Source organism: Danio rerio, chromosome 21 (genome assembly GCF_049306965.1).
Source record: "Danio rerio strain Tuebingen ecotype United States chromosome 21, GRCz12tu, whole genome shotgun sequence".
Classification (NCBI taxonomy): Eukaryota; Metazoa; Chordata; class Actinopteri; order Cypriniformes; family Danionidae; genus Danio; species Danio rerio.
This window is the reverse complement of record NC_133196.1, coordinates 36,229,170-36,301,258: the sequence shown is the minus strand read 5'-3', so window position 1 is coordinate 36,301,258 and position 72,089 is coordinate 36,229,170.

The following is a 72,089-nucleotide window of genomic DNA, read 5'->3' as shown; positions in this document are numbered from 1 at the left end:
GTGCATGAAATGTTGTCTAAAACAAAAAGAAAATGCTTTTTAGTGGCTGGAACTGGTTTTATCACATTCTGAACTGAACGTTGAAAATGAGCTTTTCAGAGCCAGCAGAGGTCAAAATAAGCAGTAATGCAAACTCAGTCATAGACATAGATTTTCACTTGCAACTTTCTTAAACATATTTAACAGTGCATGAAATGTTGTCTAAAACAAAAAGAAAATGCTTTTTAGTGGCTGGAACTGGTTTTATCACATTCTGAATTGAACGTTGAAAATGAGCTTTTCAGAGCCAGCAGAGGTCAAAATAAGCAGTAATGCAAACTCAGTCAGAGACAAAGATTTTCACTTGCAACTTGCTTTAACATGTTTAACAGTGCATGAAATGTTGTCTAAAACAAAAAGAAAATGCTTTTTAGTAACTGGAACTGGTTTTATCACATTCTGAATTGAACGTTGAAAATGAGCTTTTCAGAGCCAGCAGAGGTCAAAATAAGCAGTAATGAAAACTCAGTCATAGACATAGATTTTCACTTGCAACTTGCTTTAACATGTTTAACAGTGCATGAAATGTTGTCTAAAATAAAAAGAATGATGCATTTTAGAAGCTGGATCTGGTTTTATAACATTCTGTTTTGGACGTTGAAAATGAGCTTTTCAGAGCCAGCAGAGGTCAAAATAAGCAGTAATGCAAACTCAGTCAGAGACAAAGATTTTCACTTGCAACTTGCTTTAACATGTTTAACAGTGCATGAAATGTTGTCTAAAACAAAAAGAAAATGCTTTTTAGTGGCTGGAACTGGTTTTATCACATTCTGAATTGAACGTTGAAAATGAGCTTTTCAGAGCCAGCAGAGGTCAAAATAAGCAGTAATGCAAACTCAGTCAGAGACAAAGATTTTCACGTGCAACTTGCTTTAACATGTTTAACAGTGCATGAAATGTTGTCTAAAACAAAAAGAAAATGCTTTTTAGTGGCTGGAACTGGTTTTATCACATTCTGAACTGAACGTTGAAAATGAGCTTTTCAGAGCCAGCAGAGGTCAAAATAAGCAGTAATGCAAACTCAGTCATAGACATAGATTTTCACTTGCAACTTTCTTAAACATGTTTAACAGTGCATGAAATGTTGTCTAAAACAAAAAGAAAATGCTTTTTAGTGGCTGGAACTGGTTTTATCACATTCTGAATTGAACGTTGAAAATGAGCTTTTCAGAGCCAGCAGAGGTCAAAATAAGCAGTAATGCAAACTGAGTCAGAGACATAGATTTTCACTTGCAACTTTCTTAAACATATTTAACAGTGCATGAAATGTTGTCTAAAACAAAAAGAAAATGCTTTTTAGTGGCTGGAACTGGTTTTATCACATTCTGAATTGAACGTTAAAAATGAGCTTTTCAGAGCCAGCAGAGGTCACAATAAGCAGTAATGCAAACTCAGTCATAGACATAGATTTTCACTTGCAACTTACTTTAACATGTTTAACAGTGCATGAAATGTTGTCTAAAACAAAAAGAAAATGGTTTTTAGTGGCTGGAACTGGTTTTTATCACATTCTGAATTGAACGTTGAAAATGAGCTTTTCAGAGCCAGCAGAGGTCAAAATAAGCAGTAATGCAAACTCAGTCAGAGACATAGATTTTCACTTGCAACTTTCTTAAACATATTTAACAGTGCATGAAATGTTGTCTAAAACAAAAAGAAAATGCTTTTTAGTGGCTGGAACTGGTTTTATCACATTCTGAATTGAACGTTGAAAATGAGCTTTTCAGAGCCAGCAGAGGTCAAAATAAGCAGTAATGCAAACTCAGTCAGAGACAAAGATTTTCACTTGCAACTTGCTTTAACATGTTTAACAGTGCATGAAATGTTGTCTAAAACAAAAAGAAAATGCTTTTTAGTGGCTGGAACTGGTTTTATCACATTCTGAATTGAACGTTGAAAATGAGCTTTTCAGAGCCAGCAGAGGTCAAAATAAGCAGTAATGCAAACTGAGTCAGAGACATAGATTTTCACTTGCAACTTTCTTAAACATATTTAACAGTGCATGAAATGTTGTCTAAAACAAAAAGAAAATGCTTTTTAGTGGCTGGAACTGGTTTTATCACATTCTGAATTGAACGTTAAAAATGAGCTTTTCAGAGCCAGCAGAGGTCAAAATAAGCAGTAATGCAAACTGAGTCAGAGACATAGATTTTCACTTGCAACTTTCTTAAACATATTTAACAGTGCATGAAATGTTGTCTAAAACAAAAAGAAAATGCTTTTTAGTGGCTGGAACTGGTTTTATCACATTCTGAATTGAACGTTGAAAATGAGCTTTTCAGAGCCAGCAGAGGTCAAAATAAGCAGTAATGAAAACTCAGTCATAGACATAGATTTTCACTTGCAACTTGCTTTAACATGTTTAACAGTGCATGAAATGTTGTCTAAAATAAAAAGAATGATGCATTTTAGAAGCTGGATCTGGTTTTATAACATTCTGTTTTGGACGTTGAAAATGAGCTTTTCAGAGCCAGCAGAGGTCAAAATAAGCAGTAATGCAAACTCAGTCAGAGACAAAGATTTTCACTTGCAACTTGCTTTAACATGTTTAACAGTGCATGAAATGTTGTCTAAAACAAAAAGAAAATGCTTTTTAGTGGCTGGAACTGGTTTTATCACATTCTGAATTGAACGTTGAAAATGAGCTTTTCAGAGCCAGCAGAGGTCAAAATAAGCAGTAATGCAAACTCAGTCAGAGACAAAGATTTTCACGTGCAACTTGCTTTAACATGTTTAACAGTGCATGAAATGTTGTCTAAAACAAAAAGAAAATGCTTTTTAGTGGCTGGAACTGGTTTTATCACATTCTGAACTGAACGTTGAAAATGAGCTTTTCAGAGCCAGCAGAGGTCAAAATAAGCAGTAATGCAAACTCAGTCATAGACATAGATTTTCACTTGCAACTTTCTTAAACATGTTTAACAGTGCATGAAATGTTGTCTAAAACAAAAAGAAAATGCTTTTTAGTGGCTGGAACTGGTTTTATCACATTCTGAATTGAACGTTGAAAATGAGCTTTTCAGAGCCAGCAGAGGTCAAAATAAGCAGTAATGCAAACTCAGTCAGAGACAAAGATTTTCACTTGCAACTTGCTTTAACATGTTTAACAGTGCATGAAATGTTGTCTAAAACAAAAAGAAAATGCTTTTTAGTAACTGGAACTGGTTTTATCACATTCTGAATTGAACGTTGAAAATGAGCTTTTCAGAGCCAGCAGAGGTCAAAATAAGCAGTAATGCAAACTCAGTCAGAGACAAAGATTTTCACTTGCAACTTGCTTTAACATGTTTAACAGTGCATGAAATGTTGTCTAAAACAAAAAGAAAATGCTTTTTAGTAACTGGAACTGGTTTTATCACATTCTGAATTGAACGTTGAAAATGAGCTTTTCAGAGCCAGCAGAGGTCAAAATAAGCAGTAATGAAAACTCAGTCATAGACATAGATTTTCACTTGCAACTTGCTTTAACATGTTTAACAGTGCATGAAATGTTGTCTAAAACAAAAAGAATGATGCATTTTAGAAGCTGGATCTGGTTTTATAACATTCTGTTTTGGACGTTGAAAATGAGCTTTTCAGAGCCAGCAGAGGTCAAAATAAGCAGTAATGCAAACTCAGTCAGAGACAAAGATTTTCACTTGCAACTTGCTTAAACATGTTTAACAGTGCATGAAATGTTGTCTAAAACAAAAAGAAAATGCTTTTTAGTGGCTGGAACTGGTTTTATCACATTCTGAACTGAACGTTGAAAATGAGCTTTTCAGAGCCAGCAGAGGTCAAAATAAGCAGTAATGCAAACTCAGTCATAGACATAGATTTTCACTTGCAACTTTCTTAAACATGTTTAACAGTGCATGAAATGTTGTCTAAAACAAAAAGAAAATGCTTTTTAGTGGCTGGAACTGGTTTTATCACATTCTGAATTGAACGTTGAAAATGAGCTTTTCAGAGCCAGCAGAGGTCAAAATAAGCAGTAATGCAAACTCAGTCAGAGACAAAGATTTTCACTTGCAACTTGCTTTAACATGTTTAACAGTGCATGAAATGTTGTCTAAAACAAAAAGAAAATGCTTTTTAGTAACTGGAACTGGTTTTATCACATTCTGAATTGAACGTTGAAAATGAGCTTTTCAGAGCCAGCAGAGGTCAAAATAAGCAGTAATGCAAACTCAGTCAGAGACAAAGATTTTCACTTGCAACTTGCTTTAACATGTTTAACAGTGCATGAAATGTTGTCTAAAACAAAAAGAAAATGCTTTTTAGTAACTGGAACTGGTTTTATCACATTCTGAATTGAACGTTGAAAATGAGCTTTTCAGAGCCAGCAGAGGTCAAAATAAGCAGTAATGAAAACTCAGTCATAGACATAGATTTTCACTTGCAACTTGCTTTAACATGTTTAACAGTGCATGAAATGTTGTCTAAAACAAAAAGAATGATGCATTTTAGAAGCTGGATCTGGTTTTATAACATTCTGTTTTGGACGTTGAAAATGAGCTTTTCAGAGCCAGCAGAGGTCAAAATAAGCAGTAATGCAAACTCAGTCAGAGACAAAGATTTTCACTTGCAACTTGCTTAAACATGTTTAACAGTGCATGAAATGTTGTCTAAAACAAAAAGAAAGTGCTTTTTAGTGGCTGGAACTGGTTTTATCACATTCTGAATTGAACGTTGAAAATGAGCTTTTCAGAGCCAGCAGAGGTCAAAATAAGCAGTAATGCAAACTCAGTCAGAGACAAAGATTTGCACTTGCAACTTGCTTTAACATGTTTAACAGTGCATGAAATGTTGTCTAAAACAAAGAGAATGATGCATTTTAGAAGCTGGATCTGGTTTTATAACATTCTTTATTGGACGTTGAAAATGAGCTTTTCAGAGCCAGCAGAGGTCAAAATAAGCAGTAATGCAAACTCAGTCAGAGAAAAAGATTTTCACTTGCAACTTGCTTTAACATGTTTAACAGTGCATGAAATGTTGTCTAAAACAAAAAGAAAATGCTTTTTAGTGGCTGGAACTGGTTTTATCACATTCTGAATTGAACGTTGAAAATGAGCTTTTCAGAGCCAGCAGAGGTCAAAATAAGCAGTAATGCAAACTGAGTCAGAGACATAGATTTTCACTTGCAACTTTCTTAAACATATTTAACAGTGCATGAAATGTTGTCTAAAACAAAAAGAAAATGCTTTTTAGTGGCTGGAACTGGTTTTATCACATTCTGAATTGAACGTTAAAAATGAGCTTTTCAGAGCCAGCAGAGGTCAAAATAAGCAGTAATGCAAACTGAGTCAGAGACATAGATTTTCACTTGCAACTTTCTTAAACATATTTAACAGTGCATGAAATGTTGTCTAAAACAAAAAGAAAATGCTTTTTAGTGGCTGGAACTGGTTTTATCACATTCTGAATTGAACGTTGAAAATGAGCTTTTCAGAGCCAGCAGAGGTCAAAATAAGCAGTAATTTAAACTGAGTCAGAGACATAGATTTTCACTTGCAACTTTCTTAAACATATTTAACAGTGCATGAAATGTTGTCTAAAACAAAAAGAAAATGCTTTTTAGTGGCTGGAACTGGTTTTATCACATTCTGAATTGAACGTTAAAAATGAGCTTTTCAGAGCCAGCAGAGGTCACAATAAGCAGTAATGCAAACTCAGTCATAGACATAGATTTTCACTTGCAACTTACTTTAACATGTTTAACAGTGCATGAAATGTTGTCTAAAACAAAAAGAAAATGCTTTTTAGTGGCTGGAACTGGTTTTTATCACATTCTGAATTGAACGTTGAAAATGAGCTTTTCAGAGCCAGCAGAGGTCAAAATAAGCAGTAATGCAAACTCAGTCAGAGACATAGATTTTCACTTGCAACTTTCTTAAACATATTTAACAGTGCATGAAATGTTGTCTAAAACAAAAAGAAAATGCTTTTTAGTGGCTGGAACTGGTTTTATCACATTCTGAATTGAACGTTGAAAATGAGCTTTTCAGAGCCAGCAGAGGTCAAAATAAGCAGTAATGCAAACTCAGTCAGAGACAAAGATTTTCACTTGCAACTTGCTTTAACATGTTTAACAGTGCATGAAATGTTGTCTAAAACAAAAAGAAAATGCTTTTTAGTGGCTGGAACTGGTTTTATCACATTCTGAATTGAACGTTGAAAATGAGCTTTTCAGAGCCAGCAGAGGTCAAAATAAGCAGTAATGCAAACTGAGTCAGAGACATAGATTTTCACTTGCAACTTTCTTAAACATATTTAACAGTGCATGAAATGTTGTCTAAAACAAAAAGAAAATGCTTTTTAGTGGCTGGAACTGGTTTTATCACATTCTGAATTGAACGTTAAAAATGAGCTTTTCAGAGCCAGCAGAGGTCAAAATAAGCAGTAATGCAAACTGAGTCAGAGACATAGATTTTCACTTGCAACTTTCTTAAACATATTTAACAGTGCATGAAATGTTGTCTAAAACAAAAAGAAAATGCTTTTTAGTGGCTGGAACTGGTTTTATCACATTCTGAATTGAACGTTGAAAATGAGCTTTTCAGAGCCAGCAGAGGTCAAAATAAGCAGTAATGAAAACTCAGTCATAGACATAGATTTTCACTTGCAACTTGCTTTAACATGTTTAACAGTGCATGAAAAGTTGTCTAAAATAAAAAGAATGATGCATTTTAGAAGCTGGATCTGGTTTTATAACATTCTGTTTTGGACGTTGAAAATGAGCTTTTCAGAGCCAGCAGAGGTCAAAATAAGCAGTAATGCAAACTCAGTCAGAGACAAAGATTTTCACTTGCAACTTGCTTTAACATGTTTAACAGTGCATGAAATGTTGTCTAAAACAAAAAGAAAATGCTTTTTAGTGGCTGGAACTGGTTTTATCACATTCTGAATTGAACGTTGAAAATGAGCTTTTCAGAGCCAGCAGAGGTCAAAATAAGCAGTAATGCAAACTCAGTCAGAGACAAAGATTTTCACGTGCAACTTGCTTTAACATGTTTAACAGTGCATGAAATGTTGTCTAAAACAAAAAGAAAATGCTTTTTAGTGGCTGGAACTGGTTTTATCACATTCTGAACTGAACGTTGAAAATGAGCTTTTCAGAGCCAGCAGAGGTCAAAATAAGCAGTAATGCAAACTCAGTCATAGACATAGATTTTCACTTGCAACTTTCTTAAACATGTTTAACAGTGCATGAAATGTTGTCTAAAACAAAAAGAAAATGCTTTTTAGTGGCTGGAACTGGTTTTATCACATTCTGAATTGAACGTTGAAAATGAGCTTTTCAGAGCCAGCAGAGGTCAAAATAAGCAGTAATGCAAACTGAGTCAGAGACATAGATTTTCACTTGCAACTTTCTTAAACATATTTAACAGTGCATGAAATGTTGTCTAAAACAAAAAGAAAATGCTTTTTAGTGGCTGGAACTGGTTTTATCACATTCTGAATTGAACGTTAAAAATGAGCTTTTCAGAGCCAGCAGAGGTCACAATAAGCAGTAATGCAAACTCAGTCATAGACATAGATTTTCACTTGCAACTTACTTTAACATGTTTAACAGTGCATGAAATGTTGTCTAAAACAAAAAGAAAATGCTTTTTAGTGGCTGGAACTGGTTTTTATCACATTCTGAATTGAACGTTGAAAATGAGCTTTTCAGAGCCAGCAGAGGTCAAAATAAGCAGTAATGCAAACTCAGTCAGAGACATAGATTTTCACTTGCAACTTTCTTAAACATATTTAACAGTGCATGAAATGTTGTCTAAAACAAAAAGAAAATGCTTTTTAGTGGCTGGAACTGGTTTTATCACATTCTGAATTGAACGTTGAAAATGAGCTTTTCAGAGCCAGCAGAGGTCAAAATAAGCAGTAATGCAAACTCAGTCAGAGACAAAGATTTTCACTTGCAACTTGCTTTAACATGTTTAACAGTGCATGAAATGTTGTCTAAAACAAAAAGAAAATGCTTTTTAGTGGCTGGAACTGGTTTTATCACATTCTGAATTGAACGTTGAAAATGAGCTTTTCAGAGCCAGCAGAGGTCAAAATAAGCAGTAATGCAAACTGAGTCAGAGACATAGATTTTCACTTGCAACTTTCTTAAACATATTTAACAGTGCATGAAATGTTGTCTAAAACAAAAAGAAAATGCTTTTTAGTGGCTGGAACTGGTTTTATCACATTCTGAATTGAACGTTAAAAATGAGCTTTTCAGAGCCAGCAGAGGTCAAAATAAGCAGTAATGCAAACTGAGTCAGAGACATAGATTTTCACTTGCAACTTTCTTAAACATATTTAACAGTGCATGAAATGTTGTCTAAAACAAAAAGAAAATGCTTTTTAGTGGCTGGAACTGGTTTTATCACATTCTGAATTGAACGTTGAAAATGAGCTTTTCAGAGCCAGCAGAGGTCAAAATAAGCAGTAATGAAAACTCAGTCATAGACATAGATTTTCACTTGCAACTTGCTTTAACATGTTTAACAGTGCATGAAATGTTGTCTAAAATAAAAAGAATGATGCATTTTAGAAGCTGGATCTGGTTTTATAACATTCTGTTTTGGACGTTGAAAATGAGCTTTTCAGAGCCAGCAGAGGTCAAAATAAGCAGTAATGCAAACTCAGTCAGAGACAAAGATTTTCACTTGCAACTTGCTTTAACATGTTTAACAGTGCATGAAATGTTGTCTAAAACAAAAAGAAAATGCTTTTTAGTGGCTGGAACTGGTTTTATCACATTCTGAATTGAACGTTGAAAATGAGCTTTTCAGAGCCAGCAGAGGTCAAAATAAGCAGTAATGCAAACTCAGTCAGAGACAAAGATTTTCACGTGCAACTTGCTTTAACATGTTTAACAGTGCATGAAATGTTGTCTAAAACAAAAAGAAAATGCTTTTTAGTGGCTGGAACTGGTTTTATCACATTCTGAACTGAACGTTGAAAATGAGCTTTTCAGAGCCAGCAGAGGTCAAAATAAGCAGTAATGCAAACTCAGTCATAGACATAGATTTTCACTTGCAACTTTCTTAAACATGTTTAACAGTGCATGAAATGTTGTCTAAAACAAAAAGAAAATGCTTTTTAGTGGCTGGAACTGGTTTTATCACATTCTGAATTGAACGTTGAAAATGAGCTTTTCAGAGCCAGCAGAGGTCAAAATAAGCAGTAATGCAAACTCAGTCAGAGACAAAGATTTTCACTTGCAACTTGCTTTAACATGTTTAACAGTGCATGAAATGTTGTCTAAAACAAAAAGAAAATGCTTTTTAGTAACTGGAACTGGTTTTATCACATTCTGAATTGAACGTTGAAAATGAGCTTTTCAGAGCCAGCAGAGGTCAAAATAAGCAGTAATGCAAACTCAGTCAGAGACAAAGATTTTCACTTGCAACTTGCTTTAACATGTTTAACAGTGCATGAAATGTTGTCTAAAACAAAAAGAAAATGCTTTTTAGTAACTGGAACTGGTTTTATCACATTCTGAATTGAACGTTGAAAATGAGCTTTTCAGAGCCAGCAGAGGTCAAAATAAGCAGTAATGAAAACTCAGTCATAGACATAGATTTTCACTTGCAACTTGCTTTAACATGTTTAACAGTGCATGAAATGTTGTCTAAAACAAAAAGAATGATGCATTTTAGAAGCTGGATCTGGTTTTATAACATTCTGTTTTGGACGTTGAAAATGAGCTTTTCAGAGCCAGCAGAGGTCAAAATAAGCAGTAATGCAAACTCAGTCAGAGACAAAGATTTTCACTTGCAACTTGCTTAAACATGTTTAACAGTGCATGAAATGTTGTCTAAAACAAAAAGAAAGTGCTTTTTAGTGGCTGGAACTGGTTTTATCACATTCTGAATTGAACGTTGAAAATGACCTTTTCAGAGCCAGCAGAGGTCAAAATAAGCAGTAATGCAAACTCAGTCAGAGACAAAGATTTTCACTTGCATCTTGCTTTAACATGTTTAACAGTGCATGAAATGTTGTCTAAAACAAAAAGAAAATGCTTTTTAGTGGCTGGAACTGGTTTTATCACATTCTGAATTGAACGTTGAAAATGAGCTTTTCAGAGCCAGCAGAGGTCAAAATAAGCAGTAATGCAAACTCAGTCAGAGACAAAGATTTTCACTTGCAACTTGCTTTAACATGTTTAACAGTGCATGAAATGTTGTCTAAAACAAAAAGAAAATGCTTTTTAGTGGCTGGAACTGGTTTTATCACATTCTGAATTGAACGTTGAAAATGAGCTTTTCAGAGCCAGCAGAGGTCAAAATAAGCAGTAATGCAAACTCAGTCAGAGACATAGATTTTCACTTGCAACTTTCTTAAACATATTTAACAGTGCATGAAATGTTGTCTAAAACAAAAAGAAAATGCTTTTTAGTGGCTGGAACTGGTTTTATCACATTCTGAATTGAACGTTGAAAATGAGCTTTTCAGAGCCAGCAGAGGTCAAAATAAGCAGTAATGCAAACTCAGTCAGAGACAAAGATTTTCACTTGCAACTTGCTTTAACATGTTTAACAGTGCATGAAATGTTGTCTAAAACAAAAAGAAAATGCTTTTTAGTGGCTGGAACTGGTTTTATCACATTCTGAATTGAACGTTGAAAATGAGCTTTTCAGAGCCAGCAGAGGTCAAAATAAGCAGTAATGAAAACTCAGTCATAGACATAGATTTTCACTTGCAACTTGCTTTCACATGTTTAACAGTGCATGAAATGTTGTCTAAAACAAAAAGAATGATGCATTTTAGAAGCTGGATCTGGTTTTATAACATTCTGTATTGGACGTTGAAAATGAGCTTTTCAGAGCCAGCAGAGGTCAAAATAAGCAGTAATGCAAACTCAGTCAGAGACAAAGATTTTCACTTGCAACTTGCTTTAACATGTTTAACAGTGCATGAAATGTTGTCTAAAACAAAAAGAAAATGCTTTTTAGTGGCTGGAACTGGTTTTATCACATTCTGAATTGAACGTTGAAACTGAGCTTTTCAGAGTCAGCAGAGGTCAAAATAAGCAGTAATGAAAACTCAGTCATAGACATAGATTTTCACTTGCAACTTGCTTTAACATGTTTAACAGTGCATGAAATGTTGTCTAAAACAAAAAGAATGATGCATTTTAGAAGCTGGATCTGGTTTTATAACATTCTGTTTTGGACGTTGAAAATGAGCTTTTCAGAGCCAGCAGAGGTCAAAATAAGCAGTAATGCAAACTCAGTCAGAGACAAAGATTTTCACTTGCAACTTGCTTTAACATGTTTAACAGTGCATGAAATGTTGTCTAAAACAAAAAGAAAATGCTTTTTAGTGGCTGGAACTGGTTTTATCACATTCTGAATTGAACGTTGAAAATGAGCTTTTCAGAGCCAGCAGAGGTCAAAATAAGCTGTAATGCAAACTCAGTCAGAGACAAAGATTTTCACTTGCAACTTGCTTTAACATGTTTAACAGTGCATGAAATGTTGTCTAAAACAAAAAGAAAGTGCTTTTTAGTGGCTGGAACTGGTTTTATCACATTCTGAATTGAACGTTGAAAAGGACCTTTTCAGAGCCAGCAGAGGTCAAAATAAGCAGTAATGAAAACTCAGTCATAGACATAGATTTTCACTTGCAACTTGCTTTAACATGTTTAACAGTGCATGAAATGTTGTCTAAAATAAAAAGAATGATGCATTTTAGAAGCTGGATCTGGTTTTATAACATTCTGTTTTGGACGTTGAAAATGAGCTTTTCAGAGCCAGCAGAGGTCAAAATAAGCAGTAATGCAAACTCAGTCAGAGACAAAGATTTTCACTTGCAACTTGCTTTAACATGTTTAACAGTGCATAAAATGTTGTCTAAAACAAAAAGAATGATGCATTATAGAAGCTGGATCTGGTTTTATAACATTCTGTATTGGACGTTGAAAATGAGCTTTTCAGAGCCAGCAGAGGTTAAAAATAAGCAGTAATGCAAACTCAGTCAGAGACAAAGATTTTCACTTGCAACTTGCTTTAACATGTTTAACTTTGCATGAAATGTTGTCTAAAACAAAAAAAAAAATGCTTTTTAGTGGCTGGAACTGGTTTTATCACATTCTGAATTGAACGTTGAAAATGAGCTATTCAGAGCCAGCAGAGGTCAAAATAAGCAGTAATGCAAACTCAGTCAGAGACAAAGATTTTCACTTGCAACTTGCTTTAACATGTTTAACAGTGCATGAAATGTTGTCTAAAACAAAAAGAAAATGCTTTTTAGTGGCTGGAACTGGTTTTATCACATTCTGAATTGAACGTTAAAAATGAGCTTTTCAGAGCCAGCAGAGGTCAAAATAAGCAGTAATGCAAACTTAGTCATAGACAAAGATTTTCACTTGCAACTTGCTTTAACATGTTTAACAGTGCATGAAATGTTGTCTAAAACAAAAAGAAAATGCTTTTTAGTGGCTGGAACTGGTTTTATCACATTCTGAATTGAACGTTGAAAATGAGCTTTTCAGAGCCAGCAGAGGTCAAAATAAGCAGTAATGCAAACTCAGTCAGAGACAAAGATTTTCACTTGCAACTTGCTTTAACATGTTTAACAGTGCATGAAATGTTGTCTAAAACAAAAAGAAAATGCTTTTTAGTGGCTGGAACTGGTTTTATCACATTCTGAATTGAACGTTGAAAATGAGCTTTTCAGAGCCAGCAGAGGTCAAAATAAGCAGTAATGCAAACTCAGTCATAGACATAGATTTTCACTTGCAACTTTCTTAAACATGTTTAACAGTGCATGAAATGTTGTCTAAAACAAAAAGAAAATGCTTTTTAGTGGCTGGAACTGGTTTTATCACATTCTGAATTGAACGTTGAAAATGAGCTTTTTAGAGCCAGCAGAGGTCAAAATAAGCAGTAATGCAAACTCAGTCAGAGACAAAGATTTTCACTTGCAACTTGCTTTAACATGTTTAACAGTGCATGAAATGTTGTCTAAAACAAAAAGAATGATGCATTTTAGAAGCTGGATCTGGTTTTATAACATTCTGTATTGGACGTTGAAAATGAGCTTTTCAGAGCCAGCAGAGGTTAAAATAAGCAGTAATGCAAACTCAGTCAGAGACAAAGATTTTCACTTGCAACTTGCTTTAACATGTTTAACAGTGCATGAAATGTTGTCTAAAACAAAAAGAAAATGCTTTTTAGTGGCTGGAACTGGTTTTATCACATTCTGAATTGAACGTTGAAAATGAGCTTTTCAGAGCCAGAAGAGGTCAAAATAAGCAGTAATGAAAACTCAGTCATAGCCATAGATTTTTACCTTGCAACTTGATTTAACATGTTTAACAGTGCATGAAATGTTGTCTAAAACAAAAAGAATGATGCATTTTAGAAGCTGGATCTGGTTTTATAACATTCTGAATTGAACGTTGAAAATGAGCTTTTCAGAGCCAGCAGAGGTTAAAATAAGCAGTAATGCAAACTCAGTCAGAGACAAAGATTTTCACTTGCAACTTGCTTTAACATGTTTAACAGTGCATGAAATGTTGTCTAAAACAAAAAGAAAATGCTTTTTAGTGGCTGGAACTGGTTTTTATCACATTCTGAATTGAACGTTGAAAATGAGCTTTTCAGAGCCAGCAGAGGTCAAAATAAGCAGTAATGAAAACTCAGTCATAGAAATAGATTTTCACTTGCAACTTGCTTTCACATGTTTAACAGTGCATGAATTGTTGTCTAAAACAAAAAGAATGATGCATTTTAGAAGCTGGATCTGGTTTTATAACATTCTGTATTGGACGTTGAAAATGAGCTTTTCAGAGCCAGCAGAGGTCAAAATAAGCAGTAAAGCAAACTCAGTCAGAGACATAGATTTTCACTTGCAACTTGCTTTAACATGTTTAACAGTGCATGAAATGTTGTCTAAAACAAAAAGAAAATGCTTTTTAGTGGCTGGAACTGGTTTTATCACATTCTGAATTGAACGTTGAAAATGAGCTTTTCAGAGCCAGCAGAGGTCAAAATAAGCAGTAATGCAAACTCAGTCAGAGACAAAGATTTTCACGTGCAACTTGCTTTAACATGTTTAACAGTGCATGAAATGTTGTCTAAAACAAAAAGAAAATGCTTTTTAGTGGCTGGAACTGGTTTTATCACATTCTGAACTGAACGTTGAAAATGAGCTTTTCAGAGCCAGCAGAGGTCAAAATAAGCAGTAATGCAAACTCAGTCATAGACATAGATTTTCACTTGCAACTTTCTTAAACATGTTTAACAGTGCATGAAATGTTGTCTAAAACAAAAAGAAAATGCTTTTTAGTGGCTGGAACTGGTTTTATCACATTCTGAATTGAACGTTGAAAATGAGCTTTTCAGAGCCAGCAGAGGTCAAAATAAGCAGTAATGCAAACTCAGTCAGAGACAAAGATTTTCACTTGCAACTTGCTTTAACATGTTTAACAGTGCATGAAATGTTGTCTAAAACAAAAAGAAAATGCTTTTTAGTAACTGGAACTGGTTTTATCACATTCTGAATTGAACGTTGAAAATGAGCTTTTCAGAGCCAGCAGAGGTCAAAATAAGCAGTAATGCAAACTCAGTCAGAGACAAAGATTTTCACTTGCAACTTGCTTTAACATGTTTAACAGTGCATGAAATGTTGTCTAAAACAAAAAGAAAATGCTTTTTAGTAACTGGAACTGGTTTTATCACATTCTGAATTGAACGTTGAAAATGAGCTTTTCAGAGCCAGCAGAGGTCAAAATAAGCAGTAATGAAAACTCAGTCATAGACATAGATTTTCACTTGCAACTTGCTTTAACATGTTTAACAGTGCATGAAATGTTGTCTAAAACAAAAAGAATGATGCATTTTAGAAGCTGGATCTGGTTTTATAACATTCTGTTTTGGACGTTGAAAATGAGCTTTTCAGAGCCAGCAGAGGTCAAAATAAGCAGTAATGCAAACTCAGTCAGAGACAAAGATTTTCACTTGCAACTTGCTTAAACATGTTTAACAGTGCATGAAATGTTGTCTAAAACAAAAAGAAAGTGCTTTTTAGTGGCTGGAACTGGTTTTATCACATTCTGAATTGAACGTTGAAAATGACCTTTTCAGAGCCAGCAGAGGTCAAAATAAGCAGTAATGCAAACTCAGTCAGAGACAAAGATTTTCACTTGCATCTTGCTTTAACATGTTTAACAGTGCATGAAATGTTGTCTAAAACAAAAAGAAAATGCTTTTTAGTGGCTGGAACTGGTTTTATCACATTCTGAATTGAACGTTGAAAATGAGCTTTTCAGAGCCAGCAGAGGTCAAAATAAGCAGTAATGCAAACTCAGTCAGAGACAAAGATTTTCACTTGCAACTTGCTTTAACATGTTTAACAGTGCATGAAATGTTGTCTAAAACAAAAAGAAAATGCTTTTTAGTGGCTGGAACTGGTTTTATCACATTCTGAATTGAACGTTGAAAATGAGCTTTTCAGAGCCAGCAGAGGTCAAAATAAACAGTAATGCAAACTCAGTCAGAGACATAGATTTTCACTTGCAACTTTCTTAAACATATTTAACAGTGCATGAAATGTTGTCTAAAACAAAAAGAAAATGCTTTTTAGTGGCTGGAACTGGTTTTATCACATTCTGAATTGAACGTTGAAAATGAGCTTTTCAGAGCCAGCAGAGGTCAAAATAAGCAGTAATGCAAACTCAGTCAGAGACAAAGATTTTCACTTGCAACTTGCTTTAACATGTTTAACAGTGCATGAAATGTTGTCTAAAACAAAAAGAATGATGCATTTTAGAAGCTGGATCTGGTTTTATAACATTCTGTATTGGACGTTGAAAATGAGCTTTTCAGAGCCAGCAGAGGTCAAAATAAGCAGTAATGCAAACTCAGTCAGAGACAAAGATTTTCACTTGCAACTTGCTTTAACATGTTTAACAGTGCATGAAATGTTGTCTAAAACAAAAAGAAAATGCTTTTTAGTGGCTGGAACTGGTTTTATCACATTCTGAATTGAACGTTGAAACTGAGCTTTTCAGAGCCAGCAGAGGTCAAAATAAGCAGTAATGAAAACTCAGTCATAGACATAGATTTTCACTTGCAACTTGCTTTAACATGTTTAACAGTGCATGAAATGTTGTCTAAAACAAAAAGAATGATGCATTTTAGAAGCTGGATCTGGTTTTATAACATTCTGTTTTGGACGTTGAAAATGAGCTTTTCAGAGCCAGCAGAGGTCAAAATAAGCAGTAATGCAAACTCAGTCAGAGACAAAGATTTTCACTTGCAACTTGCTTTAACATGTTTAACAGTGCATGAAATGTTGTCTAAAACAAAAAGAAAATGCTTTTTAGTGGCTGGAACTGGTTTTATCACATTCTGAATTGAACGTTGAAAATGAGCTTTTCAGAGCCAGCAGAGGTCAAAATAAGCTGTAATGCAAACTCAGTCAGAGACAAAGATTTTCACTTGCAACTTGCTTTAACATGTTTAACAGTGCATGAAATGTTGTCTAAAACAAAAAGAAAGTGCTTTTTAGTGGCTGGAACTGGTTTTATCACATTCTGAATTGAACGTTGAAAAGGACCTTTTCAGAGCCAGCAGAGGTCAAAATAAGCAGTAATGAAAACTCAGTCATAGACATAGATTTTCACTTGCAACTTGCTTTAACATGTTTAACAGTGCATGAAATGTTGTCTAAAATAAAAAGAATGATGCATTTTAGAAGCTGGATCTGGTTTTATAACATTCTGTTTTGGACGTTGAAAATGAGCTTTTCAGAGCCAGCAGAGGTCAAAATAAGCAGTAATGCAAACTCAGTCAGAGACAAAGATTTTCACTTGCAACTTGCTTTAACATGTTTAACAGTGCATAAAATGTTGTCTAAAACAAAAAGAATGATGCATTATAGAAGCTGGATCTGGTTTTATAACATTCTGTATTGGACGTTGAAAATGAGCTTTTCAGAGCCAGCAGAGGTCAAAATAAGCAGTAATGCAAACTCAGTCAGAGACAAAGATTTTCACTTGCAACTTGCTTTAACATGTTTAACAGTGCATGAAATGTTGTCTAAAACAAAAACAAAAAAATGCTTTTTAGTGGCTGGAACTGGTTTTATCACATTCTGAATTGAACGTTGAAAATGAGCTTTTCAGAGCCAGCAGAGGTCAAAATAAGCAGTAATGCAAACTCAGTCAGAGACAAAGATTTTCACTTGCAACTTGCTTTAACATGTTTAACAGTGCATGAAATGTTGTCTAAAACAAAAAGAAAATGCTTTTTAGTGGCTGGAACTGGTTTTATCACATTCTGAATTGAACGTTGAAAATTAGCTTTTCAGAGCCAGCAGAGGTCAAAATAAGCAGTAATGCAAACTCAGTCAGAGACATAGATTTTCACTTGCAACTTTCTTAAACATATTTAACAGTGCATGAAATGTTGTCTAAAACAAAAAGAAAATGCTTTTTAGTGGCTGGAACTGGTTTTATCACATTCTGAATTGAACGTTAAAAATGAGCTTTTCAGAGCCAGCAGAGGTCACAATAAGCAGTAATGCAAACTTAGTCATAGACAAAGATTTTCACTTGCAACTTGCTTTAACATGTTTAACAGTGCATGAAATGTTGTCTAAAACAAAAAGAAAATGCTTTTTAGTGGCTGGAACTGGTTTTATCACATTCTGAATTGAACGTTGAAAATGAGCTTTTCAGAGCCAGCAGAGGTCAAAATAAGCAGTAATGCAAACTCAGTCAGAGACAAAGATTTTCACTTGCAACTTGCTTTAACATGTTTAACAGTGCATGAAATGTTGTCTAAAACAAAAAGAAAATGCTTTTTAGTGGCTGGAACTGGTTTTATCACATTCTGAATTGAACGTTGAAAATGAGCTTTTCAGAGCCAGCAGAGGTCAAAATAAGCAGTAATGCAAACTCAGTCATAGACATAGATTTTCACTTGCAACTTTCTTAAACATGTTTAACAGTGCATGAAATGTTGTCTAAAACAAAAAGAAAATGCTTTTTAGTGGCTGGAACTGGTTTTATCACATTCTGAATTGAACGTTGAAAATGAGCTTTTTAGAGCCAGCAGAGGTCAAAATAAGCAGTAATGCAAACTCAGTCAGAGACAAAGATTTTCACTTGCAACTTGCTTTAACATGTTTAACAGTGCATGAAATGTTGTCTAAAACAAAAAGAATGATGCATTTTAGAAGCTGGATCTGGTTTTATAACATTCTGTATTGGACGTTGAAAATGACCTTTTCAGAGCCAGCAGAGGTCAAAATAAGCAGTAATGCAAACTCAGTCAGAGACAAAGATTTTCACTTGCAACTTGCTTTAACATGTTTAACAGTGCATGAAATGTTGTCTAAAACAAAAAGAAAATGCTTTTTAGTGGCTGGAACTGGTTTTATCACATTCTGAATTGAACGTTGAAAATGAGCTTTTCAGAGCCAGAAGAGGTCAAAATAAGCAGTAATGCAAACTCAGTCAGAGACATAGATTTTTACCTTGCAACTTGATTTAACATGTTTAACAGTGCATGAAATGTTGTCTAAAACAAAAAGAATGATGCATTTTAGAAGCTGGATCTGGTTTTATAACATTCTGAATTGAACGTTGAAAATGAGCTTTTCAGAGCCAGCAGAGGTTAAAATAAGCAGTAATGCAAACTCAGTCAGAGACAAAGATTTTCACTTGCAACTTGCTTTAACATGTTTAACAGTGCATGAAATGTTGTCTAAAACAAAAAGAAAATGCTTTTTAGTGGCTGGAACTGGTTTTTATCACATTCTGAATTGAACGTTGAAAATGAGCTTTTCAGAGCCAGCAGAGGTCAAAATAAGCAGTAATGAAAACTCAGTCATAGACATAGATTTTCACTTGCAACTTGCTTTCACATGTTTAACAGTGCATGAATTGTTGTCTAAAACAAAAAGAATGATGCATTTTAGAAGCTGGATCTGGTTTTATAACATTCTGTATTGGACGTTGAAAATGAGCTTTTCAGAGCCAGCAGAGGTCAAAATAAGCAGTAAAGCAAACTCAGTCAGAGACATAGATTTTCACTTGCAACTTGCTTTAACATGTTTAACAGTGCATGAAATGTTGTCTAAAACAAAAAGAAAATGCTTTTTAGTGGCTGGAACTGGTTTTATCACATTCTGAATTGAACGTTGAAAATGAGCTTTTCAGAGCCAGCAGAGGTCAAAATAAGCAGTAATGCAAACTTAGTCAGAGACAAAGATTTTCACTTGCAACTTGCTTTAACATGTTTAACAGTGCATGAAATGTTGTCTAAAACAAAAAGAAAATGCTTTTTAGTGGCTGGAACTGGTTTTATCACATTCTGAATTGAACGTTGAAAATGAGCTTTTCAGAGCCAGCAGAGGTCAAAATAAGCAGTAATGAAAACTCAGTCATAGACATAGATTTTCACTTGCAACTTGCTTTAACATGTTTAACAATGCATGAAATGTTGTCTAAAATAAAAAGAATGATGCATTTTAGAAGCTGGATCTGGTTTTATAACATTCTGTTTTGGACGTTGAAAATGAGCTTTTCAGAGCCAGCAGAGGTCAAAATAAGCAGTAATGCAAACTCAGTCAGAGACAAAGATTTTCACTTGCAACTTGCTTTAACATGTTTAACAGTGCATGAAATGTTGTCTAAAACAAAAAGAAAATGCTTTTTAGTGGTTGGAACTGGTTTTATCACATTCTGAATTGAACGTTGAAAATGAGCTTTTCAGAGCCAGCAGAGGTCAAAATAAGCAGTAATGCAAACTCAGTCAGAGACAAAGATTTTCACTTGCAACTTGCTTTAACATGTTTAACAGTGCATGAAATGTTGTCTAAAACAAAAAGAAAATGCTTTTTAGTGGCTGGAACTGGTTTTATCACATTCTGAATTGAACGTTGAAAATGAGCTTTTCAGAGCCAGCAGAGGTCAAAATAAGCAGTAATGCAAACTCAGTCAGGGACAAAGATTTTCACTTGCAACTTGCTTTAACATGTTTAACAGTGCATGAAATGTTGTCTAAAACAAAAAGAATGATGCATTTTAGAAGCTGGATCTGGTTTTATAACATTCTGTATTGGACGTTGAAAATGAGCTTTTCAGAGCCAGCAGAGGTCAAAATAAGCAGTAATGCAAACTCAGTCAGAGACATAGATTTTCACTTGCAACTTTCTTAAACATATTTAACAGTGCATGAAATGTTGTCTAAAACAAAAAGAAAATGCTTTTTAGTGGCTGGAACTGGTTTTATCACATTCTGAATTGAACGTTAAAAATGAGCTTTTCAGAGTCAGCAGAGGTCACAATAAGCAGTAATGCAAACTTAGTCATAGACATAGATTTTCACTTGCAACTTGCTTTAACATGTTTAACAGTGCATGAAATGTTGTCTAAAACAAAAAGAAAATGCTTTTTAGTGGCTGGAACTGGTTTTATCACATTCTGAATTGAACGTTGAAAATAAGCTTTTCAGAGCCAGCAGAGGTCAAAATAAGCAGTAATGAAAACTCAGTCATAGACATAGATTTTCACTTGCAACTTGCTTTAACATGTTTAACAGTGCATGAAATGTTGTCTAAAACAAAAAGAAAATGCTTTTTAGTGGCTGGAACTGGTTTTATCACATTCTGAATTGAACGTTGAAAATGAGCTTTTCAGAGCCAGCAGAGGTCAAAATAAGCAGTAATGCAAACTCAGTCAGAGACATAGATTTTCACTTGCAACTTTCTTAAACATATTTAACAGTGCATGAAATGTTGTCTAAAACAAAAAGAAAATGCTTTTTAGTGGCTGGAACTGGTTTTATCACATTCTGAATTGAACGTTAAAAATGAGCTTTTCAGAGCCAGCAGAGGTCACAATAAGCAGTAATGCAAACTCAGTCATAGACATAGATTTTCACTTGCAACTTGCTTTAACATGTTTAACAGTGCATGAAATGTTGTCTAAAACAAAAAGAAAATGCTTTTTAGTGGCTGGAACTGGTTTTATCACATTCTGAATTGATCGTTGAAAATGAGCTTTTCAGAGCCAGCAGAGGTCAAAATAAGCAGTAATGCAAACTCAGTCAGAGACAAAGATTTTCACTTGCAACTTGCTTTAACATGTTTAACAGTGCATGAAATGTTGTCTAAAACAAAAAGAAAATGCTTTTTAGTGGCTGGAACTGGTTTTATCACATTCTGAATTGAACGTTGAAAATGAGCTTTTCAGAGCCAGCAGAGGTCAAAATAAGCAGTAATGCAAACTCAGTCAGAGACATAGATTTTCACTTGCAACTTTCTTAAACATATTTAACAGTGCATGAAATGTTGTCTAAAACAAAAAGAAAATGCTTTTTAGTGGCTGGAACTGGTTTTATCACATTCTGAATTGAACGTTGAAAATGAGCTTTTCAGAGCCAGCAGAGGTCAAAATAAGCAGTAACGCAAACTCAGTCAGAGACAAAGATTTTCACTTGCAACTTGCTTTAACATGTTTAACAGTGCATGAAATGTTGTCTAAAACAAAAAGAAAATGCTTTTTAGTGGCTGGAACTGGTTTTATCACATTCTGAATTGAACGTTGAAAATGAGCTTTTCAGAGCCAGCAGAGGTCAAAATAAGCAGTAATGAAAACTCAGTCATAGACATAGATTTTCACTTGCAACTTGCTTTCACATGTTTAACAGTGCATGAAATGTTGTCTAAAATAAAAAGAATGATGCATTTTAGAAGCTGGATCTGGTTTTATAACATTCTGTATTGGACGTTGAAAATGAGCTTTTCAGAGCCAGCAGAGGTCAAAATAAGCAGTAATGCAAACTCAGTCAGAGACAAAGATTTTCACTTGCAACTTGCTTTAACATGTTTAACAGTGCATAAAATGTTGTCTAAAACAAAAAGAATGATGCATTTTAGAAGCTGGATCTGGTTTTATAACATTCTGTATTGGACGTTGAAAATGAGCTTTTCAGAGCCAGCAGAGGTCAAAATAAGCAGTAATGCAAACTCAGTCAGAGACAAAGATTTTCACTTGCAACTTGCTTTAACATGTTTAACAGTGCATGAAATGTTGTCTAAAACAAAAAAAAAATGCTTTTTAGTGGCTGGAACTGGTTTTATCACATTCTGAATTGAACGTTGAAAATGAGCTTTTCAGAGCCAGCAGAGGTCAAAATAAGCAGTAATGCAAACTCAGTCAGAGACAAAGATTTTCACTTGCAACTTGCTTTAACATGTTTAACAGTGCATGAAATGTTGTCTAAAACAAAAAGAAAATGCTTTTTAGTGGCTGGAACTGGTTTTATCACATTCTGAATTGAACGTTGAAAATGAGCTTTTCAGAGCCAGCAGAGGTCAAAATAAGCAGTAATGCAAACTCAGTCAGAGACATAGATTTTCACTTGCAACTTTCTTAAACATATTTAACAGTGCATGAAATGTTGTCTAAAACAAAAAGAAAATGCTTTTTAGTGGCTGGAACTGGTTTTATCACATTCTGAATTGAACGTTGAAAATGAGCTTTTCAGAGCCAGCAGAGGTCAAAATAAGCAGTAATGCAAACTCAGTCAGAGACAAAGATTTTCACTTGCAACTTGCTTTAACATGTTTAACAGTGCATGAAATGTTGTCTAAAACAAAAAGAAAATGCTTTTTAGTGGCTGGAACTGGTTTTATCACATTCTGAATTGAACGTTGAAAATGAGCTTTTCAGAGCCAGCAGAGGTCAAAATAAACAGTAATGCAAACTCAGTCAGAGACATAGATTTTCACTTGCAACTTTCTTAAACATATTTAACAGTGCATGAAATGTTGTCTAAAACAAAAAGAAAATGCTTTTTAGTGGCTGGAACTGGTTTTATCACATTCTGAATTGAACGTTGAAAATGAGCTTTTCAGAGCCAGCAGAGGTCAAAATAAGCAGTAATGCAAACTCAGTCAGAGACAAAGATTTTCACTTGCAACTTGCTTTAACATGTTTAACAGTGCATGAAATGTTGTCTAAAACAAAAAGAAAATGCTTTTTAGTGGCTGGAACTGGTTTTATCACATTCTGAATTGAACGTTGAAAATGAGCTTTTCAGATCCAGCAGAGGTCAAAATAAGCAGTAATGAAAACTCAGTCATAGACATAGATTTTCACTTGCAACTTGCTTTCACATGTTTAACAGTGCATGAAATGTTGTCTAAAACAAAAAGAATGATGCATTTTAGAAGCTGGATCTGGTTTTATAACATTCTGTATTGGACGTTGAAAATGAGCTTTTCAGAGCCAGCAGAGGTCAAAATAAGCAGTAATGCAAACTCAGTCAGAGACAAAGATTTTCACTTGCAACTTGCTTTAACATGTTTAACAGTGCATGAAATGTTGTCTAAAACAAAAAGAAAATGCTTTTTAGTGGCTGGAACTGGTTTTATCACATTCTGAATTGAACGTTGAAACTGAGCTTTTCAGAGCCAGCAGAGGTCAAAATAAGCAGTAATGAAAACTCAGTCATAGACATAGATTTTCACTTGCAACTTGCTTTAACATGTTTAACAGTGCATGAAATGTTGTCTAAAACAAAAAGAATGATGCATTTTAGAAGCTGGATCTGGTTTTATAACATTCTGTTTTGGACGTTGAAAATGAGCTTTTCAGAGCCAGCAGAGGTCAAAATAAGCAGTAATGCAAACTCAGTCAGAGACAAAGATTTTCACTTGCAACTTGCTTTAACATGTTTAACAGTGCATGAAATGTTGTCTAAAACAAAAAGAAAATGCTTTTTAGTGGCTGGAACTGGTTTTATCACATTCTGAATTGAACGTTGAAAATGAGCTTTTCAGAGCCAGCAGAGGTCAAAATAAGCTGTAATGCAAACTCAGTCAGAGACAAAGATTTTCACTTGCAACTTGCTTTAACATGTTTAACAGTGCATGAAATGTTGTCTAAAACAAAAAGAAAGTGCTTTTTAGTGGCTGGAACTGGTTTTATCACATTCTGAATTGAACGTTGAAAAGGACCTTTTCAGAGCCAGCAGAGGTCAAAATAAGCAGTAATGAAAACTCAGTCATAGACATAGATTTTCACTTGCAACTTGCTTTAACATGTTTAACAGTGCATGAAATGTTGTCTAAAATAAAAAGAATGATGCATTTTAGAAGCTGGATCTGGTTTTATAACATTCTGTTTTGGACGTTGAAAATGAGCTTTTCAGAGCCAGCAGAGGTCAAAATAAGCAGTAATGCAAACTCAGTCAGAGACAAAGATTTTCACTTGCAACTTGCTTTAACATGTTTAACAGTGCATAAAATGTTGTCTAAAACAAAAAGAATGATGCATTATAGAAGCTGGATCTGGTTTTATAACATTCTGTATTGGACGTTGAAAATGAGCTTTTCAGAGCCAGCAGAGGTCAAAATAAGCAGTAATGCAAACTCAGTCAGAGACAAAGATTTTCACTTGCAACTTGCTTTAACATGTTTAACAGTGCATGAAATGTTGTCTAAAACAAAAAAAAAATGCTTTTTAGTGGCTGGAACTGGTTTTATCACATTCTGAATTGAACGTTGAAAATGAGCTTTTCAGAGCCAGCAGAGGTCAAAATAAGCAGTAATGCAAACTCAGTCAGAGACAAAGATTTTCACTTGCAACTTGCTTTAACATGTTTAACAGTGCATGAAATGTTGTCTAAAACAAAAAGAAAATGCTTTTTAGTGGCTGGAACTGGTTTTATCACATTCTGAATTGAACGTTGAAAATTAGCTTTTCAGAGCCAGCAGAGGTCAAAATAAGCAGTAATGCAAACTCAGTCAGAGACATAGATTTTCACTTGCAACTTTCTTAAACATATTTAACAGTGCATGAAATGTTGTCTAAAACAAAAAGAAAATGCTTTTTAGTGGCTGGAACTGGTTTTATCACATTCTGAATTGAAAGTTAAAAATGAGCTTTTCAGAGCCAGCAGAGGTCACAATAAGCAGTAATGCAAACTTAGTCATAGACAAAGATTTTCACTTGCAACTTGCTTTAACATGTTTAACAGTGCATGAAATGTTGTCTAAAACAAAAAGAAAATGCTTTTTAGTGGCTGGAACTGGTTTTATCACATTCTGAATTGAACGTTGAAAATGAGCTTTTCAGAGCCAGCAGAGGTCAAAATAAGCAGTAATGCAAACTCAGTCAGAGACAAAGATTTTCACTTGCAACTTGCTTTAACATGTTTAACAGTGCATGAAATGTTGTCTAAAACAAAAAGAAAATGCTTTTTAGTGGCTGGAACTGGTTTTATCACATTCTGAATTGAACGTTGAAAATGAGCTTTTTAGAGCCAGCAGAGGTCAAAATAAGCAGTAATGCAAACTCAGTCAGAGACAAAGATTTTCACTTGCAACTTGCTTTAACATGTTTAACAGTGCATGAAATGTTGTCTAAAACAAAAAGAATGATGCATTTTAGAAGCTGGATCTGGTTTTATAACATTCTGTATTGGACGTTGAAAATGACCTTTTCAGAGCCAGCAGAGGTCAAAATAAGCAGTAATGCAAACTCAGTCAGAGACAAAGATTTTCACTTGCAACTTGCTTTAACATGTTTAACAGTGCATGAAATGTTGTCTAAAACAAAAAGAAAATGCTTTTTAGTGGCAGGAACTGGTTTTATCACATTCTGAATTGAACGTTGAAAATGAGCTTTTCAGAGCCAGAAGAGGTCAAAATAAGCAGTAATGCAAACTCAGTCAGAGACATAGATTTTTACCTTGCAACTTGATTTAACATGTTTAACAGTGCATGAAATGTTGTCTAAAACAAAAAGAATGATGCATTTTAGAAGCTGGATCTGGTTTTATAACATTCTGAATTGAACGTTGAAAATGAGCTTTTCAGAGCCAGCAGAGGTTAAAATAAGCAGTAATGCAAACTCAGTCAGAGACAAAGATTTTCACTTGCAACTTGCTTTAACATGTTTAACAGTGCATGAAATGTTGTCTAAAACAAAAAGAAAATGCTTTTTAGTGGCTGGAACTGGTTTTTATCACATTCTGAATTGAACGTTGAAAATGAGCTTTTCAGAGCCAGCAGAGGTCAAAATAAGCAGTAATGAAAACTCAGTCATAGACATAGATTTTCACTTGCAACTTGCTTTCACATGTTTAACAGTGCATGAATTGTTGTCTAAAACAAAAAGAATGATGCATTTTAGAAGCTGGATCTGGTTTTATAACATTCTGTATTGGACGTTGAAAATGAGCTTTTCAGAGCCAGCAGAGGTCAAAATAAGCAGTAAAGCAAACTCAGTCAGAGACATAGATTTTCACTTGCAACTTGCTTTAACATGTTTAACAGTGCATGAAATGTTGTCTAAAACAAAAAGAAAATGCTTTTTAGTGGCTGGAACTGGTTTTATCACATTCTGAATTGAACGTTGAAAATGAGCTTTTCAGAGCCAGCAGAGGTCAAAATAAGCAGTAATGCAAACTTAGTCAGAGACAAAGATTTTCACTTGCAACTTGCTTTAACATGTTTAACAGTGCATGAAATGTTGTCTAAAACAAAAAGAAAATGCTTTTTAGTGGCTGGAACTGGTTTTATCACATTCTGAATTGAACGTTGAAAATGAGCTTTTCAGAGCCAGCAGAGGTCAAAATAAGCAGTAATGAAAACTCAGTCATAGACATAGATTTTCACTTGCAACTTGCTTTAACATGTTTAACAATGCATGAAATGTTGTCTAAAATAAAAAGAATGATGCATTTTAGAAGCTGGATCTGGTTTTATAACATTCTGTTTTGGACGTTGAAAATGAGCTTTTCAGAGCCAGCAGAGGTCAAAATAAGCAGTAATGCAAACTCAGTCAGAGACAAAGATTTTCACTTGCAACTTGCTTTAACATGTTTAACAGTGCATGAAATGTTGTCTAAAACAAAAAGAAAATGCTTTTTAGTGGTTGGAACTGGTTTTATCACATTCTGAATTGAACGTTGAAAATGAGCTTTTCAGAGCCAGCAGAGGTCAAAATAAGCAGTAATGCAAACTCAGTCAGAGACAAAGATTTTCACTTGCAACTTGCTTTAACATGTTTAACAGTGCATGAAATGTTGTCTAAAACAAAAAGAAAATGCTTTTTAGTGGCTGGAACTGGTTTTATCACATTCTGAATTGAACGTTGAAAATGAGCTTTTCAGAGCCAGCAGAGGTCAAAATAAGCAGTAATGCAAACTCAGTCAGAGACAAAGATTTTCACTTGCAACTTGCTTTAACATGTTTAACAGTGCATGAAATGTTGTCTAAAACAAAAAGAATGATGCATTTTAGAAGCTGGATCTGGTTTTATAACATTCTGTATTGGACGTTGAAAATGAGCTTTTCAGAGCCAGCAGAGGTCAAAATAAGCAGTAATGCAAACTCAGTCAGAGACAAAGATTTTCACTTGCAACTTGCTTTAACATGTTTAACAGTGCATGAAATGTTGTCTAAAACAAAAAGAAAATGCTTTTTTGTGGCTGGAACTGGTTTTATCACATTCTGAATTGAACGTTGAAAATGAGCTTTTCAGAGCCAGCAGAGGTCAAAATAAGCAGTAATGCAAACTCAGTCAGAGACAAAGATTTTTACTTGCAACTTGCTTTAACATGTTTAACAGTGCATGAAATGTTGTCTAAAACAAAAAGAAAATGCTTTTTAGTGGCTGGAACTGGTTTTATCACATTCTGAATTGAACATTGAAAATGAGCTTTTCAGAGCCAGCAGAGGTCAAAATAAGCAGTAATGCAAACTCAGTCAGAGACATAGATTTTCACTTGCAACTTTCTTAAACATATTTAACAGTGCATGAAATGTTGTCTAAAACAAAAAGAAAATGCTTTTTAGTGGCTGGAACTGGTTTTATCACATTCTGAATTGAACGTTAAAAATGAGCTTTTCAGAGTCAGCAGAGGTCACAATAAGCAGTAATGCAAACTTAGTCATAGACATAGATTTTCACTTGCAACTTGCTTTAACATGTTTAACAGTGCATGAAATGTTGTCTAAAACAAAAAGAAAATGCTTTTTAGTGGCTGGAACTGGTTTTATCACATTCTGAATTGAACGTTGAAAATAAGCTTTTCAGAGCCAGCAGAGGTCAAAATAAGCAGTAATGAAAACTCAGTCATAGACATAGATTTTCACTTGCAACTTGCTTTAACATGTTTAACAGTGCATGAAATGTTGTCTAAAACAAAAAGAAAATGCTTTTGAGTAACTGGAACTGGTTTTATCACATTCTGAATTGAACGTTGAAAATGAGCGTTTCTCAGCCAGCAGAGGTCAAAATAAGCAGTAATGCAAACTCAGTCAGAGACATAGATTTTCACTTGCAACTTGCTTTAACATGTTTAACAGTACATGAAATGTTGTCTAAAACAAAAAGAAAATGCTTTTTAGTGGCTGGAACTGGTTTTATCACATTCTGAATTGAACGTTGAAAATGACCTTTTCAGAGCCAGCAGAGGTCAAAATAAGCAGTAATGCAAACTCAGTCAGAGACATAGATTTTCACTTGCAACTTTCTTAAACATATTTAACAGTGCATGAAATGTTGTCTAAAACAAAAAGAAAATGCTTTTTAGTGGCTGGAACTGGTTTTATCACATTCTGAATTGAACGTTAAAAATGAGCTTTTCAGAGCCAGCAGAGGTCACAATAAGCAGTAATGCAAACTCAGTCATAGACATAGATTTTCACTTGCAACTTGCTTTAACATGTTTAACAGTGCATGAAATGTTGTCTAAAACAAAAAGAAAATGCTTTTTAGTGGCTGGAACTGGTTTTATCACATTCTGAATTGATCGTTGAAAATGAGCTTTTCAGAGCCAGCAGAGGTCAAAATAAGCAGTAATGCAAACTCAGTCAGAGACAAAGATTTTCACTTGCAACTTGCTTTAACATGTTTAACAGTGCATGAAATGTTGTCTAAAACAAAAAGAAAATGCTTTTTAGTGGCTGGAACTGGTTTTATCACATTCTGAATTGAACGTTGAAAATGAGCTTTTCAGAGCCAGCAGAGGTCAAAATAAGCAGTAATGCAAACTCAGTCAGAGACATAGATTTTCACTTGCAACTTTCTTAAACATATTTAACAGTGCATGAAATGTTGTCTAAAACAAAAAGAAAATGCTTTTTAGTGGCTGGAACTGGTTTTATCACATTCTGAATTGAACGTTGAAAATGAGCTTTTCAGAGCCAGCAGAGGTCAAAATAAGCAGTAACGCAAACTCAGTCAGAGACAAAGATTTTCACTTGCAACTTGCTTTAACATGTTTAACAGTGCATGAAATGTTGTCTAAAACAAAAAGAAAATGCTTTTTAGTGGCTGGAACTGGTTTTATCACATTCTGAATTGAACGTTGAAAATGAGCTTTTCAGAGCCAGCAGAGGTCAAAATAAGCAGTAATGAAAACTCAGTCATAGACATAGATTTTCACTTGCAACTTGCTTTCACATGTTTAACAGTGCATGAAATGTTGTCTAAAATAAAAAGAATGATGCATTTTAGAAGCTGGATCTGGTTTTATAACATTATGTATTGGACGTTGAAAATGAGCTTTTCAGAGCCAGCAGAGGTCAAAATAAGCAGTAATGCAAACTCAGTCAGAGACAAAGATTTTCACTTGCAACTTGCTTTAACATGTTTAACAGTGCATAAAATGTTGTCTAAAACAAAAAGAATGATGCATTTTAGAAGCTGGATCTGGTTTTATAACATTCTGTATTGGACGTTGAAAATGAGCTTTTCAGAGCCAGCAGAGGTCAAAATAAGCAGTAATGCAAACTCAGTCAGAGACAAAGATTTTCACTTGCAACTTGCTTTAACATGTTTAACAGTGCATGAAATGTTGTCTAAAACAAAAAAAAATGCTTTTTAGTGGCTGGAACTGGTTTTATCACATTCTGAATTGAACGTTGAAAATGAGCTTTTCAGAGCCAGCAGAGGTCAAAATAAGCAGTAATGCAAACTCAGTCAGAGACAAAGATTTTCACTTGCAACTTGCTTTAACATGTTTAACAGTGCATGAAATGTTGTCTAAAACAAAAAGAAAATGCTTTTTAGTGGCTGGAACTGGTTTTATCACATTCTGAATTGAACGTTGAAAATGAGCTTTTCAGAGCCAGCAGAGGTCAAAATAAGCAGTAATGCAAACTCAGTCAGAGACATAGATTTTCACTTGCAACTTTCTTAAACATATTTAACAGTGCATGAAATGTTGTCTAAAACAAAAAGAAAATGCTTTTTAGTGGCTGGAACTGGTTTTATCACATTCTGAATTGAACGTTAAAAATGAGCTTTTCAGAGCCAGCAGAGGTCACAATAAGCAGTAATGCAAACTTAGTCATAGACAAAGATTTTCACTTGCAACTTGCTTTAACATGTTTAACAGTGCATGAAATGTTGTCTAAAACAAAAAGAAAATGCTTTTTAGTGGCTGGAACTGGTTTTATCACATTCTGAATTGAACGTTGAAAATGAGCTTTTCAGAGCCAGCAGAGGTCAAAATAAGCAGTAATGCAAACTCAGTCAGAGACAAAGATTTTCACTTGCAACTTGCTTTAACATGTTTAACAGTGCATGAAATGTTGTCTAAAACAAAAAGAAAATGCTTTTTAGTGGCTGGAACTGGTTTTATCACATTCTGAATTGAACGTTGAAAATGAGCTTTTCAGAGCCAGCAGAGGTCAAAATAAGCAGTAATGCAAACTCAGTCATAGACATAGATTTTCACTTGCAACTTTCTTAAACATATTTAACAGTGCATGAAATGTTGTCTAAAACAAAAAAAAAATGCTTTTTAGTGGCTGGAACTGGTTTTATCACATTCTGAATTGAACGTTGAAAATGAGCTTTTCAGAGCCAGCAGAGGTCAAAATAAGCAGTAATGCAAACTTAGTCAGAGACAAAGATTTTCACTTGCAACTTGCTTTAACATGTTTAACAGTGCATGAAATGTTGTCTAAAACAAAAAGAAAATGCTTTTTAGTGGCTGGAACTGGTTTTATCACATTCTGAATTGAACGTTGAAAATGAGCTTTTCAGAGCCAGCAGAGGTCAAAATAAGCAGTAATGAAAACTCAGTCATAGACATAGATTTTCACTTGCAACTTGCTTTAACATGTTTAACAATGCATGAAATGTTGTCTAAAATAAAAAGAATGATGCATTTTAGAAGCTGGATCTGGTTTTATAACATTCTGTTTTGGACGTTGAAAATGAGCTTTTCAGAGCCAGCAGAGGTCAAAATAAGCAGTAATGCAAACTCAGTCAGAGACAAAGATTTTCACTTGCAACTTGCTTTAACATGTTTAACAGTGCATGAAATGTTGTCTAAAACAAAAAGAAAATGCTTTTTAGTGGTTGGAACTGGTTTTATCACATTCTGAATTGAACGTTGAAAATGAGCTTTTCAGAGCCAGCAGAGGTCAAAATAAGCAGTAATGCAAACTCAGTCAGAGACAAAGATTTTCACTTGCAACTTGCTTTAACATGTTTAACAGTGCATGAAATGTTGTCTAAAACAAAAAGAAAATGCTTTTTAGTGGCTGGAACTGGTTTTATCACATTCTGAATTGAACGTTGAAAATGAGCTTTTCAGAGCCAGCAGAGGTCAAAATAAGCAGTAATGCAAACTCAGTCAGAGACAAAGATTTTCACTTGCAACTTGCTTTAACATGTTTAACAGTGCATGAAATGTTGTCTAAAACAAAAAGAATGATGCATTTTAGAAGCTGGATCTGGTTTTATAACATTCTGTATTGGACGTTGAAAATGAGCTTTTCAGAGCCAGCAGAGGTCAAAATAAGCAGTAATGCAAACTCAGTCAGAGACAAAGATTTTCACTTGCAACTTGCTTTAACATGTTTAACAGTGCATGAAATGTTGTCTAAAACAAAAAGAAAATGCTTTTTAGTGGCTGGAACTGGTTTTATCACATTCTGAATTGAACATTGAAAATGAGCTTTTCAGAGCCAGCAGAGGTCAAAATAAGCAGTAATGCAAACTCAGTCAGAGACATAGATTTTCACTTGCAACTTTCTTAAACATATTTAACAGTGCATGAAATGTTGTCTAAAACAAAAAGAAAATGCTTTTTAGTGGCTGGAACTGGTTTTATCACATTCTGAATTGAACGTTAAAAATGAGCTTTTCAGAGCCAGCAGAGGTCACAATAAGCAGTAATGCAAACTTAGTCATAGACATAGATTTTCACTTGCAACTTGCTTTAACATGTTTAACAGTGCATGAAATGTTGTCTAAAACAAAAAGAAAATGCTTTTTAGTGGCTGGAACTGGTTTTATCACATTCTGAATTGAACGTTGAAAATAAGCTTTTCAGAGCCAGCAGAGGTCAAAATAAGCAGTAATGAAAACTCAGTCATAGACATAGATTTTCACTTGCAACTTGCTTTAACATGTTTAACAGTGCATGAAATGTTGTCTAAAACAAAAAGAAAATGCTTTTTAGTGGCTGGAACTGGTTTTATCACATTCTGAATTGAACGTTGAAAATGAGCTTTTCAGAGCCAGCAGAGGTCAAAATAAGCAGTAATGCAAACTCAGTCAGAGACATAGATTTTCACTTGCAACTTTCTTAAACATATTTAACAGTGCATGAAATGTTGTCTAAAACAAAAAGAAAATGCTTTTTAGTGGCTGGAACTGGTTTTATCACATTCTGAATTGAACGTTAAAAATGAGCTTTTCAGAGCCAGCAGAGGTCACAATAAGCAGTAATGCAAACTCAGTCAGAGACAAAGATTTTCACTTGCAACTTGCTTTAACATGTTTAACAGTGCATGAAATGTTGTCTAAAACAAAAAGAAAATGCTTTTTAGTGGCTGGAACTGGTTTTATCACATTCTGAATTGAACGTTGAAAATTAGCTTTTCAGAGCCAGCAGAGGTCAAAATAAGCAGTAATGCAAACTCAGTCAGAGACATAGATTTTCACTTGCAACTTTCTTAAACATATTTAACAGTGCATGAAATGTTGTCTAAAACAAAAAGAAAATGCTTTTTAGTGGCTGGAACTGGTTTTATCACATTCTGAATTGAACGTTAAAAATGAGCTTTTCAGAGCCAGCAGAGGTCACAATAAGCAGTAATGCAAACTTAGTCATAGACAAAGATTTTCACTTGCAACTTGCTTTAACATGTTTAACAGTGCATGAAATGTTGTCTAAAACAAAAAGAAAATGCTTTTTAGTGGCTGGAACTGGTTTTATCACATTCTGAATTGAACGTTGAAAATGAGCTTTTCAGAGCCAGCAGAGGTCAAAATAAGCAGTAATGCAAACTCAGTCAGAGACAAAGATTTTCACTTGCAACTTGCTTTAACATGTTTAACAGTGCATGAAATGTTGTCTAAAACAAAAAGAAAATGCTTTTTAGTGGCTGGAACTGGTTTTATCACATTCTGAATTGAACGTTGAAAATGAGCTTTTCAGAGCCAGCAGAGGTCAAAATAAGCAGTAATGCAAACTCAGTCATAGACATAGATTTTCACTTGCAACTTTCTTAAACATGTTTAACAGTGCATGAAATGTTGTCTAAAACAAAAAGAAAATGCTTTTTAGTGGCTGGAACTGGTTTTATCACATTCTGAATTGAACGTTGAAAATGAGCTTTTTAGAGCCAGCAGAGGTCAAAATAAGCAGTAATGCAAACTCAGTCAGAGACAAAGATTTTCACTTGCAACTTGCTTTAACATGTTTAACAGTGCATGAAATGTTGTCTAAAACAAAAAGAATGATGCATTTTAGAAGCTGGATCTGGTTTTATAACATTCTGTATTGGACGTTGAAAATGACCTTTTCAGAGCCAGCAGAGGTCAAAATAAGCAGTAATGCAAACTCAGTCAGAGACAAAGATTTTCACTTGCAACTTGCTTTAACATGTTTAACAGTGCATGAAATGTTGTCTAAAACAAAAAGAAAATGCTTTTTAGTGGCTGGAACTGGTTTTATCACATTCTGAATTGAACGTTGAAAATGAGCTTTTCAGAGCCAGAAGAGGTCAAAATAAGCAGTAATGAAAACTCAGTCATAGCCATAGATTTTTACCTTGCAACTTGATTTAACATGTTTAACAGTGCATGAAATGTTGTCTAAAACAAAAAGAATGATGCATTTTAGAAGCTGGATCTGGTTTTATAACATTCTGAATTGAACGTTGAAAATGAGCTTTTCAGAGCCAGCAGAGGTTAAAATAAGCAGTAATGCAAACTTAGTCAGAGACAAAGATTTTCACTTGCAACTTGCTTTAACATGTTTAACAGTGCATGAAATGTTGTCTAAAACAAAAAGAAAATGCTTTTTAGTGGCTGGAACTGGTTTTTATCACATTCTGAATTGAACGTTGAAAATGAGCTTTTCAGAGCCAGCAGAGGTCAAAATAAGCAGTAATGAAAACTCAGTCATAGACATAGATTTTCACTTGCAACTTGCTTTCACATGTTTAACAGTGCATGAATTGTTGTCTAAAACAAAAAGAATGATGCATTTTAGAAGCTGGATCTGGTTTTATAACATTCTGTATTGGACGTTGAAAATGAGCTTTTCAGAGCCAGCAGAGGTCAAAATAAGCAGTAAAGCAAACTCAGTCAGAGACATAGATTTTCACTTGCAACTTGCTTTAACATGTTTAACAGTGCATGAAATGTTGTCTAAAACAAAAAGAAAATGCTTTTTAGTGGCTGGAACTGGTTTTATCACATTCTGAATTGAACGTTGAAAATGAGCTTTTCAGAGCCAGCAGAGGTCAAAATAAGCAGTAATGCAAACTTAGTCAGAGACAAAGATTTTCACTTGCAACTTGCTTTAACATGTTTAACAGTGCATGAAATGTTGTCTAAAACAAAAAGAAAATGCTTTTTAGTGGCTGGAACTGGTTTTATCACATTCTGAATTGAACGTTGAAAATGAGCTTTTCAGAGCCAGCAGAGGTCAAAATAAGCAGTAATGAAAACGTTCGAGGTTACAGAAGTAACCCTTCGTTCCCCGAGGAGGGGAACGGAAGTGCCATGAATGGGAGGATTCGGATCAGAAGCCGCTTATCTGGAGAGTATTGAACGGGCCAATGAATGAAATTAATTGGCAGCGTAAGCTTGCGCAGGTGTGCGACATCTGCAATCATCTCAGCATATAAGCACACCTGAAGCCAGCAGACGCCATCCTTTTAAGCTGAAGAGACTTTCAAACAGCTAAGGGACAGTCATTATGGCGACGGAATATGGCACTTCCGTTCCCCTCCTCGGGGAACGAAGGGTTACTTCTGTAACCTCGAACGTTCCCCTTCGGTTGGGGAACTTCAGTGCCATGAATGGGAGAATATGGAAAGCGCCATAATGACTGCACCTTACCAACACCCCCGATGAGGAGATAGTCAAGCAAGCGTGACGCACCCACATCATGGGGGGCGCGGTCCTCCAACGTGTCCCTGGCCCTAATTTATCCTACTTCAACAGAAGTTTTACGGATTTAGATATATTTTTTGGGAAGTCGTGAGCATCTAGATAATTCTAGGAAATACGACAGTACGTTGGGAAGCGTGCAATCCCGATAGGGAGGACGCTGCGGAGGCCATCCGTTACCCAAGGGGGGGATAGATGGCAGAATTACCTATGGACTAGCCCTAAAAGGGGGAGTACGCATAGCAAAGAGTGGTTAGCGGAGAGGGAAGACACGGGTCCGCCCAGGGGGGGGACTTAACCGTGGCGGAATAAGCATATGGGATCGCCTAGTGGGGATCACGCATAGCAGGCACCTATACCCAAAACGCGGGCTGACCAGCGGGCAGACCTACAACGTAGTGGACCAGCAAGTGACTCCTCCGCTGAGTCAGTGCTGGGGGCCACGGAGGAATCTGCAGGGCTCACCTGACGGGGAACTTTACTGACAGATAAAAAAGGCGCACGTACCTCCGTGTTAGGGAGAATGGCGCAGCAAGCGTGTTTCAACACCCTACCGAGTTGTCTCCTCAATCACCAAAGGGTTACCTAATACCCTTGAGGAAACCGGCTCCACTCGCAGATTGTAAAACCTTGCAAATGTGTTGGGTGTCGCCCAGCCCGCAGCTCTACAGATGTCTGTTAGAGAGGCGCCGCGTGCACGCGCCCAAGAGGATGCAACGCTCCGAGTGGAGTGTGCACGTACTCCCGGGGGACACGGCTGACCTCGACTCGAATAAGCGAGTGAAATGGCATCCACAATCCAGTGGGATAATCTTTGTTTCGATACGGCACTTCCCTGCTGCCGACCGCCATAACAGACAAAGAGCTGCTCAGATGATCTAAAATTCTGAGTACGGTCCACATAAATGCGCAGAGCGCGAACTGGACAAAGTAAAGAAAGGGCTGGGTCTGCCTCCTCCGGGGGCAGCGCTTGCAGGTTCACTACCTGATCTCTAAAGGGGGTGGTAGGAACCTTGGGCACATAACCGGGGCGGGGTCTCAGGATAACGTGAGAGTAATCCGGCCCGAATTCCAGGCACGAGTCACTGACCGAAAATGCCTCCAGGTCCCCGACCCTCTTGATGGAGGCCAACGCAACCAGCAGAGCTGTCTTCAGGGACAGAAATCTTAGAGATACTGATTCGAGTGGCTCAAAGGGATCGGATCGCAGACTCGTGAGAACGAGGGCGAGATCCCAAGAGGGCATGAGAGGGGGGCGAGATGGATTAATTCGCCTAGCACCCCTAAGGAACTGGATGACCAGGTTATGCTTTCCCACGGTGCCGCCAGCTACCGCGCTATGATAAGCGGAGATGGCGGCCACGTAAACCTTGAGAGTGGAGGGCGACAGCCTGCTGTCCAACTTCTCTTGAAGGAAAGAGAGCACAACACTAATCTGGCAATTTCGGGGGTCTTCTCTGCGAGAGACGCACCATTCAGTGAATAGACTCCACTTCAGGGCGTAGGCGCGCCTCGTGGAGGGGGCTCTAGCCTGAGTGATGGTATTAACCACCGCAGTCGGTAGGTTACCTAAGTCTTCCTCGCGTCTAGGGACCACACGTGGAGGTTCCAAAGATCGGGGCGAGGGTGCCAGATGGTGCCCTGTCCCTGAGAGAGTAGGTCCTCTCTCAAAGGGATCCGCCAGGGGAGGGCCGTCGCGAGGAGTGAGAGCTCTGATATCCAGGTCCGGTTGGGCCAAAGGGGCGCAACTAGCAGAACCTGTTCCTCGTCCTCCCTGACCTTGCACAGAAACTGCGCGAGCAGGCTCACTGGGGGAAACGCATACTTGCGCATGCCCCGAGGCCAGCTGTGGGCCAGTGCATCCGTGCCGAGAGAGCCCTCGGTCAGGGAAAAAAACAACTGGCAGTGAGCGTTCTCGGGGGAAGCAAACAGATCGATCTGGGCCTCCCCGAATCGCGCCCATATCAGCTGAACAGACTCGGGGTGGAGTCTCCATTCTCCAGGGCGTAACAGCTGTCGTGAGAGCGCATCGGCTGCACGATTGAGCGTGCCTGGGACGTGAATGGCGCGCAGCGATTTCAGCCGCGGGTGACTCCAGAGGAGCAGACGGCGGGCGAGCTGAGACATGCGGCGAGAGCGCATACCCCCCATGCGGTTGATATACGCCGCCGCCGCCGTACTGTCCGTCCTGACCAGCACGTGTTGCTGCTCCAGCACCGGTAAAAAGCGGTGGAGAGCGAGGAACACTGCCAACAGCTCTAGGCGATTGATATGCCAATGCAGCTGGGCACCCTTCCAGAGGCCCGCAGCCGCATGCCCGCGACACACGGCCCCCCAACCCGTGTTGGAAGCGTCTGTTGAAACAACAACATGGCTGGACGCCTGTCCTAGAGGCACACCGGCCTGTAGGAACGAGGGGTCGTTCCAAGGGCTGAGGGCGCGGCGACACAGCGCAGTAACCGAGACCCGGTGTGTGCCCGCGTGCCATGCGCGTCTGGGGACCCGATCGTGAAGCCAGTGCTGAAGTGGTCTCATATGGAGCAACCCGAGCGGCGTGACGGCGGCTGCGGATGCCATATGCCCCAGGAGCCTCTGAAAGAACTTCAGTGGGACCACTAGTTTGCTGTCGAGCTCCCTCAGACAGTTCAGCAACAGGCGAGCGCGTTCCTCGGAGAGGTGCGCTACCATGGTGATCGAGTCCAGCTCCATCCCGAGAAAAGAAATCCTCTGCACGGGGGCGAGTTTGCTCTTTTCTCGGTTGACCTGAAGCCCCAGTAGGCGGAGATGCCGAAGCACCTCGTCCCTGTGCATAATCAATTGCTCCCGCGAGTGGGCTAAAATCAGCCAGTCGTCGAGATAATTGAGTATGCGAATGCCCGCGAGCCGAAGTGGCGCTAGGGCACCCTCCGCGAGTTTGGTGAAGACCCGCGGAGACAGAGAGAGCCCGAAGGGGAGGACCTTGTACTGCCACGCTCGACCCTCGAACGCAAACCGCAGAAATTGGCGGTGGCGTGGAAGAATGGAGACATGGAAATACGCGTCCTTCAGGTCTATGGCTGCAAACCAATCCCGAGGACGAACGCATTGGAGAATGCGCCTCTGCGTGAGCATTCTGAACGGCAGCTTGTGCAGACAGCGGTTCAAAACGCGCAGATCTAGGATTGGCCGTGACCCACCGCTCTTTTTGGGTACGATGAAGTATGGGCTGTAAAACCCACTCTCCATCTCGGCTGGAGGAACCGGCTCGATTGCACCCTTCGCCAGGAGGGCAGCAATCTCCTCTCGCAAGACAGGGGCGGACAGGGGGTTGACCCTGGAGAAATACACGCCCGTAAACTTGGGGGGCCGTTTCGCGAACTGAATCGCGTAACCGAGTCTGATTGTGCGTATGAGCCACCGCGAGGGGCTGGCCCGCGCTAACCAGGCAGGCAGAGCCCTCGCTAATGGAGTCATCGCTACAATCGCTGACGTACCAGCGGTGGGGCAGCGCGGAGTGGGTGTGCTGATCCGGGAAGCACGAGGGTCCCGCGGAAAAGCTGGAGGAGAGCGATTCGCTCTGGCTCCGCACCCTGACTCCGGAGAGGGGGCTGGAGGGCTGAGGGAAGGGAGACCGTCCCCCCAGCGCTCGTGAGCCACTGGCGAAGCACGTAGAGTCTGCGAGCCGGAAGGCAGCGCGTCCCGGACTGGCAGAACTCGTGCAGTCACATCCGGGGAAGGGGAAAAGTGCTCTTTTACTGATGTTTTGGTGGCACTGAAAAGTACCGTTGTAATCGGGGCCCCGCCCTCCAGCGGGGAAAGAGCAAGTTTCCTCTTCTCCGGATGGCCTGTCTCAGGGACGCTTCGCGGTCCGTTTACCGGACTTAACGGCGCCCTGGGCAGGAGGGGCTGCCTGCTTTCGAGGTGAACGCCGCGCCCGCTTGGCCGGAGGCGCAGGCGGGGGCGGGGCAGCACTCGTTGGCGGGCGCCCTCGGCGAGGAACAGCGGAGGTGGATGGCTCGGCGGGCGGAGCGGGCTTACGGCCACGCCGATAGATGACATTGCCCATCGCATCCGACTGCTCTTTCACCGCCTTGAATTCCTGGGTGAATTCACCGACGGTGTCGCCGAACAGGCCAGCCTGGGATATGGGCGAATCAAGAAAGCGAACTTTGTCAACGTCGCGCATATCGGCCAGGTTTAGCCAGAGGTGGCGTTCCTGAACCACAAGTGTGGACATCGTCCTCCCCAGCGCACACGCGGCGGACTTAGTAGTCCGAAGAGCATAGTCGGTCGCGGTGCGCAGCTCATGTAATAAGCTTGGGTTGGACCCGCCCTCGTGCAGCTCGGCCAGCGCCTGCGCTTGGTAGCGCTGGTAGGTGGCCATCGCGTGCAAAGCAGAAGCAGCCTGGCCCGCAGCCTTATAAGCTCTGGCTCCGAGGGAGGCAGACAACCTACAGGCTTTGGACGGGAGGCGGGGCAAACCCCGCCACGTAGAGGCGCCGCGCGGACAAAGATTGACCGCGATAGCGCGCTCCACTGACGGGATCGCCTCATACCCCCTGGCAGCTCCGCCGTCAAGGGCGGTGAGGGCGGAGGCACTCGCAGCACGGGCAGAGAAAGGTGCCCTCCAGGACTGCGTGAGCTTACTGTGCACTTCCGGGAAGAAGGGGACGAGAGGCTTCGAAGGCTTCGCCTTCTGGTCCTCTACGTAGCACCCATCTAGTCGGTCCGGCCGCGGAGCTGGGGGATAAACCATCTCCAACCCCACGGCCGAAGCAGCCCGGGAAAGCACGGCTAACATGTCCGCTTCAGGATCCGATTTGACAGCGCTCACCTGCCCGGAGGGGGCGAGCGGGTCCGGATCTTCGTCAGACAGTGAAAGCCCACCCTCCGATGCCGCGGAGGACATCTGATCTCCGGTGTCAGCGAGTGTGAGAGCTACCATCTGGTTAGACGGATCACTCTCACCACCCGAAGCTTGGATGGAGCGCCGTGAGGAGCGAGAGGTCCGCGAGCCCGTGGGCGGCGGATTAGCTCCCGCTGAACCCTCAGATCTGCCCGAGCGCCCGCTGCTTTTTTAGAACAGGAGGCAACTGGGGTGGCTCGCTCTCTTGCGAAAGTTAGCCGCGATCTTAGCTGTGCAACGGTCATGGCATCGCAATGACGACATGAACCGCCCGCGAGCACCGCATTAACATGCTGGACCCCCAAACATGCAATGCAGTGATCGTGTCCATCATCCGGAGACAGGAAACCCCCGCATCCAGAAACGCACAGTCGGAGCGCCATCCTGAAAAGGACGTGCTGCACGACTGTGTTGCTCTTTTAGGAAAGTTGCAACTATACGCACCGCTCTGGAGGACCGGACCCAAAGAACCGCAGGCAAGGGAGTAACCCAGCTCGACCGTCTGCCACCGCGAAGACCCACTCTGGACCGGGAGACACACTCGTTCGCTCTGAAGTGCTGATCAGCAAGAGGAACCCTCATCGACTCACTCAGAAAGGATCTGAAGCGAAAAGGATGGCGTCTGCTGGCTTCAGGTGTGCTTATATGCTGAGATGATTGCAGATGTCGCACACCTGCGCAAGCTTACGCTGCCAATTAATTTCATTCATTGGCCCGTTCAATACTCTCCAGATAAGCGGCTTCTGATCCGAATCCTCCCATTCATGGCACTGAAGTTCCCCAACCGAAGGGGAACTCAGTCATAGACATAGATTTTCACTTGCAACTTGCTTTAACATGTTTAACAATGCATGAAATGTTGTCTAAAATAAAAAGAATGATGCATTTTAGAAGCTGGATCTGGTTTTATAACATTCTGTTTTGGACGTTGAAAATGAGCTTTTCAGAGCCAGCAGAGGTCAAAATGAGCAGTAATGCAAACTCAGTCAGAGACAAAGATTTTCACTTGCAACTTGCTTTAACATGTTTAACAGTGCATGAAATGTTGTCTAAAACAAAAAGAAAATGCTTTTTAGTGGTTGGAACTGGTTTTATCACATTCTGAATTGAACGTTGAAAATGAGCTTTTCAGAGCCAGCAGAGGTCAAAATAAGCAGTAATGCAAACTCAGTCAGAGACAAAGATTTTCACTTGCAACTTGCTTTAACATGTTTAACAGTGCATGAAATGTTGTCTAAAACAAAAAGAAAATGCTTTTTAGTGGCTGGAACTGGTTTTATCACATTCTGAATTGAACGTTGAAAATGAGCTTTTCAGAGCCAGCAGAGGTCAAAATAAGCAGTAATGCAAACTCAGTCAGAGACAAAGATTTTCACTTGCAACTTGCTTTAACATGTTTAACAGTGTATGAAATGTTGTCTAAAACAAAAAGAATGATGCATTTTAGAAGCTGGATCTGGTTTTATAACATTCTGTATTGGACGTTGAAAATGAGCTTTTCAGAGCCAGCAGAGGTCAAAATAAGCAGTAATGCAAACTCAGTCAGAGACAAAGATTTTCACTTGCAACTTGCTTTAACATGTTTAACAGTGCATGAAATGTTGTCTAAAACAAAAAGAAAATGCTTTTTAGTGGCTGGAACTGGTTTTATCACATTCTGAATTGAACGTTGAAAATGAGCTTTTCAGAGCCAGCAGAGGTCAAAATAAGCAGTAATGCAAACTCAGTCAGAGACAAAGATTTTCACTTGCAACTTGCTTTAACATGTTTAACAGTGCATGAAATGTTGTCTAAAACAAAAAGAAAATGCTTTTTAGTGGCTGGAACTGGTTTTATCATATTCTGAATTGAACATTGAAAATGAGCTTTTCAGAGCCAGCAGAGGTCAAAATAAGCAGTAATGCAAACTCAGTCAGAGACATAGATTTTCACTTGCAACTTTCTTAAACATATTTAACAGTGCATGAAATGTTGTCTAAAACAAAAAGAAAATGCTTTTTAGTGGCTGGAACTGGTTTTATCACATTCTGAATTGAACGTTAAAAATGAGCTTTTCAGAGCCAGCAGAGGTCACAATAAGCAGTAATGCAAACTTAGTCATAGACATAGATTTTCACTTGCAACTTGCTTTAACATGTTTAACAGTGCATGAAATGTTGTCTAAAACAAAAAGAAAATGCTTTTTAGTGGCTGGAACTGGTTTTATCACATTCTGAATTGAACGTTGAAAATGAGCTTTTCAGAGCCAGCAGAGGTCAAAATAAGCAGTAATGAAAACTCAGTCATAGACATAGATTTTCACTTGCAACTTGCTTTCACATGTTTAACAGTGCATGAAATGTTGTCTAAAATAAAAAGAATGATGCATTTTAGAAGCTGGATCTGGTTTTATAACATTCTGTATTGGACGTTGAAAATGAGCTTTTCAGAGCCAGCAGAGGTCAAAATAAGCAGTAATGCAAACTCAGTCAGAGACAAAGATTTTCACTTGCAACTTGCTTTAACATATTTAACAGTGCATAAAATGTTGTCTAAAACAAAAAGAATGATGCATTTTAGAAGCTGGATCTGGTTTTATAACATTCTGTATTGGACGTTGAAAATGAGCTTTTCAGAGCCAGCAGAGGTCAAAATAAGCAGTAATGCAAACTCAGTCAGAGACAAAGATTTTCACTTGCAACTTGCTTTAACATGTTTAACAGTGCATGAAATGTTGTCTAAAACAAAAAAAAAATGCTTTTTAGTGGCTGGAACTGGTTTTATAACATTCTGTATTGGACGTTGAAAATGAGCTTTTCAGAGCCAGCAGAGGTCAAAATAAGCAGTAATGCAAACTCAGTCAGAGACAAAGATTTTCACTTGCAACTTGCTTTAACATGTTTAACAGTGCATGAAATGTTGTCTAAAACAAAAAAAAATGCTTTTTAGTGGCTGGAACTGGTTTTATCACATTCTGAATTGAACGTTGAAAATGAGCTTTTCAGAGCCAGCAGAGGTCAAAATAAGCAGTAATGCAAACTCAGTCAGAGACAAAGATTTTCACTTGCAACTTGCTTTAACATGTTTAACAGTGCATGAAATGTTGTCTAAAACAAAAAGAAAATGCTTTTTAGTGGCTGGAACTGGTTTTATCACATTCTGAATTGAACGTTGAAAATGAGCTTTTCAGAGCCAGCAGAGGTCAAAATAAGCAGTAATGCAAACTCAGTCAGAGACATAGATTTTCACTTGCAACTTTCTTAAACATATTTAACAGTGCATGAAATGTTGTCTAAAACAAAAAGAAAATGCTTTTTAGTGGCTGGAACTGGTTTTATCACAATCTGAATTGAACGTTAAAAATGAGCTTTTCAGAGCCAGCAGAGGTCACAATAAGCAGTAATGCAAACTTAGTCATAGACAAAGATTTTCACTTGCAACTTGCTTTAACATGTTTAACAGTGCATGAAATGTTGTCTAAAACAAAAAGAAAATGCTTTTTAGTGGCTGGAACTGGTTTTATCACATTCTGAATTGAACGTTGAAAATGAGCTTTTCAGAGCCAGCAGAGGTCAAAATAAGCAGTAATGCAAACTCAGTCAGAGACAAAGATTTTCACTTGCAACTTGCTTTAACATGTTTAACAGTGCATGAAATGTTGTCTAAAACAAAAAGAAAATGCTTTTTAGTGGCTGGAACTGGTTTTATCACATTCTGAATTGAACGTTGAAAATGAGCTTTTCAGAGCCAGCAGAGGTCAAAATAAGCAGTAATGCAAACTCAGTCATAGACATAGATTTTCACTTGCAACTTTCTTAAACATATTTAACAGTGCATGAAATGTTGTCTAAAACAAAAAGAAAATGCTTTTTAGTGGCTGGAACTGGTTTTATCACATTCTGAATTGAACGTTGAAAATTAGCTTTTCAGAGCCAGCAGAGGTCAAAATAAGCAGTAATGCAAACTTAGTCAGAGACAAAGATTTTCACTTGCAACTTGCTTTAACATGTTTAACAGTGCATGAAATGTTGTCTAAAACAAAAAGAAAATGCTTTTTAGTGGCTGGAACTGGTTTTATCACATTCTGAATTGAACGTTGAAAATGAGCTTTTCAGAGCCAGCAGAGGTCAAAATAAGCAGTAATGAAAACTCAGTCATAGACATAGATTTTCACTTGCAACTTGCTTTAACATGTTTAACAATGCATGAAATGTTGTCTAAAATAAAAAGAATGATGCATTTTAGAAGCTGGATCTGGTTTTATAACATTCTGTTTTGGACGTTGAAAATGAGCTTTTCAGAGCCAGCAGAGGTCAAAATAAGCAGTAATGCAAACTCAGTCAGAGACAAAGATTTTCACTTGCAACTTGCTTTAACATGTTTAACAGTGCATGAAATGTTGTCTAAAACAAAAAGAAAATGCTTTTTAGTGGTTGGAACTGGTTTTATCACATTCTGAATTGAACGTTGAAAATGAGCTTTTCAGAGCCAGCAGAGGTCAAAATAAGCAGTAATGCAAACTCAGTCAGAGACAAAGATTTTCACTTGCAACTTGCTTTAACATGTTTAACAGTGCATGAAATGTTGTCTAAAACAAAAAGAAAATGCTTTTTAGTGGCTGGAACTGGTTTTATCACATTCTGAATTGAACGTTGAAAATGAGCTTTTCAGAGCCAGCAGAGGTCAAAATAAGCAGTAATGCAAACTCAGTCAGAGACAAAGATTTTCACTTGCAACTTGCTTTAACATGTTTAACAGTGCATGAAATGTTGTCTAAAACAAAAAGAATGATGCATTTTAGAAGCTGGATCTGGTTTTATAACATTCTGTATTGGACGTTGAAAATGAGCTTTTCAGAGCCAGCAGAGGTCAAAATAAGCAGTAATGCAAACTCAGTCAGAGACAAAGATTTTCACTTGCAACTTGCTTTAACATGTTTAACAGTGCATGAAATGTTGTCTAAAACAAAAAGAAAATGCTTTTTAGTGGCTGGAACTGGTTTTATCACATTCTGAATTGAACGTTGAAAATGAGCTTTTCAGAGCCAGCAGAGGTCAAAATAAGCAGTAATGCAAACTCAGTCAGAGACAAAGATTTTCACTTGCAACTTGCTTTAACATGTTTAACAGTGCATGAAATGTTGTCTAAAACAAAAAGAAAATGCTTTTTAGTGGCTGGAACTGGTTTTATCACATTCTGAATTGAACATTGAAAATGAGCTTTTCAGAGCCAGCAGAGGTCAAAATAAGCAGTAATGCAAACTCAGTCAGAGACATAGATTTTCACTTGCAACTTTCTTAAACATATTTAACAGTGCATGAAATGTTGTCTAAAACAAAAAGAAAATGCTTTTTAGTGGCTGGAACTGGTTTTATCACATTCTGAATTGAACGTTAAAAATGAGCTTTTCAGAGCCAGCAGAGGTCACAATAAGCAGTAATGCAAACTTAGTCATAGACATAGATTTTCACTTGCAACTTGCTTTAACATGTTTAACAGTGCATGAAATGTTGTCTAAAACAAAAAGAAAATGCTTTTTAGTGGCTGGAACTGGTTTTATCACATTCTGAATTGAACGTTGAAAATAAGCTTTTCAGAGCCAGCAGAGGTCAAAATAAGCAGTAATGAAAACTCAGTCATAGACATAGATTTTCACTTGCAACTTGCTTTAACATGTTTAACAGTGCATGAAATGTTGTCTAAAACAAAAAGAAAATGCTTTTTAGTGGCTGGAACTGGTTTTATCACATTCTGAATTGAACGTTGAAAATGAGCTTTTCAGAGCCAGCAGAGGTCAAAATAAGCAGTAATGCAAACTCAGTCAGAGACATAGATTTTCACTTGCAACTTTCTTAAACATATTTAACAGTGCATGAAATGTTGTCTAAAACAAAAAGAAAATGCTTTTTAGTGGCTGGAACTGGTTTTATCACATTCTGAATTGAACGTTAAAAATGAGCTTTTCAGAGCCAGCAGAGGTCACAATAAGCAGTAATGCAAACTCAGTCATAGACATAGATTTTCACTTGCAACTTGCTTTAACATGTTTAACAGTGCATGAAATGTTGTCTAAAACAAAAAGAAAATGCTTTTTAGTGGCTGGAACTGGTTTTATCACATTCTGAATTGATCGTTGAAAATGAGCTTTTCAGAGCCAGCAGAGGTCAAAATAAGCAGTAATGCAAACTCAGTCAGAGACAAAGATTTTCACTTGCAACTTGCTTTAACATGTTTAACAGTGCATGAAATGTTGTCTAAAACAAAAAGAAAATGCTTTTTAGTGGCTGGAACTGGTTTTATCACATTCTGAATTGAACGTTGAAAATGAGCTTTTCAGAGCCAGCAGAGGTCAAAATAAGCAGTAATGCAAACTCAGTCAGAGACATAGATTTTCACTTGCAACTTTCTTAAACATATTTAACAGTGCATGAAATGTTGTCTAAAACAAAAAGAAAATGCTTTTTAGTGGCTGGAACTGGTTTTATCACATTCTGAATTGAACGTTGAAAATGAGCTTTTCATAGCCAGCAGAGGTCAAAATAAGCAGTAACGCAAACTCAGTCAGAGACAAAGATTTTCACTTGCAACTTGCTTTAACATGTTTAACAGTGCATGAAATGTTGTCTAAAACAAAAAGAAAATGCTTTTTAGTGGCTGGAACTGGTTTTATCACATTCTGAATTGAACGTTGAAAATGAGCTTTTCAGAGCCAGCAGAGGTCAAAATAAGCAGTAATGAAAACTCAGTCATAGACATAGATTTTCACTTGCAACTTGCTTTCACATGTTTAACAGTGCATGAAATGTTGTCTAAAATAAAAAGAATGATGCATTTTAGAAGCTGGATCTGGTTTTATAACATTCTGTATTGGACGTTGAAAATGAGCTTTTCAGAGCCAGCAGAGGTCAAAATAAGCAGTAATGCAAACTCAGTCATAGACATAGATTTTCACTTGCAACTTTCTTAAACATGTTTAACAGTGCATGAAATGTTGTCTAAAACAAAAAGAAAATGCTTTTTAGTGGCTGGAACTGGTTTTATCACATTCTGAATTGAACGTTGAAAATGAGCTTTTTAGAGCCAGCAGAGGTCAAAATAAGCAGTAATGCAAACTCAGTTAGAGACAAAGATTTTCACTTGCAACTTGCTTTAACATGTTTAACAGTGCATGAAATGTTGTCTAAAACAAAAAGAATGATGCATTTTAGAAGCTGGATCTGGTTTTATAACATTCTGTATTGGACGTTGAAAATGACCTTTTCAGAGCCAGCAGAGGTCAAAATAAGCAGTAATGCAAACTCAGTCAGAGACAAAGATTTTCACTTGCAACTTGCTTTAACATGTTTAACAGTGCATGAAATGTTGTCTAAAACAAAAAGAAAATGCTTTTTAGTGGCTGGAACTGGTTTTATCACATTCTGAATTGAACGTTGAAAATGAGCTTTTCAGAGCCAGAAGAGGTCAAAATAAGCAGTAATGAAAACTCAGTCATAGCCATAGATTTTTACCTTGCAACTTGATTTAACATGTTTAACAGTGCATGAAATGTTGTCTAAAACAAAAAGAATGATGCATTTTAGAAGCTGGATCTGGTTTTATAACATTCTGAATTGAACGTTGAAAATGAGCTTTTCAGAGCCAGCAGAGGTCAAAATAAGCAGTAATGCAAACTCAGTCAGAGACAAAGATTTTCACTTGCAACTTGCTTTAACATGTTTAACAGTGCATGAAATGTTGTCTAAAACAAAAAGAAAATGCTTTTTAGTGGCTGGAACTGGTTTTTATCACATTCTGAATTGAACGTTGAAAATGAGCTTTTCAGAGCCAGCAGAGGTCAAAATAAGCAGTAATGAAAACTCAGTCATAGACATAGATTTTCACTTGCAACTTGCTTTCACATGTTTAACAGTGCATGAATTGTTGTCTAAAACAAAAAGAATGATGCATTTTAGAAGCTGGATCTGGTTTTATAACATTCTGTATTGGACGTTGAAAATGAGCTTTTCAGAGCCAGCAGAGGTCAAAATAAGCAGTAATGCAAACTCAGTCAGAGACATAGATTTTCACTTGCAACTTGCTTTAACATGTTTAACAGTGCATGAAATGTTGTCTAAAACAAAAAGAAAAAGCTTTTTAGTGGCTGGAACTGGTTTTATCACATTCTGAATTGAACGTTGAAAATGAGCTTTTCAGAGCCAGCAGAGGTCAAAATAAGCAGTAATGCAAACTTAGTCAGAGACAAAGATTTTCACTTGCAACTTGCTTTAACATGTTTAACAGTGCATGAAATGTTGTCTAAAACAAAAAGAAAATGCTTTTTAGTGGCTGGAACTGGTTTTATCACATTCTGAATTGAACGTTGAAAATGAGCTTTTCAGAGCCAGCAGAGGTCAAAATAAGCAGTAATGAAAACTCAGTCATAGACATAGATTTTCACTTGCAACTTGCTTTAACATGTTTAACAATGCATGAAATGTTGTCTAAAATAAAAAGAATGATGCATTTTAGAAGCTGGATCTGGTTTTATAACATTCTGTTTTGGACGTTGAAAATGAGCTTTTCAGAGCCAGCAGAGGTCAAAATAAGCAGTAATGCAAACTCAGTCAGAGACAAAGATTTTCACTTGCAACTTGCTTTAACATGTTTAACAGTGCATGAAATGTTGTCTAAAACAAAAAGAAAATGCTTTTTAGTGGTTGGAACTGGTTTTATCACATTCTGAATTGAACGTTGAAAATGAGCTTTTCAGAGCCAGCAGAGGTCAAAATAAGCAGTAATGCAAACTCAGTCAGAGACAAAGATTTTCACTTGCAACTTGCTTTAACATGTTTAACAGTGCATGAAATGTTGTCTAAAACAAAAAGAAAATGCTTTTTAGTGGCTGGAACTGGTTTTATCACATTCTGAATTGAACGTTGAAAATGAGCTTTTCAGAGCCAGCAGAGGTCAAAATAAGCAGTAATGCAAACTCAGTCAGAGACAAAGATTTTCACTTGCAACTTGCTTTAACATGTTTAACAGTGCATGAAATGTTGTCTAAAACAAAAAGAATGATGCATTTTAGAAGCTGGATCTGGTTTTATAACATTCTGTATTGGACGTTGAAAATGAGCTTTTCAGAGCCAGCAGAGGTCAAAATAAGCAGTAATGCAAACTCAGTCAGAGACAAAGATTTTCACTTGCAACTTGCTTTAACATGTTTAACAGTGCATGAAATGTTGTCTAAAACAAAAAGAAAATGCTTTTTAGTGGCTGGAACTGGTTTTATCACATTCTGAATTGAACGTTGAAAATGAGCTTTTCAGAGCCAGCAGAGGTCAAAATAAGCAGTAATGCAAACTCAGTCAGAGACAAAGATTTTCACTTGCAACTTGCTTTAACATGTTTAACAGTGCATGAAATGTTGTCTAAAACAAAAAGAAAATGCTTTTTAGTGGCTGGAACTGGTTTTATCACATTCTGAATTGAACATTGAAAATGAGCTTTTCAGAGCCAGCAGAGGTCAAAATAAGCAGTAATGCAAACTCAGTCAGAGACATAGATTTTCACTTGCAACTTTCTTAAACATATTTAACAGTGCATGAAATGTTGTCTAAAACAAAAAGAAAATGCTTTTTAGTGGCTGGAACTGGTTTTATCACATTCTGAATTGAACGTTAAAAATGAGCTTTTCAGAGCCAGCAGAGGTCACAATAAGCAGTAATGCAAACTTAGTCATAGACATAGATTTTCACTTGCAACTTGCTTTAACATGTTTAACAGTGCATGAAATGTTGTCTAAAACAAAAAGAAAATGCTTTTTAGTGGCTGGAACTGGTTTTATCACATTCTGAATTGAACGTTGAAAATGAGCTTTTCAGAGCCAGCAGAGGTCAAAATAAGCAGTAATGCAAACTCAGTCAGAGACATAGATTTTCACTTGCAACTTCCTTAAACATGTTTAACAGTGCATGAAATGTTGTCTAAAACAAAAAGAATGATGCATTTTAGTGGCTGGATCTGGTTTTATCACATTCTGAATTGAACGTTGAAAATGAGCTTTTCACAGCCAGCGGAGAGGTCAAAATAAGCAGTAATGCAAACTCAGTCAGAGACATAGATTTTCACTTGCAACTTGCTTAAACGTTTAACAGTGCATGAAATGTTGTCTAAAACAAAAAGAATGATGCATTTTAGTGGCTAGATCTGGTTTTATCACATTCTGTATTGGACGTTGAAAATGAGCTTTTCTCAGCCAGCAGAGGTCAAAATAAGCAGTAATGCAAACTCAGTCAGAGACATAGATTTTCACTTGCAACTTTCTTAAACATATTTAACAGTGCATGATATGCTGTCTAAAACAAAAAGAAAATTCTTTTTAGTGGCTGGATCTGTTTTTATCACTTTCTGAATTGAACGTTGAAAATGAGCGTTTCTCAGTCAGCAGAGGTCAAAATAAGCAGTAATGTAAACTCAGTCAGAGACATAGATTTTCACTTGCAACTTGCTTTAACATGTTTAACAGTGCATGAAATGTTGTCTAAAACAAAAAGAATGATGCATTTTAGTGGCTGGATCTGGTTTTATCACATTCTGTATTGGACGTTGAAAATGAGCTTTTCTCAGCCAGCAGAGAGGTCAAAATAAGCAGTAATGCAAACTCAGTCAGAGACATAGATTTTCACTTGCAACTTGCTTAAACATGTTTAACAGTGCATGAAATGTTGTCTAAAACAAAACAAAATGCTTTTTAGTGGCTGGATCTGTTTTTATCACTTTCTGAATTGAACGTTGAAAATGAGCTTTTCACAGCCAGCAGAGAGGTCAAAATAAGCAGTAATGCAAACTCAGTCAGAGACATAGATTTTCACTTGCAACTTGCTTTAACATGTTTAACAGTGCATGAAATATTGTCTAAAACAAAAAGAATGATGCATTTAATGGCTGGATCTGGTTTTATCACATTCTGTATTGGACGTTGAAAATGAGCTTTTCTCAGCCAGCAGAGGTCAAAATAAGCAGTAATGCAAACTCAGTCAGAGACATAGATTTTCACTTGCAACTTTCTTAAACATATTTAACAGTGCATGATATGCTGTCTAAAACAAAAAGAAAATTCTTTTTAGTGGCTGGATCTGTTTTTATCACTTTCTGAATTGAACATTGAAAATGAGCGTTTCTCAGCCAGCAGAGGTCAAAATAAGCAGTAATGCAAACTCAGTCAGAGACATAGATTTTCACTTGCAACTTGCTTTAACATATTTAACAGTGCATGAAATGTTGTCTAAAACCAAAAGAATGATGCATTTTAGTGGCTGGGTCTGGTTTTATCACATTCTGAATTGAACGTTGAAAATGAACTTTTCACAGCCAGCAGAGAGGTCAAAATAAGCAGTAATGCAAACTCAGTCAGAGACATAGATTTTCACTTGCAACTTTCTTAAACATATTTAACAGTGCATAATATGCTGTCTAAAACAAAAAGAAAATTCTTTTTAGTGGCTGGATCTGTTTTTATCACTTTCTGAATTGAACGTTGAAAATGAGCGTTTCTCAGCCAGCAGAGGTCAAAATAAGCAGTAATGCAAACTCAGTCAGAGACATAGGTTTTCACTTGCAACTTGTATTAACATGTTTAACAGTGCATGAAATGTTGTCTAAAACAAAAAGAATGATGCATTTTAGTGGCTGGATCTGGTTTTATCACATTCTGTATTGGACGTTGAAAATGAGCTTTTCTCAGCCAGCAGAGAGGTCAAAATAAGCAGTAATGCAAACTCAGTCAGAGACATAGATTTTCTCTTGCAACTTGCTTAAACATGTTTAACAGTGCATGAAATGTTGTCTAAAACGAAAAGAAAATGCTTTTTAGTGTCTGGATCTGTTTTTATCACTTTCTGAATTGAACGTTGAAAATGAGCTTTTCACAGCCAGCAGAGAGGTCAAAATAAGCAGTAATGCAAACTCAGTCAGAGACATAGATTTTCACTTGCAACTTGCTTTAACATGTTTAACAGTGCATGAAATTTTGTCTAAAACAAAAAGAATGATGCATTTAATGGCTGGATCTGGTTTTATCACATTCTGTATTGGACGTTGAAAATGAGCTTTTCTCAGCCAGCAGAGGTCAAAATAAGCAGTAATGCAAACTCAGTCAGAGACATAGATTTTCACTTGCAACTTGTTTACCAGTGCATGAAATGTTGTCTAAAACAAAAAGAAAATGCTTTTTAGTGGCTGGATCTGTTTTTATCACTTTCTGAATTGAACGTTGAAAATCAGCTTTTCACGGCCAGCAGAGAGGTCAAAATAAGCAGTAATGCAAATTCAGTCAGAGACATAGATTTTCACTTGCAACTTGCTTAAACGTTTAACAGTGCATGAAATGTTGTCTAAAACAAAAAGAATGATGCATTTTAGTGGCTGGATCTGGTTTTATCACATTCTGTATTGGACGTTGAAAATGAGCTTTTCTCAGCCAGCAGAGGTCAAAATAAGCAGTAATGCAAACTCAGTCAGAGACATAGATTTTCACTTGCAACTTTCTTAAACATATTTAACAGTGCATGATATGCTGTCTAAAACAAAAAGAAAATTCTTTTTAGTGGCTGGATCTGTTTTTATCACTTTCTGAATTTAACGTTGAAAATGAGCGTTTCTCAGCCAGCAGAGGTCAAAATAAGCAGTAATGCAAACTCAGTCAGAGACATAGATTTTCACTTGCAACTTGCTTTAACATGTTTAACAGTGCATGAAATGTTGTCTAAAACAAAAAGAATGATGCATTTTAGTGGCTGGATCTGGTTTTATCACATTCTGTATTGGACGTTGAACATCAGCTTTTCTCAGCCAGCAGAGGTCAAAATAAGCAGTAATGCAAACTCAGTCAGAGACATAGATTTGCTCTTGCAACTTGCTTAAACATGTTTAACAGTGCATGAAATGTTGTCTAAAACGAAAAGAAAATGCTTTTTAGTGTCTGGATCTGTTTTTATCACTTTCTGAATTGAACGTTGAAAATGAGCTTTTCACAGCCAGCAGAGAGGTCAAAATAAGCAGTAATGTAAACTCAGTCAGAGACATAGATTTTCACTTGCAACTTGTATTAACATGTTTAACAGTGCATGAAATGTTGTCTAAAACAAAAAGAATGATGCATTTTAGTGGCTGGATCTGGTTTTATCACATTCTGTATTGGACGTTGAAAATGAGCTTTTCTCAGCCAGCAGAGAGGTCAAAATAAGCAGTAATGCAAACTCAGTCAGAGACATAGATTTTCTCTTGCAACTTGCTTAAACATGTTTAACAGTGCATGAAATGTTGTCTAAAACGAAAAGAAAATGCTTTTTAGTGTCTGGATCTGTTTTTATCACTTTCTGAATTGAACGTTGAAAATGAGCTTTTCACAGCCAGCAGAGAGGTCAAAATAAGCAGTAATGCAAACTCAGTCAGAGACATAGATTTTCACTTGCAACTTGCTTTAACATGTTTAACAGTGCATGAAATTTTGTCTAAAACAAAAAGAATGATGCATTTAATGGCTGGATCTGGTTTTATCACATTCTGTATTGGACGTTGAAAATGAGCTTTTCTCAGCCAGCAGAGGTCAAAATAAGCAGTAATGCAAACTCAGTCAGAGACATAGATTTTCACTTGCAACTTGTTTACCAGTGCATGAAATGTTGTCTAAAACAAAAAGAAAATGCTTTTTAGTGGCTGGATCTGTTTTTATCACTTTCTGAATTGAACGTTGAAAATCAGCTTTTCACGGCCAGCAGAGAGGTCAAAATAAGCAGTAATGTAAACTCAGTCAGAGACATAGATTTTCACTTGCAACTTGCTTAAACGTTTAACAGTGCATGAAATGTTGTCTAAAACAAAAAGAATGATGCATTTTAGTGGCTGGATCTGGTTTTATCACATTCTGTATTGGACGTTGAAAATGAGCTTTTCTCAGCCAGCAGAGGTCAAAATAAGCAGTAATGCAAACTCAGTCAGAGACATAGATTTTCACTTGCAACTTTCTTAAACATATTTAACAGTGCATGATATGCTGTCTAAAACAAAAAGAAAATTCTTTTTAGTGGCTGGATCTGTTTTTATCACTTTCTGAATTGAACGTTGAAAATGAGCGTTTCTCAGCCAGCAGAGGTCAAAATAAGCAGTAATGCAAACTCAGTCAGAGACATAGATTTTCACTTGCAACTTGCTTTAACATGTTTAACAGTGCATGAAATGTTGTCTAAAACAAAAAGAATGATGCATTTTAGTGGCTGGATCTGGTTTTATCACATTCTGTATTGGACGTTGAACATCAGCTTTTCTCAGCCAGCAGAGGTCAAAATAAGCAGTAATGCAAACTCAGTCAGAGACATAGATTTGCTCTTGCAACTTGCTTAAACATGTTTAACAGTGCATGAAATGTTGTCTAAAACGAAAAGAAAATGCTTTTTAGTGTCTGGATCTGTTTTTATCACTTTCTGAATTGAACGTTGAAAATGAGCTTTTCACAGCCAGCAGAGAGGTCAAAATAAGCAGTAATGTAAACTCAGTCAGAGACATAGATTTTCACTTGCAACTTGCTTTAACATGTTTAACAGTGCATGAAATGTTGTCTAAAACAAAAAAGAATGATGCATTTTAGTGGCTGGATCTGGTTTTATCACATTCTGTATTGGACGTTGAAAATGAGCTTTTCACAGCCAGCAGAGGTCAAAATAAGCAGTAATGCAAACTCAGTCAGAGACATAGATTTTCAATTGCAACTTTCTTAAACATATTTAACAGTGCATGATATGCTGTCTAAAACAAAAAGAAAATTCTTTTTAGTGGCTGGATCTGTTTTTATCACTTTCTGAATTGAACGTTGAAAATGAGCGTTTCTCAGCCAGCAGAGGTCAAAATAAGCAGTAATGCAAACTCAGTCAGAGACATAGATTTTCACTTGCAACTTGCTTTAACATGTTTAACAGTGCATGAAATGTTGTCTAAAACAAAAAGAATGATGCATTTTAGTGGCTGGATCTGGTTTTATCACATTCTGTATTGGACGTTGAACATCAGCTTTTCTCAGCCAGCAGAGGTCAAAATAAGCAGTAATGCATACTCAGTCAGAGACATAGATTTGCTCTTGCAACTTGCTTAAACATGTTTAACAGTGCATGAAATGTTGTCTAAAACGAAAAGAAAATGCTTTTTAGTGTCTGGATCTGTTTTTATCACTTTCTGAATTGAACGTTGAAAATGAGCTTTTCACAGCCAGCAGAGAGGTCAAAATAAGCAGTAATGTAAACTCAGTCAGAGACATAGATTTTCACTTGCAACTTGCTTTAACATGTTTAACAGTGCATGAAATGTTGTCTAAAACAAAAAGAATGATGCATTTTAGTGGCTGGATCTGGTTTTATCACATTCTGTATTGGACGTTGAAAATGAGCTTTTCTCAGCCAGCAGAGAGGTCAAAATAAGCAGTAATGCAAACTCAGTCAGAGACATAGATTTTCACTTGCAACTTGCTTAAACATGTTTAACAGTGCATGAAATGTTGTCTAAAACAAAACAAAAATGCTTTTTAGTGGCTGGATCTGTTTTTATCACTTTCTGAATTGAACGTTGAAAATGAGCTTTTCAGAGCCAGCAGAGAGGTCAAAATAAGCAGTAATGCAAACTCAGTCAGAGACATAGATTTTCACTTGCAACTTGCTTTAACATGTTTAACAGTGCATGAAATTTTGTCTAAAACAAAAAGAATGATGCATTTAATGGCTGGATCTGGTTTTATCACATTCTGTATTGGACGTTGAAAATGAGCTTTTCTCAGCCAGCAGAGGTCAAAATAAGCAGTAATGCAAACTCAGTCAGAGACATAGATTTTCACTTGCAACTTTCTTAAACATATTTAACAGTGCATGAAATGATGTCTAAAACAAAAAGAATGATGCATTTTAGTTGCTGGATCTCGTTTTATCACATTCTGTATTGGACGTTGAAAATGAGCTTTTCTCAGCCAGCAGAGGTCAAAATAAGCAGTAATGCAAACTCAGTCAGATACATAGATTTTCACTTGCAACTTTCTTAAACATATTTAACAGTGCATGAAATGTTGTCTAAAACAAAAAGAAAATGCTTTTTAGTGGCTGGATCTGTTTTTATCACTTTCTGAATTGAACGTTGAAAATGAGCTTTTCTCAGCCAGCAGAGGTCAAAATAAGCAGTAATGCAAACTCAGTCAGAGACATAGATTTTCACTTGCAACTTGCTTTAACATGTTTAACAGTACATGAAATGTTGTCTAAAACAAAAAGAATGATGCATTTTAGTGACTGGATCTGGTTTTATCACATTCTGTATTGGACGTTGAAAATGAGCTTTTCTCAGCCAGCAGAGGTCAAAATAAGCAGTAATGCAAACTCAGTCAGAGACATAGATTTTCACTTGCAACTTTCTTAAACATATTTAACAGTGCATGAAATGATGTCTAAAACAAAAAGAATGATGCATTTTAGTGGCTGGATCTCGTTTTATCACATTCTGTATTGGACGTTGAAAATGAGCTTTTCTCAGCCAGCAGAGGTCAAAAATAAGCAGTAATGCAAACTCAGTCAGATACATAGATTTTCACTTGCAACTTGCTTTAACATGTTTAACAGTGCATGAAATGTTGTCTAAAACAAAAAGAATGATGCATTTTAGTGGCTGGATCTGGTTTTATCACATTCTGTATTGGACATTGAAAATGAGCTTTTCTCAGCCAGCAGAGGTCAAAATAAGCAGTAATGCAAACTCAGTCAGAGACATAGATTTTCACTTGCAACTTGCTTTAACGTGTTTAACAGTGCATGAAATGTTGTCTAAAACAAAAAGAAAATGCTTTTTAGTGGCTGGATCTGGTTTTATCACATTCTGTATTGGACGTTGAAAATGAGCTTTTCTTAGCCAGCAGAGAGGTCAAAATAAGCTGTAATGCAAACTCAGTCAAAGACATAAATTTTCGCCTGCAACTTGCTTAAACATGTTTAACAGTGCATGAAATGTTGTCTAAAACAAAAAGAATGATGCATTTTAGTGGCTGGATCTGGTTTTATCCCATTCTGCATTGGACGTTGAAAATGAGCTTTTCTCAGCCAGCAGAGGTCAAAATAAGCAGTAACGCAAACTCAGTCAGAGACATAGATTTTCACTTGCAACTTGCTTTAACATGTTTAACAGTGCATGAAATGTTGTCTAAAACAAAATGAATGATGCATTTTAGTGGCTGGATCTGGTTTTATCCCATTCTGCATTGGACATTGAAAATGAGCTTTTCTCAGCCAGCAGAGGTCAAAGCAGTAATGCAAACTCAGTCAGAGACATAGATTTTCACTTGCAACTTGCCTAAACATGTTTAACAGTGCATGAAATGTTGTCTAAAACAAAACAAAAATGCTTTTTAGTGGCTGGATCTGTTTTTATCACTTTCTGAATTGAACGTTGAAAATGAGCTTTTCTAGGCCAGCAGAGGTCAAAATAAGCAGCAATGCAAACTCAGTCAGAGACATAGATTTTCACTTGCAACTTGCTTAAACATGTTTAACAGTGCATGAAATGTTGTTTAAAACAAAAAGAAAATGCTTTTTATCACTTTCTGAATTGAACGCTGAAAATGAGCTTTTCTCAGCCAGCAGAGGTCAAAATAAGCAGTAATGCAAACTCAGTCAGAGACATAGATTTTCACTTGCAACTTGTTTAACAGTGCATGATATGCTGTCTAAAACAAAAAGAAAATGCTTTTTAGTGGCTGGATCTGTTTTTATCACTTTCTGAATTGAACGTTGAAAATGAGCTTTTCACAGCCAGCAGAGAGGTCAAAATAAGCAGCAATGCAAACTCAGTCAGAGACATAGATTTTCACTTGCAACTTGCTTAAACATGTTTAACAGTGCATGAAATGTTGTCTAAAACAAAAAGAATAATGCATTTTAGTGGCTGGATCTGGTTTTATCCCATTCTGCATTGGACATTGAAAATGAGCTTTTCTCAGCCAGCAGAGGTCAAAGCAGTAATGCAAACTCAGTCAGAGACATAGATTTTCACTTGCAACTTGCCTAAACATGTTTAACAGTGCATGAAATGTTGTCTAAAACAAAACAAAAATGCTTTTTAGTGGCTGGATCTGTTTTTATCACTTTCTGAATTGAACGTTGAAAAAGAGCTTTTCTAGGCCAGCAGAGGTCAAAATAAGCAGCAATGCAAACTCAGTCAGAGACATAGATTTTCACTTGCAACTTGCTTAAACATGTTTAACAGTGCATGAAATGTTGTCTAAAACAAAAAAGAATGATGCATTTTAGTGACTGGATCGGGTTTTATCACATTCTGTATTGGACGTTGAAAATGAGCTTTTCTCAGCCAGCAGAGAGGTCAAAATAAGCAGTAATGCAAACTCAGTCAGAGACATAGATTTTCACTTGCAACTTGCTTTAACATGTTTAACAGTGCATGAAATGTTGTCTAAAACAAAAAGAATGATGCATTTTAGTGACTGGATCTGGTTTTATCACATTCTGTATTGGACGTTGAAAATGAGCTTTTCTCAGCCAGCAGAGGTCAAAATAAGCAGTAATGCAAACTCAGTCAGAGACATAGATTTTCACTTGCAACTTTCTTAAACATATTTAACAGTGCATGAAATGATGTCTAAAACAAAAAGAATGATGCATTTTAGTGGCTGGATCTCGTTTTATCACATTCTGTATTGGACGTTGAAAATGAGCTTTTCTCAGCCAGCAGAGGTAAAAATAAGCAGTAATGCAAACTCAGTCAGATACATAGATTTTCACTTGCAACTTGCTTTAACATGTTTAACAGTGCATGAAATGTTGTCTAAAACAAAAAGAATGATGCATTTTAGTGGCTGGATCTGGTTTTATCACATTCTGTATTGGACATTGAAAATGAGCTTTTCTCAGCCAGCAGAGGTCAAAATAAGCAGTAATGCAAACTCAGTCAGAGACATAGATTTTCACTTGCAACTTGCTTTAACGTGTTTAACAGTGCATGAAATGTTGTCTAAAACAAAAAGAAAATGCTTTTTAGTGGCTGGATCTGGTTTTATCACATTCTGTATTGGACGTTGAAAATGAGCTTTTCTTAGCCAGCAGAGAGGTCAAAATAAGCTGTAATGCAAACTCAGTCAAAGACATAAATTTTCGCCTGCAACTTGCTTAAACATGTTTAACAGTGCATGAAATGTTGTCTAAAACAAAAAGAATGATGCATTTTAGTGGCTGGATCTGGTTTTATCCCATTCTGCATTGGACGTTGAAAATGAGCTTTTCTCAGCCAGCAGAGGTCAAAATAAGCAGTAACGCAAACTCAGTCAGAGACATAGATTTTCACTTGCAACTTGCTTTAACATGTTTAACAGTGCATGAAATGTTGTCTAAAACAAAATGAATGATGCATTTTAGTGGCTGGATCTGGTTTTATCCCATTCTGCATTGGACATTGAAAATGAGCTTTTCTCAGCCAGCAGAGGTCAAAGCAGTAATGCAAACTCAGTCAGAGACATAGATTTTCACTTGCAACTTGCCTAAACATGTTTAACAGTGCATGAAATGTTGTCTAAAACAAAACAAAAATGCTTTTTAGTGGCTGGATCTGTTTTTATCACTTTCTGAATTGAACGTTGAAAATGAGCTTTTCTAGGCCAGCAGAGGTCAAAATAAGCAGCAATGCAAACTCAGTCAGAGACATAGATTTTCACTTGCAACTTGCTTAAACATGTTTAACAGTGCATGAAATGTTGTTTAAAACAAAAAGAAAATGCTTTTTATCACTTTCTGAATTGAACGCTGAAAATGAGCTTTTCTCAGCCAGCAGAGGTCAAAATAAGCAGTAATGCAAACTCAGTCAGAGACATAGATTTTCACTTGCATTTTGTTTAACAGTGCATGATATGCTGTCTAAAACAAAAAGAAAATGCTTTTTAGTGGCTGGATCTGTTTTTATCACTTTCTGAATTGAACGTTGAAAATGAGCTTTTCACAGCCAGCAGAGAGGTCAAAATAAGCAGCAATGCAAACTCAGTCAGAGACATAGATTTTCACTTGCAACTTGCTTAAACATGTTTAACAGTGCATGAAATGTTGTCTAAAACAAAAAGAATAATGCATTTTAGTGGCTGGATCTGGTTTTATCCCATTCTGCATTGGACATTGAAAATGAGCTTTTCTCAGCCAGCAGAGGTCAAAGCAGTAATGCAAACTCAGTCAGAGACATAGATTTTCACTTGCAACTTGCCTAAACATGTTTAACAGTGCATGAAATGTTGTCTAAAACAAAACAAAAATGCTTTTTAGTGGCTGGATCTGTTTTTATCACTTTCTGAATTGAACGTTGAAAAAGAGCTTTTCTAGGCCAGCAGAGGTCAAAATAAGCAGCAATGCAAACTCAGTCAGAGACATAGATTTTCACTTGCAACTTGCTTAAACATGTTTAACAGTGCATGAAATGTTGTCTAAAACAAAAAAGAATGATGCATTTTAGTGACTGGATCGGGTTTTATCACATTCTGTATTGGACGTTGAAAATGAGCTTTTCTCAGCCAGCAGAGAGGTCAAAATAAGCAGTAATGCAAACTCAGTCAGAGACATAGATTTTCACTTGCAACTTTCTTAATTATATTTAATAGTGCATGAAATGTTGTCTAAAAGAAAATGCTTTTTAGTTGCTGGATCTGTTTTTATCACTTTCTGAATTGAACGTTGAAAATGAGCTTTTCACAGCCAGCAGAGAGGTCAAAATAACCAATAACGCAAACTCAGTCAGAGACATAGATTTTCACTTGCAACTTGTTTAACAGTGCATGAAATGTTGTCTAAAACAAAAAGAAAATGCTTTTTAGTGGCTGGATCTGTTTTTATCACTTTCTGAATTGAACGTTGAAAATGAGCTTTTCACAGCCAGCAGAGAGGTCAAAATAAGCAGTAATGCAAACTCTTTCAGAGACATGGATTTTCACTTGCAACTTGCTTTAACATGTTTAACAGTGCATGAAATGTTGTCTAAAATAAAAGAATGATGCATTTTAGTGGCTGGATCTGGTTTTATCACATTCTGTATTGGACATTGAAAATGAGCTTTTCTCATCCAGCAGAGGTCAAAATAAGCAGTAATGCAAACTCAGTCAGAGACATAGATTTTCACTTGCAACTTGTTTAACAGTGCATGAAATGTTGTCTAAAACAAAAAGAAAATGCTTTTTAGTGGCAGGATCTGTTTTTATCACTTTCTGAATTGAACGTTGAAAATGAGCTTTTCACAGCCAGCAGAGAGGTCAAAATAAGCAGTAATGCAATCTCAGTCAGAGACATAGATTTTCACTTGCAACCTTCTTAAACATATTTAATAGTGCATGAAATGTTGTTTAAAAGAAAATGCTTTTTAGTGGCTGGATCTGTTTTTATCACTTTCTGAATTGAACGTTGAAAATGAGCTTTTCACAGCCAGCAGAGTGGTCAAAATAACCAATAATGCAAACTCAGTCAGAGACATAGATTTTCACTTGCAACTTATTTAACAGTGCATGAAATGTTGTCTAAAACAAAAAGAAAATGCTTTTTAGTGGCTGGATCTGTTTTTATCACTCTCTGAATTGAACGTTGAAAATGAGCTTTTCACAGCCAGCAGAGAGGTCAAATTAAGCAGTAATGCAAACTCAGTCAGAGACATAGATTTTCACTTGCAACTTGCTTTAACATGTTTAACAGTGCATGAAATGTTGTCTAAAACAATAAGAATGATGCATTTTAGTGGCTGGATCTGGTTTTATCACATTCTGTATTGGACGTTGAAAATGAGCTTTTCTCAGCCAGCAGAGGTCAAAATAAGCAGTAATGCAAACTCAATCAGAGACATAGATTTTCACTTGCAACTTGCTTTAACATGTTTAACAGTTCATGAAATGTTGTCTAAAACAAAAAGAATTAAGCCTTTTAGTGGCTGAAGCTGTTTTTATTACTAGCAGTATGAGACCTCAGAATAAGCTTTTCCCAGCCAGCAGAGAGCTCAAATTAAGCAGTAATGCAAACTCAGTCAGAGACATAGATTTTCACTTGCAACTTTCTTAAACATATTTAACAGTGCATGAAATGTTGTTTAAAACAAAACGAAAATGCTTTTTAGTGGCTGAAGCTGTTTTTATTACTTGGTGAATTAGAGCTCAGAATAAGCTTTTCCCAGCCAGAAGAGGGCACAAATTAAGCAGTAATGCAAACTCAGTCAGAGATACAGATTTTCACTTGCAACTTGCTTTAACATGTTTAACATTACATGAAATGTTGTCTAAAACAAAAAGAATGATGCATTTTAGTGGCTGGATCTGGTTTTATCACATTCTGTATTGGACGTTGAAAATGAGCTTTTCTCAGCCAGCAGAGAGGTCAAAATAAGCAGTAATGCAAACTCAGTCAGAGACATAGATTTTCACTTGCAACTTGCTTAAACATGTTTAACAGTGCATGAAATGTTGTCTAAAACAAAACAAAAATGCTTTTTAGTGGCTGGATCTGTTTTTATCACTTTCTGAATTGAACGTTGAAAATGAGCTTTTCAGAGCCAGCAGAGAGGTCAAAATAAGCAGTAATGCAAACTCAGTCAGAGACATAGATTTTCACTTGCAACTTGCTTTAACATGTTTAACAGTGCATGAAATTTTGTCTAAAACAAAAAGAATGATGCATTTAATGGCTGGATCTGGTTTTATCACATTCTGTATTGGACGTTGAAAATGAGCTTTTCTCAGCCAGCAGAGGTCAAAATAAGCAGTAATGCAAACTCAGTCAGAGACATAGATTTTCACTTGCAACTTTCTTAAACATATTTAACAGTGCATGAAATGATGTCTAAAACAAAAAGAATGATGCATTTTAGTTGCTGGATCTCGTTTTATCACATTCTGTATTGGACGTTGAAAATGAGCTTTTCTCAGCCAGCAGAGGTCAAAATAAGCAGTAATGCAAACTCAGTCAGATACATAGATTTTCACTTGCAACTTTCTTAAACATATTTAACAGTGCATGAAATGTTGTCTAAAACAAAAAGAAAATGCTTTTTAGTGGCTGGATCTGTTTTTATCACTTTCTGAATTGAACGTTGAAAATGAGCTTTTCTCAGCCAGCAGAGGTCAAAATAAGCAGTAATGCAAACTCAGTCAGAGACATAGATTTTCACTTGCAACTTGCTTTAACATGTTTAACAGTACATGAAATGTTGTCTAAAACAAAAAGAATGATGCATTTTAGTGACTGGATCTGGTTTTATCACATTCTGTATTGGACGTTGAAAATGAGCTTTTCTCAGCCAGCAGAGGTCAAAATAAGCAGTAATGCAAACTCAGTCAGAGACATAGATTTTCACTTGCAACTTTCTTAAACATATTTAACAGTGCATGAAATGATGTCTAAAACAAAAAGAATGATGCATTTTAGTGGCTGGATCTCGTTTTATCACATTCTGTATTGGACGTTGAAAATGAGCTTTTCTCAGCCAGCAGAGGTCAAAAATAAGCAGTAATGCAAACTCAGTCAGATACATAGATTTTCACTTGCAACTTGCTTTAACATGTTTAACAGTGCATGAAATGTTGTCTAAAACAAAAAGAATGATGCATTTTAGTGGCTGGATCTGGTTTTATCACATTCTGTATTGGACATTGAAAATGAGCTTTTCTCAGCCAGCAGAGGTCAAAATAAGCAGTAATGCAAACTCAGTCAGAGACATAGATTTTCACTTGCAACTTGCTTTAACGTGTTTAACAGTGCATGAAATGTTGTCTAAAACAAAAAGAAAATGCTTTTTAGTGGCTGGATCTGGTTTTATCACATTCTGTATTGGACGTTGAAAATGAGCTTTTCTTAGCCAGCAGAGAGGTCAAAATAAGCTGTAATGCAAACTCAGTCAAAGACATAAATTTTCGCCTGCAACTTGCTTAAACATGTTTAACAGTGCATGAAATGTTGTCTAAAACAAAAAGAATGATGCATTTTAGTGGCTGGATCTGGTTTTATCCCATTCTGCATTGGACGTTGAAAATGAGCTTTTCTCAGCCAGCAGAGGTCAAAATAAGCAGTAACGCAAACTCAGTCAGAGACATAGATTTTCACTTGCAACTTGCTTTAACATGTTTAACAGTGCATGAAATGTTGTCTAAAACAAAATGAATGATGCATTTTAGTGGCTGGATCTGGTTTTATCCCATTCTGCATTGGACATTGAAAATGAGCTTTTCTCAGCCAGCAGAGGTCAAAGCAGTAATGCAAACTCAGTCAGAGACATAGATTTTCACTTGCAACTTGCCTAAACATGTTTAACAGTGCATGAAATGTTGTCTAAAACAAAACAAAAATGCTTTTTAGTGGCTGGATCTGTTTTTATCACTTTCTGAATTGAACGTTGAAAATGAGCTTTTCTAGGCCAGCAGAGGTCAAAATAAGCAGCAATGCAAACTCAGTCAGAGACATAGATTTTCACTTGCAACTTGCTTAAACATGTTTAACAGTGCATGAAATGTTGTTTAAAACAAAAAGAAAATGCTTTTTATCACTTTCTGAATTGAACGCTGAAAATGAGCTTTTCTCAGCCAGCAGAGGTCAAAATAAGCAGTAATGCAAACTCAGTCAGAGACATAGATTTTCACTTGCAACTTGTTTAACAGTGCATGATATGCTGTCTAAAACAAAAAGAAAATGCTTTTTAGTGGCTGGATCTGTTTTTATCACTTTCTGAATTGAACGTTGAAAATGAGCTTTTCACAGCCAGCAGAGAGGTCAAAATAAGCAGCAATGCAAACTCAGTCAGAGACATAGATTTTCACTTGCAACTTGCTTAAACATGTTTAACAGTGCATGAAATGTTGTCTAAAACAAAAAGAATAATGCATTTTAGTGGCTGGATCTGGTTTTATCCCATTCTGCATTGGACATTGAAAATGAGCTTTTCTCAGCCAGCAGAGGTCAAAGCAGTAATGCAAACTCAGTCAGAGACATAGATTTTCACTTGCAACTTGCCTAAACATGTTTAACAGTGCATGAAATGTTGTCTAAAACAAAACAAAAATGCTTTTTAGTGGCTGGATCTGTTTTTATCACTTTCTGAATTGAACGTTGAAAAAGAGCTTTTCTAGGCCAGCAGAGGTCAAAATAAGCAGCAATGCAAACTCAGTCAGAGACATAGATTTTCACTTGCAACTTGCTTAAACATGTTTAACAGTGCATGAAATGTTGTCTAAAACAAAAAAGAATGATGCATTTTAGTGACTGGATCGGGTTTTATCACATTCTGTATTGGACGTTGAAAATGAGCTTTTCTCAGCCAGCAGAGAGGTCAAAATAAGCAGTAATGCAAACTCAGTCAGAGACATAGATTTTCACTTGCAACTTGCTTTAACATGTTTAACAGTGCATGAAATGTTGTCTAAAACAAAAAGAATGATGCATTTTAGTGACTGGATCTGGTTTTATCACATTCTGTATTGGACGTTGAAAATGAGCTTTTCTCAGCCAGCAGAGGTCAAAATAAGCAGTAATGCAAACTCAGTCAGAGACATAGATTTTCACTTGCAACTTTCTTAAACATATTTAACAGTGCATGAAATGATGTCTAAAACAAAAAGAATGATGCATTTTAGTGGCTGGATCTCGTTTTATCACATTCTGTATTGGACGTTGAAAATGAGCTTTTCTCAGCCAGCAGAGGTAAAAATAAGCAGTAATGCAAACTCAGTCAGATACATAGATTTTCACTTGCAACTTGCTTTAACATGTTTAACAGTGCATGAAATGTTGTCTAAAACAAAAAGAATGATGCATTTTAGTGGCTGGATCTGGTTTTATCACATTCTGTATTGGACATTGAAAATGAGCTTTTCTCAGCCAGCAGAGGTCAAAATAAGCAGTAATGCAAACTCAGTCAGAGACATAGATTTTCACTTGCAACTTGCTTTAACGTGTTTAACAGTGCATGAAATGTTGTCTAAAACAAAAAGAAAATGCTTTTTAGTGGCTGGATCTGGTTTTATCACATTCTGTATTGGACGTTGAAAATGAGCTTTTCTTAGCCAGCAGAGAGGTCAAAATAAGCTGTAATGCAAACTCAGTCAAAGACATAAATTTTCGCCTGCAACTTGCTTAAACATGTTTAACAGTGCATGAAATGTTGTCTAAAACAAAAAGAATGATGCATTTTAGTGGCTGGATCTGGTTTTATCCCATTCTGCATTGGACGTTGAAAATGAGCTTTTCTCAGCCAGCAGAGGTCAAAATAAGCAGTAACGCAAACTCAGTCAGAGACATAGATTTTCACTTGCAACTTGCTTTAACATGTTTAACAGTGCATGAAATGTTGTCTAAAACAAAATGAATGATGCATTTTAGTGGCTGGATCTGGTTTTATCCCATTCTGCATTGGACATTGAAAATGAGCTTTTCTCAGCCAGCAGAGGTCAAAGCAGTAATGCAAACTCAGTCAGAGACATAGATTTTCACTTGCAACTTGCCTAAACATGTTTAACAGTGCATGAAATGTTGTCTAAAACAAAACAAAAATGCTTTTTAGTGGCTGGATCTGTTTTTATCACTTTCTGAATTGAACGTTGAAAATGAGCTTTTCTAGGCCAGCAGAGGTCAAAATAAGCAGCAATGCAAACTCAGTCAGAGACATAGATTTTCACTTGCAACTTGCTTAAACATGTTTAACAGTGCATGAAATGTTGTTTAAAACAAAAAGAAAATGCTTTTTATCACTTTCTGAATTGAACGCTGAAAATGAGCTTTTCTCAGCCAGCAGAGGTCAAAATAAGCAGTAATGCAAACTCAGTCAGAGACATAGATTTTCACTTGCATTTTGTTTAACAGTGCATGATATGCTGTCTAAAACAAAAAGAAAATGCTTTTTAGTGGCTGGATCTGTTTTTATCACTTTCTGAATTGAACGTTGAAAATGAGCTTTTCACAGCCAGCAGAGAGGTCAAAATAAGCAGCAATGCAAACTCAGTCAGAGACATAGATTTTCACTTGCAACTTGCTTAAACATGTTTAACAGTGCATGAAATGTTGTCTAAAACAAAAAGAATAATGCATTTTAGTGGCTGGATCTGGTTTTATCCCATTCTGCATTGGACATTGAAAATGAGCTTTTCTCAGCCAGCAGAGGTCAAAGCAGTAATGCAAACTCAGTCAGAGACATAGATTTTCACTTGCAACTTGCCTAAACATGTTTAACAGTGCATGAAATGTTGTCTAAAACAAAACAAAAATGCTTTTTAGTGGCTGGATCTGTTTTTATCACTTTCTGAATTGAACGTTGAAAAAGAGCTTTTCTAGGCCAGCAGAGGTCAAAATAAGCAGCAATGCAAACTCAGTCAGAGACATAGATTTTCACTTGCAACTTGCTTAAACATGTTTAACAGTGCATGAAATGTTGTCTAAAACAAAAAAGAATGATGCATTTTAGTGACTGGATCGGGTTTTATCACATTCTGTATTGGACGTTGAAAATGAGCTTTTCTCAGCCAGCAGAGAGGTCAAAATAAGCAGTAATGCAAACTCAGTCAGAGACATAGATTTTCACTTGCAACTTTCTTAATTATATTTAATAGTGCATGAAATGTTGTCTAAAAGAAAATGCTTTTTAGTTGCTGGATCTGTTTTTATCACTTTCTGAATTGAACGTTGAAAATGAGCTTTTCACAGCCAGCAGAGAGGTCAAAATAACCAATAACGCAAACTCAGTCAGAGACATAGATTTTCACTTGCAACTTGTTTAACAGTGCATGAAATGTTGTCTAAAACAAAAAGAAAATGCTTTTTAGTGGCTGGATCTGTTTTTATCACTTTCTGAATTGAACGTTGAAAATGAGCTTTTCACAGCCAGCAGAGAGGTCAAAATAAGCAGTAATGCAAACTCTTTCAGAGACATGGATTTTCACTTGCAACTTGCTTTAACATGTTTAACAGTGCATGAAATGTTGTCTAAAATAAAAGAATGATGCATTTTAGTGGCTGGATCTGGTTTTATCACATTCTGTATTGGACATTGAAAATGAGCTTTTCTCATCCAGCAGAGGTCAAAATAAGCAGTAATGCAAACTCAGTCAGAGACATAGATTTTCACTTGCAACTTGTTTAACAGTGCATGAAATGTTGTCTAAAACAAAAAGAAAATGCTTTTTAGTGGCAGGATCTGTTTTTATCACTTTCTGAATTGAACGTTGAAAATGAGCTTTTCACAGCCAGCAGAGAGGTCAAAATAAGCAGTAATGCAATCTCAGTCAGAGACATAGATTTTCACTTGCAACCTTCTTAAACATATTTAATAGTGCATGAAATGTTGTTTAAAAGAAAATGCTTTTTAGTGGCTGGATCTGTTTTTATCACTTTCTGAATTGAACGTTGAAAATGAGCTTTTCACAGCCAGCAGAGTGGTCAAAATAACCAATAATGCAAACTCAGTCAGAGACATAGATTTTCACTTGCAACTTATTTAACAGTGCATGAAATGTTGTCTAAAACAAAAAGAAAATGCTTTTTAGTGGCTGGATCTGTTTTTATCACTCTCTGAATTGAACGTTGAAAATGAGCTTTTCACAGCCAGCAGAGAGGTCAAATTAAGCAGTAATGCAAACTCAGTCAGAGACATAGATTTTCACTTGCAACTTGCTTTAACATGTTTAACAGTGCATGAAATGTTGTCTAAAACAATAAGAATGATGCATTTTAGTGGCTGGATCTGGTTTTATCACATTCTGTATTGGACGTTGAAAATGAGCTTTTCTCAGCCAGCAGAGGTCAAAATAAGCAGTAATGCAAACTCAATCAGAGACATAGATTTTCACTTGCAACTTGCTTTAACATGTTTAACAGTTCATGAAATGTTGTCTAAAACAAAAAGAATTAAGCCTTTTAGTGGCTGAAGCTGTTTTTATTACTAGCAGTATGAGACCTCAGAATAAGCTTTTCCCAGCCAGCAGAGAGCTCAAATTAAGCAGTAATGCAAACTCAGTCAGAGACATAGATTTTCACTTGCAACTTTCTTAAACATATTTAACAGTGCATGAAATGTTGTTTAAAACAAAACGAAAATGCTTTTTAGTGGCTGAAGCTGTTTTTATTACTTGGTGAATTAGAGCTCAGAATAAGCTTTTCCCAGCCAGAAGAGGGCACAAATTAAGCAGTAATGCAAACTCAGTCAGAGATACAGATTTTCACTTGCAACTTGCTTTAACATGTTTAACATTACATGAAATGTTGTCTAAAACAAAAAGAATGATGCTGTTTAGTGGCTGAAGCTGATTTTATCACTTAGAAAATTAAAGCTCAGAATAAGCTTTTCCCAGCCAGTAGAGAGCTCAAATTAAGCAGTAATGCAAACTCAGTCAGAGACACAGATTTTCACTTGCAACTTGCTTTAGCATGTTTAACATTGCATGAAATGTTGTCTAAAACAAAAAGAATGATGCTGTTTAGTGGCTAAAGCTGATTTTATCACTTAGTAAATAAGAGTTCAAAATAAGCTTTTCCCAACCAGAGAGCTCAAATTAAGCAGTAATGCAAACTCAGTCAGAGACACAGATTTTCACTTGCAACTTGCTTTAGCATGTTTAACATTGCATGAAATGTTGTCTAAAACAAAAAGAATGATGCTGTTTAGTGGCTGAAGCTGATTTTATCACTTAGTAAATTAGAGCTCAGAATAAGCTTTTCCCAGCCAGCAGAGAGGTCAAACTAAGCAGTAATGCAAACTCAGTCAGAGACACAGATTTTCACTTGCAACTTGCTTTAACATGTTTAACAGTGCATGAAATGTTGTCTAAATAAAAAAGAATGATGCATTTTAGTGGCTGGATCTGTTTTTATCACATTCTGTATTGGACGTTAAAAATGAGCTTTTCTCAGCCAGCAGAGGTCAAAATAAGCAGTAATGCAAACTCAGTCAGAGACATAGATTTTCACTTGCAACTTTCTTAAACATATTTAACAGTGCATGAAATGTTGTCTAAAAAGAAAGAAAATGCTTTTAGTGGCTGGATCTGTTTTTATCACTTTCTGAATTGAACGTTGAAAATGAGCTTTTCTCAGCCAGCAGAGGTCAAAATAAGCAGTAATGCAAACTCAGTCAGAGACATAGATTTTCACTTGCAACTTGCTTTAACATGTTTAACAGTCCATGAAATGTTGTCTAAAACAAAAAGAATGATGCATTTTAGTGGCTGGATCTGGTTTTATCACATTCTGAGGACGTTGAAAATGAGCTTGAGTTGAAAATGAGCTTTTCTCAGCCAGCAGAGGTCAAAATAAGCAGTAATGCAAACTCAGTCAGAGACATAGATTTTCACTTGCAACTTGCTTTAACATATTTAACAGTGCATGAAATGTTGTCTAAAACCAAAAGAATGATGCATTTTAGTGGCTGGGTCTGGTTTTATCACATTCTGTATTGGACGTTGAAAATGAGCTTTTCTCAGCCAGCAGAGGTCAAAATAAGCAGTAATGCAAACTCAGTCGGAGACATAGAATTTCACTTGAAACTTCCTTAAACATGTTTAACAGTGCATGAAATGTTGTCTAAAACAAAAAAGAATGATGCATTTTAGTGACTGGATCGGGTTTTATCACATTCTGTATTGGACGTTGAAAATGAGCTTTTCTCAGCCAGCAGAGAGCTCAAATTAAGCAGTAATGCAAACTCAGTCAGAGACATAGATTTTCACTTGCAACTTTCTTAAACATATTTAATAGTGCATGAAATGTTGTTTAAAACAAAAAGAAAATGCTTTTTAGTGGCTGGATCTGTTTTTATCACTTTCTGAATTGAACGCTGAAAATGAGCTTTTCACAGCCAGCAGAGAGGTCAAAATAAGCAGTAATGCAATCTCAGTCAGAGACATAGATTTTCACTTGCAACTTTCTTAATTATATTTAATAGTGCATGAAATGTTGTCTAAAAGAAAATGCTTTTTAGTGGCTGGATCTGTTTTTATCACTTTCTGAATTGAACGTTGAAAATGAGCTTTTCACAGCCAGCAGAGAGGTCAAAATAACCAATAATGCAAACTCAGTCAGACACATAGATTTTCACTTGCAACTTGTTTAACAGTGCATGAAATGTTGTCTAAAACAAAAAGAATGATGCATTTTAGTGGCTGGATCTGGTTTTATCCCATTCTGCATTGGACGTTGAAAATGAGCTTTTCTCAGCCAGCAGAGAGGTCAAAATAAGCAGTAATGCAAACTCAGTCAGAGACATAGATTTTCACTTGCAACTTGCTTAAACATGTTTAACAGTGCATGAAATGTTGTCTAAAACAAAACAAAAATGCTTTTTAGTGGCTGGATCTGTTTTTATCACTTTCTGAATTGAACGTTGAAAATGAGCTTTTCACAGCCAGCAGAGAGGTCAAAATAAGCAGTAATGCAAACTCAGTCAGAAACATAGATTTTCACTTGCAACTTGCTTTAACATGTTTAACAGTGCATGAAATGTTGTCTAAAACAAAAAGAATGATGCATTTTAGTGGCTGGATCTGGTTTTATCACATTCTGTATTAGACATTGAAAATGAGCTTTTCTCAGCCAGCAGAGGTCAAAATAAGCAGTAATGCAAACTCCGTCAGAGACATAGATTTTCACTTGCAACTTGCTTAAACATGTTTAACAGTGCATGAAATGTTGTCTAAAACAAAAAGAATGATGCATTTTAGTGGCTGGATCTGGTTTTATCACATTCTGTATTGGACGTTGAAAATGAGCTTTTCCCAGCCAGCAGAGGTCAAAATAAGCAGTAATGCAAACTCAG